Genomic DNA, 72089 nt, shown 5'->3' on the forward strand with positions numbered 1-72089 from the left:
GGGAGCTGGACAAAAAGGGAGGGGAAAAGGAGTGCTGCCGCGTCGCTGAACCCAGAAGCACTTTTTAAATGTCCCGCTGTACGCTCCTGTTAGTCCCCGCGGGGATGAGAGGACTCCCCTGAGTACTCTTCATCTCCACAAGGCTGGAGGGATTCCCCTGCAGTGAGGAGAGAGTGCAAGATGAAGGGAGTCTTCAGGGAACCCCATTCATCGCTGGGGACTCCCTTCTTCTTGGTGGCACTGGAGGGATATCCCTGGAGGGGAGATGGAGGGATTTCCCTGCAGCGGGTATATACCTCCAGCTCCCCTGTAGGGAAATCCCTCTCTCCCCACTAAGCCTCCAGCTCCTCTGAAGGGGAATTCCTCCATGAAGGGAGTCCCCAGCGATGAAGAAAAGCCCCGCAAGGCTTTCCTTCATCTCTCTTTCTCTCTCCTCCAAGAGCAGCAGTGATTTTTTTCAGTGACACGCAACTCCCAAATTTCACCACTAATTAAGCTTAGGACTTGATAGCGGGAAATCGTCTATTCACGCGTTTTTCTCGCCAGTTAGTTGCGATTTTTTTGCGCGGTTAACTCTTGCGTGATTTTCATGCCCATGTGAATGAGCCCTTAATCTGAGAGCCGCAGGTCCGGCTCCTGAGAATCCCAGAAGCAGCTGATTTTGCAGCAGGAAATTGCTGCCAATTGCTCATTTTCACTGCAACGGCTGCTACAGGGCGTAAAGTACGGTGAACTTGTGGAGAATATACGCACTTCTGTTCCTGAACACTTAGGTGTAACATGAGCATCAGATTGCAGGACCTGCAGTCAATCTGAATGGACTTCCAGATTATTTTGGTGATGTAAGTGATGAACAGGGGGAACGATTTCACTAGGAAATAAGGAGCATGGAAGAACAGTACTGCGGATGATAGGATACACATATGATGGCGGATTACTGGTGACCATGGAAGAACAGGACTGCAGATGATGGGATACACATAAGATGGCGGACTACTGGTGACCGTGGAAGAACACTACTGCGGAGGATGGAAAACACATATGATGGCCGACTACTGGTGACCGTGGAAGAACAGGACTGCGGAGGATGGAAAACACATATGATGGCCGACTACTGGTGACCGTGTAAGAACCGGACTGCGGATGATGGGATACACATATGATGGCGGACTACTGGTGACCGTGGAAGAACAGGACTGCGGAGGATGGAAAACACATATGATGGCCGACTACTGGTGACCGTGGAAGAACAGGACTGCGGAGGATGGAAAACACATATGATGGCCGACTACTGGTGACCGTGGAAGAACAGGACTGCGGAGGATGGAAAACACATATGATGGCCGACTACTGGTGACCGTGGAAGAACCGGACTGCGGATGATGGGATACACATATGATGGCGGACTACTGGTGACCGTGGAAGAACAGGACTGCAGACGATGGGATACACATATGATGGCGGACTACTGGTGACCGTGGAAGAACAGGACTGCAGACGATGGGATGCACATATGATGGCGGACTACTGGTGACCGTGGAAGAACACTACTGCGGAGGATGGGATACATATATGATGGCGGACTACTGGTGACCGTGGAAGAACAGGACTGCGGAGGATGAAAAACACATATGATGGCCGACTACTGGTGACCGTGGAAGAACAGGACTGCGGAGGATGGAAAACACATATGATGGCCGACTACTGGTGACCGTGGAAGAACCGGACTGCGGATGATGGGATACACATATGATGGCGGACTACTGGTGACCGTGGAAGAACAGGACTGCAGACGATGGGATGCACATATGATGGCGGACTACTGGTGACCATGGAAGAACAGTACTGCGGACGATGGGATACACATATGATGGCGGACTACTGGTGACCGTGGAAGAACACTACTGCGGAGGATGGGATACATATATGATGGCGGACTACTGGTGACCGTGGAAGAACAGGACTGCAGACGATGGGATGCACATATGATGGCGGACTACTTGTGACCATGGAAGAACAGTACTGCGGACGATGGGATACACATATGATGGCGGACTACTGGTGACCGTGGAAGAACACTACTGCGGACGATGGGATACACATATGATGGTGGACTACTGGTGACCGTGGAAGAACAGGACTGCGGAGGATGGGATACACATATGATGGTGGACTACTGGTGAAACATCCAGCACGAATGTCCAGGAACATCTCAAAGCAGGAAATCACAAAAATGTAGTTTCATCGACATCTCAAGGAAGAAACTCTTGTTTTAGTCGTGTTAAAGGCTTCATGGGCGATAAAACCATGCGAGAATTGTGCATTGTGAGACGCACAAATCTTGCACAAAAGAATGGGGTCATACACAGGAGCAGTCTCCCTGCATGCCACCGCGATGCGGGAAACAGTTTGCGCCATGTTATATTTTGTGCATGATCTCGCATTGCACCGCCCATTGTTTTCAATGGGCCCTGGCTGATTGCCTATCATCCATGCCTGTGGCACATCTTCATTGACTGCCTATCAAAAGGCAGTATAATGTAATACTATGTCATTGCATTCAAACGACCAGAAGTTCAAGTCCCCTGTGGGTACTAAAAAAATTTTTAGAAATTAGTAAAAAAAACAAAAAACTGTTATTAAAAATTAGAAAAAATAAAAGGTAGTCGAAGTTAAAAAAAAAACAACCTTTTCCCATATTTATAATTAAAAAATCATATTTGGTATCGCTGCATCTGTAAAAGTCTAATCTATCAAAGTAGCAGTTAAAGTTGACAGAAAAAAATACAATACCAAATTGCATTTTTTGGTCACCCGAATTGTAATGCTGGGTTCACGAAAGGCGGATTTGCTGCGGAAATCTTGCGCTTTTGCCGCTGCGAAAAACCGCAAGATTTCCATGGGATAAGTGCAGCTTCAAAACCCACGGCACTTAGCCACGGGTTTTGGAGCGGCTTTGCTACATGCTTTTCCATTGCGGACAGCTTTCCCATAGAGAGGAACGAGGCAGCAACGGGGAAAAAAAACCAAATTGACCTGCTACGTTTCGTGAATCCGCAACGGTTTATGCCGCGATGGATTGTCCGCCCCGTGTGGACGAGATTTTTGACAAATCTCATCCACATGGCTAGCCAATCGCGGGATTAGCGGCCTTAGGCGGACTTGCAGCGGCAAATATGCCATGTGTGAACCCAGCCTTAGAAGAAATTTAATGAAAAGCGATCAAAAAGTCGCATGCACTCCAAAATGGTACAAAAAAACTACAGGATTTCCCGCAATAAACAAGCGCCCACACAACTATTTTGATGGGAAGATTAAAAAAAATTCAAAATAAAATCAGACACAATTAGGTCAGTGCAAATTAGATAACAAAATAAGGACTATACCTCTTAATGAGGGACTCTTGGTAGATCTGGGTAACTAAAGCAAGGATGAGTGTGCCAGCAAATGTAATTTTTAGCAGAAGGCTGGGAGTTGTAGTGCCACTTCTAGCAGGCTCATCGGCTGCTCTGTGTGTTGGGGACTCTGCAGCGCCACCTGCCGGCGCAGGACGGTGTGAGCGCTCAGTCTCCTCCCTGTACCGTGCGGAGGGGCGGGCAGGGCTGCATGTACCTTGAGCAGCTGAGCTGGAGCAGACAGAGCAAGTGCTGGAGAGACAGCTGGAAGGAGAGCCGTGTCTGGGAGAGAACACCCGGCCCTGCCCCCTGCTCTACTGCTGCTGCCTGGATGCCCTGCGCTCTGGTCCTGGAGGTGCCATCTACTTTATGCCCCTAGTTATAGGGGGAGCTGGCTAGTGACACAGGCGACCTTGGACGTGCCAGCCGCCTCCCTCCTCTCCTGTGATCATTGTGTTCTTGCTCTTACAAGATGCCAGGCTTTGATTACAAGTTCCTGGAGAAGCTCAGGCGCAAGTTTCAGTGCCCACTATGTGGCAAGGCAATGAGAGAACCTGTGCAAGTGTCCACCTGTGGGCATCGCTTCTGTGACACCTGCCTGCAAGAGTTCCTCAGGTAGGCAGGAGGGGGAGGGACTGCTATTGTGGTGACAAGTCGTTCTAACCTGTGCCAATCTGCCCTTTATTATGCCCTGCTGCTATATCTTTGCTTGGCCTGTGCCTTTCATACTGATCTAATCTCACAGGCTGTCCCTTTCATACTTAGCCTGGTATTTATTGGGCATGCTGGCGGTAGGTGGAACAATGATCTATCCAGTGCGAGCAACAATGAACGCCGGAGTGTGAATTGTTGCAACTTGTAGTTTGCATGCAATTTATAGAAATCGTTCTGATCAAAAATATTATACAGCGTGACGCCCAAAGGACCGATCCGGCGTTATATCTGAATACTAGTGTCCTATATTGAAGTAACAATAGTGTACTTGACTAGGAAGGCATGGAAGCACTAGACAATGGGATGGGTCACAGGCTCCCGGAACATGGATTTCAGTTTTGTGTTGTGACCTCTTTAGGAGATAGAGTAAAACCCAATTGCAAAGTTGAGGCGTAGCATGTGAGGAGCAGAAATCCGCTTTCCGCATCTCTCTAAATCCCGTGCGACCGCTGCTATGACTGAAGGGAAGCGTACTTGAAGTGGCCTCCTTCTGCCACGATACATGCATGGAGCCATCGATGGATCTGTGCTCATTCCAGGGGCTCTCAACCTGGATCGGTACCTGAATCTCTTGCAGACTTCCTGGAAGGTCTGCCCCTATTGTAGCAGAAGGAGGCCACTTCAAGAACGCTTTCCCTACTTCAGTCATTGCAGCGATTCTCGGGACACCAAGCGAATTTCTGCTTCTCACATGCTACTCTTCAACTTTACAGTTGGGTTTTACTCTCTGTCTCTTACAGGGGCCATAACACAAAGTTGAAATCCATGTTCCGGGGCCCCCAGGGGCCTGTGTGCCATCCCATCATGTAGAGCATCCATGCCTTCCTATTCAAGTGCACTATTGTTATTTCAATATAGGACACCAGTACTAAGATATAGCGCTGGATAAGTCCTTTTCACTGCACCTTGTATGTATGTCAATTGTTATGTGGCGATCATCTGCAGAGAGTACGGATACTGGATATGATAGGAGTGACTTTCCAAGGGGGTCTTTCCCACCATTGCTAAAATTTCTTGCGCCTTACTTCTTAAACACTATAGTGGTAGCATTAATCGCTAAGCAGCAAGAAAACTTTTGTTCTGCAATTGAGGCAACGGTAGAACTGGTCACATGATTACCGTAGACTATCAATTATGGTAATCAATAATCGTTTTGCCTAGGGGCAGATTCCACCTGCTGGTCTTGTATTCTTTATTCAGTAAACCCATCCCAACCCTCAGGATCGGAGGCTGTTGTACTGGTTCTAGTTGCAATGAAGTGAATGGAGCAGCAGGAAGCTCATTGTGTTACATTGTTGCTGATTGTCAACAAAAACAAGTGCATGTGTTGTGCTGTGATGGGAAGCCTAGGAAATGCACATCAATGTGTTGGGAATAGGTGAATGATGTGCAGAACAAGGGGCTCTTTTGCCCTTCACCTTAATCCTTTGTTCAGATCCCTGCTGCCTCTTACAGTCAGGAGGATTTACAGTGTCCTCGGCTCTTCTGCTGCTTGTAAAACTGCCAAAATCCTTGGTCTGTGGTGCCAGAGCTATCCCCCGGGCGCTCACTACATACAGATGCACCAACACGTTGGCTTACATCGTAGTCAGTGGGATTCCTCTTATTCATTTTCGTAATCGGCTTTGATTGCAAGCTCTTGTCATTCCTTATGGTAATATATATGTTATGCTTTGTGATACAATGGGCAAGTATGGCATGTAGGGTATAAAGATGGGCACACATTGATTTGCAGCCTACTAGTATACGGCTTGTTAAAGAGTCAGTTCTCCAGTGTTCATTAATGGTTCGGGGGAGATGCGCAGTATTATAATCAGGTAAATCTATGTATTTAATAATCACTACTTAAAAGCATATTCATTGCATGAAGCCATTGAAAATGTGCCAAAACTTTATGCCAGTTTCAAACAAACATTGTATCATGTCCGTAATATGGATCTGTATTAGACATGTTATAGAATAGATGGCATTGCAATATTGCAGGATTTGATCTGCTTTTGTCTCCATATAGTTTATTTTCTACTGATACGTATTAGTCCCGTAGAAAAGAATAGCAACACGAAGCAAAAATGCAAGAAATAGGTCAAGCTGTGTTTTTTTTTAAAAAATGGCTATTAAAAAATAGGTCCATGTGAATAAATACATAGATTCACATTCTGTATTACTGTCTGCAAAAGACGGACCAAATACAGAGCTAAAATATGCTCATCTGAAAGTGGCCTTCCAGTGGAAATGTCAGGAGAGCTAATCTGGAAGACCAAGGTTATAAACAGCAGAGGGGTGTGAATGCTTCTACATACAGCCTGCTATAAGGATATACTTCACTGATCTCTATCCTGGTGATGCTTCCTTATAGCAGTCAGTACGAACACAATCACTCCCAGGCTGAATTTTAACTTATCTGACAGCCATGCCTGGAATCTAACCCTATATACTAAAAGTGGAATACCCCTTTAATTTGCATTAACGTTCTGTAACATTCTTTGTATCTGTTCTCCCCTGTTTTGTAAACGCTGCGTAATATGTTGCCATATGAGTAAATATTATTATTATGTAATGTCTCTCATTGACAAAGGCAGCAGCATATAATGAGTTAATGTGTACACTAGTGTTTTGTAATTGCTGATGAGTACATTGGTTTCCATCATAATATTCATAGCTGACCTAGATTCTTGCATCGGGCTATGCTGTAGTTAGTAAGCACTGGTCCAAAGACATATTACATAACAGGAAGGAAAAGTATGGGTCCACTGCAAGTATGCTGAGAATTCGCAGTGGACCCACTTTGTCTGGACATACCCTCATGTAGCTCTGAAAGTAAACATGTGGCTACATGCAATGAGTCATTAGTATTAAGAGTCATCTGCTGCTGGTCTGTAAGGTTGGGCTTAGAATATAGCAATGGTCAGACTGGAGGATGGGTGGGAGATACCCCTCCTATACACAGCCATTCATTAGTGGTGGGATTTACAGGGTCCATATATGTAATGATGGATTTGGAGCCTCCAGCGTATTGATCTTGTAAAGTTGCAGGCATGCTATGAGTGAGTAACACTATAATCTTCTCTAATGCCACCCCCGGATCCACCCATATGCCCCCCAGATATACACCTCATGCGGAGGCGGAGAACACTTTCATGCTTTGGTTCAGCTCCTGATCTCAGCTCTTTAAGACTCTGAGAAGTAGTTTTCTAGTGTGTAATCCTTTAAAATCAGGAAATGAGCGTTTTCAGAAACCTTCTAAATGACATTAGAAAGTTTGACTTCTATTCTGCGTCCTTTCCTTTGATATCCTGAAAAGAACAATTACATCTGTATATAGTAAATTCATGATTGGGGACAAAGCATGTTGTGTCCAAAGGGGAAATGGGTTAAAACTGCTTGTATTAGCATGCCTTTTGCTGCTGACTTTTTCACCATTAAGGTGTGTTTACAATTTCTGGATTTGACATGCATTTTAGCACCGATTGCTCTATGAAATCAATGTAAAGTCCGATGCCAATCATTTTCAGTGCAAGTGAATGTTTTTCTGAAACCCTGTTCACATGCATTGGCCTTTTTCTGGGTAGATTTAAATCTACGATGGGGGGGTTAAAGGCTATGGAAACCTTTAGGCCGGCTGTCCACAGGCGTTGCGATATACTGCCGTGGGGGCGGCCGCAGGGGAGCACTAGTCACCGTGATTTTTAGTGTTGAACCTATCTTAATGATAGGTTCATCGTGGCGATTTTCCGCTTATGTACATCAGGCTGTGCTTTCCATAGTTATCCTATGGAAAGCGTTCATTGTGTTACCTGCGTGCAGTGAAATATCGCCCGTGGACAGGAGACCTTATGCATGAAAAATCAATATACACATCTTAAATCCCTGCAGTAAAAAAAATGCACTAATCATTTTTTTTTAATGTTTTCCCTATCTTACATTTATAAAGCCTCATACTTGGTTTGCAAGCTCTGCTACATTCAGAGGCTGTGTAGCATAACCACGCCCACTCAGTACTACACAGCTCATCCTCTCTATGAGTAGCTGCTTGTCCTGTTTCCCTTCACTACTGTTAGAAGCAGAAAATTCGCCTCCAGTGAATTACAGCACTCTGTAATAGTAGCATTCTCTGCTCTATATCTTCCTGATCTCCTCCACCATCCCCTGAAACCCTCATACAACCCTCTGTAATAGAATAGTTCAGTGGAAAAGCAGTGAATGCACCTTCACAACAGGGGAGCAGGCTAGGGAAGGAGCTGTCAGCTACCTCTAACAGAATATGCTAAGAATTCAATCCTCCAGCCTGCAGAACCGTGGAAAACAATGCAAGCAGGGTTGTCGAGTTGGTAAGCCAAACCTCTGACTGCTCAGTTTTCCCAGACTCCAACTCCTTCATATGTAACTTATGTTCTTAAATTGATAAATTTACTGTATTGAAAATGGTAACAAAAATTCCTATGAAAGGAAATATGCAGCAAATTCTTCATTTAATTAATTTTACCACATTAATATATAATGTTTATAAACTGGAGTCAGTACATTTCATTGGACTCCACCAAAATGGAACTCTAAGGCTGCCTGTACACGGGCGTTTTTGCACTGCGTTCCCCGCAGCGATAATCCGGCCGCGGGAAACGCAATGTGCGCTTTCCATAGCTTTGCTGTGGACAGGGGGGCTGCGCTTTCCACGAGCGCAGAATCATAGCGATTCTCCACTCACGTCCAGCAATTCACAGCATGCTGAGAATTGCCACGATTCTCCGTGGTCAGCCTGTCTGCAGGCTCCCGCGGCGGAGATCCGGCACGGGATACCGCAACTCCTGTGTTCAGGCAGTCTAACTCCAACTCCACAAATCCAACTCCACTGAATGCAGGCTTAGAAACCAAACAATCACACATTTTTTATGAAAATCAATTACAAAAAATCTTCATTTCCAAAATCACATTGATTTAAAAAAGAGGGCAAAGATGTACTTATTTGCCATGGATTCCGTTTAAAAAAGCCAAGGACTAACCTCAGTGATGGAAATGGGGCTAATCCCTTTGTGGATCTGTGGTGCATCTATGGCTGATCTGTGTCAGTCTTGGATATCTGCTGCAGACCCTTTGAACTAATTAGGCTTGCCTACGGCAAATATGTTACATGTGAATATATATCTTTACTCTACAAGAGGTGAACACCATGCTCTTTCTGTAAGGCCTCCACATGGGCGACAAAGTCGCATGATTTTATCGCATTGTTACAATGCTACAAATCGTATGTATGTGAAGCCCACATGTTCTGTAGCCTGCGACATCCCAACACAAAAACCTTGCAGATCCCACGATATGCACGCAACTCGTGAGGTTTTGTAGCCCATGTCTCCCTATGGAGCCTTCCTCTCTGTTGCATCGCATAGCACAAAAATGCGGTTTTTGTGCGGTGCGAGACAACTTGGACTGTAGGAAATCCTACTGTCAAAGCCCTAATCTTCTCCCTAGGTCCCTGGCACTATTCTCCTTCATCTCTTCTGGCCGGGGATTGAAAAATCCCTGCCTCCTGGAAGTGCTGCCTCTGTGTGGCTGACACTTAGCCAGTCACAGCTAGCGCTTGATGAAGCAATTACAGCCATTCATCGAGCACTGGCTCTGTGATTGGCTAAGCATCAGCCAATCACAGCCAGCACTTCCAGGAGGCAGGGAGTCTTCAATCCCCAGCCATAAGAGATGAAGACCAGTGCCAAGGACTGGGAGAAAGCTGCAGCCCTTCTAGCTGAAATATACTCCTTTTTTTTTTTTTTCTCTGCAGTTAGGGCTTATTTTCAGGGCAGGGCTTATATTTCAACCCCCGCCTCTTCGAAAATCCTCGCATGTGGTGCTACAAAATCGCTGTATTGCTGTGAGAAGACGCAGCGATATCTCACGGACAAGCGATGCGATATCGCTGCAATTTTCTCACGGCGATGCAGTGTTGCCCATGTGAAGGAGCTGACTTGCACCTGGATAACCTTTTTCTTAAAGTCTATGGTCAGATCAATATGGACTGCATTAAAATGTTGCCCTCAAGTTTTGATGTCGGGGCAGTGGCTGGCTACAGAGGTGAGTTTGCTTGTGGACAAAAGTAGTGTATGTTCATTGCATAAATGCATTTATCCTATCCATATAGATGAATGTATGTAAAGAAGCAATTCCTGACCCTCCCTACATCCTCGGAGATCAGCGCTCAGGGACTGAATTCCTATACTAGAATGTACTTTTGTCTAGGGTAGCTTCTCAGCATATGGAATCCCTTTAATCACTTTACAATGAGGTATTGTGCTACTGGCAGGTAAATAGTTCTATAGTAAACTGTTTACTTGCTAAACATGCTGAGATTCAGTAATTACTGATGTCAAGTGGTTAGGATCAGTAGCTGGCGAGACCGCTCTGATCAATGGATATATTCATATTCCGTTACACAAACTTTCTGTACTGTATACAGATGTGGCAAACATTAACTTGACATATAACATATTCTGATCATTTTGACTACTGTGTACTGCAATGCTGTACAATGAGTTATCACAATGCATAAGTCATGTTAAGAATTGCTATATCTGTACCTTTGATGTATTTCAGTGCATCAATAAACACAAGTGCACATACAATTGTATATACAGTACATACATTCATACGGAATGTGATATGTTGACTGTAGATGATCATATAAATGCTTAGGGTATGGCAGATTTGTTGCAGAGGTTTCTGAATATACCCTTAGGCCGAGTCCACAGGGAAATTCGGGCTTGCACCGATTCCCCATGCAGAATCCCGCAGCTGGTCCCTCCTTTCCCGCAGACATGAGGCCATAAAATAGATTATACTAACCTGTCAGGATGCTGCGCGTTCCTCTTTGTCGCGGCCGGATCTTCTTTTTTTTCTGGCCGGCGGATGTGCTCGGCACGTGGACAGCATACCGCGTGCATGGGCCGTGCACACTTTTTTTTTTTAATTCCTGCTGTCCCGCGGCACGGACAGTCACAGCTGTGGGGGTGACGCGGGACCGGACGGCTTCAATGGAAGCTGCGGGAGCCATCCCTGCAGGAAATGGAGCATGCTGCGGGTGCTTTCCCACACGTTCGATCTGCGCGGCAGGGAAAAATGACATCCGCAGGTATTTAATTACCTGCAGTTGTCCAATGATTCCCAATGGGCATGGATCACGCAATTGGGACACCCACACGGATTCACTAATTCGATTTTTGCCTGCGGACATTGCTCCTAAGGGATTTGCAAATGTGTGGGATTCTATTCAGGGGGTTGAATAATTCCGAGTGGCATTTTGTGTTGAAGTTGGAGAAACCACTTTTTAGATTAGTTGTGTTGAACTATTTAAATTGTTCTCGTATGATTGTTTGGGGGTTTTTTGCAAATTTTGAAAGGTTGTAAATTTTGTAAATACGCATAATTTGCAATGGGGGGGGTTGAATAATTTTGCAACTTGAGGTGAAAGGCATCACTACAGTCCCAATAAAGATGCCTTATACAACCCGGCAGTGTTTCAGCTCTTTTACTTGAACTTTTATAAGGTTTTGCATCTTACAGGAAGGTTTTTGCACTAACAACCATTTAGTAGCCACTAGCAACCAAGAGTGGTCACAGCTATTTTCCTGAATCTGTCAATTAGTTGAACATAATGGGACACACTGACTATTAACAACATGGAATTCTTCATCAAAAAATGTAAGCGTCGGTCCTTTCAGAGATGCCTCGCATTCCTCACTCTGCATGGGATTATTAATAAAACAGAGAACAGAGATGATAAATATTTAGTGGCTTGTTTGCCACCCACACTATCCCTTTGCTGAGCCTACAGAAATACATTTGGAAATTGCAGAAATATCAATTTCTTGTTATACAACTAAAAAGGGCTGCATGTAGTGTCAGGATGCTTCTAAGTAAATAAGGGAGATGGAAGAAAACCTCCATAGTGCCGCCTATTGGAAGGCAGCATTCCTTCAAGCCAAAGTCAGAGTCTTTATACAAGCCTTGTAACAATGACTGGGAATTGAAAGCAAAGCCAGACTCCATGCACAGACAGCTGTTTCAGGGTATTTGCTAGGAGTCTGGCTTTGCTAGTGAGAGGCCTGGGACCGAGGTCAGAAATCGAGATGAGCAAACGTGCTCGTTTAGAGCAATTACTCGATCGAGCATCGCTTTTTTTCGAGTAACTGCCTAATCGAGCGAAAAGATTTGGGGGGCGCCGGGGGTGAGCGGGGGGGGGGGGGGGGGGGGGAGGGAGGGAGCTCCTGTTCCTCCCTGCTATCCCCCGCTTTAGTGTATGTTCACATGGCACACATTAGCCTATGCCCAATGCTTTGTGTTTTTGCAAGAGGGTCCAAGGCCACTTGGATTTCTGCCACATATGTGCAGTAGATGGGTCCACGGATCTGCATGAGCATTAGTTGCATTCAATGGGGCGCAATTCATGAGAAGAATGAACAAGTCCAGGCTGAACCCCATTCAGTTGCACTGGAGGCAGATTGTGAGAGGATTTTGTGACAAATTTGGCGCGGGTTCAAATCCTCATTAAATTCGAAACGTGTCAAGGGGGCCTTAGTATAGGAGAGCGTATGGTGCTAAAAGAAGCCAATGGGGAATTGTTCCTTAAACTTTTCCGTAATATATTTGTGTGGAGTCATTAAAGGCCGCGCCGCTCTCCAAAACGTATCCCTTACTGTACTTGGAGAAGGTTCTTGTTATTACTCCTTGTTCTGTTTAAGTTATGTGAAACCGTTCAACCTGGGCAAATATTTGCACATATTACTCGCCAGTTCTTCACAAGCATTCTCCTCTATGTTCTTAGTAGAACCTGCTGCTGCCCTCCCCTAACACAGTTCACCTCTCCAAAACTAAAAGTCCTTTTCGGGTTCTAATTATCTCAGCTAGATATTATGGATCTGTGGGATCACCCTGGAGGAGGTCATTACGACTAATCGGTTTTAAAGCCTACAGTGATAAATGTATTTATCTCTCCAGGTATCATTTGACTTTTTTTTTTAGCTTTTCAGAATAATTGTACATCCTTGGTTAACATATTCAAGTTCACATGTTCAAATGGTTTTAAGATGACCCATGCCTCCTCCCAGATGAATGCAGAATAGTTTGATAGATCATATATTCCTAGATATATAAAGCCCCATTTACAAGCAAAGATGATCACTCAAAATTCGCTCAGTTTGAATGACAGTTTGGAACGATTATTTTGCATAGCTACTAATGGGCACTGATGCCTATTAGTAGCTAATTAGCTTCATTTGCATTTAAATAAAGCTCCCTTTGCTGTATGCAGAGAACAGCGGGTGGTTTGTTATCTGCTTACAGCTCCTTTGTTCTCCCACGGGGCAGCGGCTGGAAACAATGCTATCAGCGTTCCCACTGAGAATAACAGCATGCTGTCCCTGCTATCAGCTGGCCGATCGAACAATTGTTTTTATGCTGAATTAAAAATCATCGTTTGGCTGAAAAACTAACAATGGCAGCATTTACACGCAACGAGTATCGCTCAAAATACATCGTTTGAACAAATTTTGAGCGCTGATTGTTGTGTGTAAATGGGCCTTAATACACGGTTGAAGGACATCTCCGAAGATTTGATAGATTATTAAGGCCCTTTTAGACACAATGATTTTCGCTCAAAAATCGTTCAAAGCCGTCTTTTGAGCAATAATCGTTGTGTCTAACTGCACTGACATTGTGCAGTTTTCGTTAAGCCGTCGCTGATTGCTGATCTTTCAGCATGCTGAAAGATCAGCGATCAGTTATCAGGAACTCACAGCGGGATACAGCTGATACTATTGTTTCAGCTGTATCCCGCTCCCTGAAGACAGGCGGGGTATGAAGAACACAGCTGTCCAGCTGTGTTCTTCATCCCCCGCTCGGAGCGCTCGGTTGTATAACAGCAGGGTGTTCCAAACAGAGGACAGCTGGATGCAGAAGACAAGCGGCCTCGCTCAAGAGTGCAAGGTGATCACTCAACGTTTGAGCGATCACCTTGTGCTGTAAAAAAGCACACAACGATAATCATTGTGTCTAAACCAGGCTTTTTAATGCCCCTCATTTGTTTGCTTCTGTTTCCAGGTTCTTCCTGCCAAGAGTAAATAAGATGGACAATTCCCAATCTACAATAACAAATAAGCATTTATTAGCTCTAAATAGCCTAGCAGAATGTAGCGCTTTGAGGCCTCTTTCACACGTCCGTAGGTGTTTTTACGTGCGCCCACCGATTACCGTAAAAACGCGTGAACGGGTGCGCAAATCTAATGTTTGTGTGCCTGTTCAGATGGCACGGACCCCGGTGCATATACACCGAGGCCGCAATGCCGTTGGGAGTGGTGTCTACCCCTTCCCTCCCCCTTACCGGCTCACCTCCTCTCTTCATCCCTCTGGCTGTTAGCAATAGGAGTGAGTGGGACGGGGGTGGAGCTAATCACCCACCTCCTCCCTGCCCCTTGTTGCAGCCAGCAATGGGAGGGGCGTAACAGGGCGAAGCTTAGCTCTGCCCCCTCCCATTGCAAACAGCCTGACGGGAGGGGAGAGAAGAGGGAGGGAGTTTAGCAGTCACGCTGCTAAACTCCCTCCCACTTCTCTTCTCCAGATGCTGTCATTGGCGCCCATAGGAGCCTATGCAGCGGCTGACAAATTCCAGCCGGAAAGATAGTCCTGGAACTATCTTTTCGGCCCCGTCTGGAACTATCTTTTCAGCCCCGCTTGAAAGCGCCCGCCGCTATATTGGCCTGGCTGGGCACTTTTACACATTGGAATCCAATGTATCAGATCGTAGCGTATATCGGTCGGCCGTGAAAACTGCGGCCGATATACGCTCATGTAAAAGAGCCTGACTGTGATAAGAAATGTATAAACCTAGCCTACAGTTGTACATCATGAAGATGTGCCGTATTTGGCATGCATGTTTAATACTATCTTACCAGAAGTAATTGGACACCTGAGCAAGGATCAAAGTAGTATTTATTTATGTTTTAATACTTTGTTGGTCCTAATGACTTTGGATACTCTCCATGGCATACTTTCTACTAATGTCTGAAACACTTCAGCTAGTATTTCTGTCTGGTGAGTTCTCTCAAAGAAGATGGACGGTGTTCAGAATTCCTGACCCGACATTCCAGTTCATCCCAGAGATGTTCAGTAGGGTTCAAGTCAGGACTCAACAGGGTCCAATCGTGGAATATCCATATCCTCAAACCAATATAAAACAGTATTGGATTTGTGACGAGGAGCGTTGTCTTGATGGAAGTATTGCTGACCATTCCCAGAGTATTGCCACATTGTCAGCAGCCCATTATTGTCTACAATGTCAGGGTACATCTCATTTCATGGTTGTTGCCTCTACAACCAAAGGACCAAGACCATGCCACGTAAACCATCCCCAGACCATATTGGAACTTAACTTTTGGCACAACACACTCAGGAAAAAGATGTTCCCCAGGCTCCTCCACACCCAACTAAGCCCATCTGATTTAAAGATCTAGTAATGCGATTCGTCACTCCATAGAACGTTCTTCCACAGCTCAACTGTCCAATGATGACGCTCCTTGCACCTTGTAGATGGACAGATGCATCTACTTTGAGAGAACGCAACAGATTTTTGCAGGACGGATGGAGGGAAATAGTTAAAGTGTATCAGACATTAGTAGAAAGTATGCCACGGAGAGTGTCTTTATGTCATTACGGCCAAAGGAGCCCCACTAAATATTAACATATGTAAATAAATACTACTTTTGGTTCTTGCTCAGATGTCCAATTAGGCTGCTTTCACATCTGCGCTGGAACTTCCGCTCCTAGGCTTCGTCGCAGATCCGATACAAAATACCGGAAGAAAAAGTGCGGAGTGCAGAACTTTTTCATCTGGTAAAATGCTGGACAGCTGAGCGGAAACCAAATAGACCCCATTATAGCCAATTGGATCAATTCGGTGCTCTTCGGTTCCGTCCTAAAACGGATTTGTTCGGCCCAGGCATTCCCCTTTCCTGCTCCCATAACGGCAAACTAAAAGAAGTTAGGAAAGTGTACAGACAGCCAATTCTCATACACAAAAAAAGCTGATCGTATAATGTTGACCGTCTATCCTGTGATGACACTAGGGAATGCCCATAGCTTGTAATGAACCCTAAATAATTCCTCATTCTATCATTTGATATGGAAGGCTCTGTTCACACTAACATCATGGTTTCTGTTCATGATCATTGTGTCGCAATGGATTTTAATCACTTCTATCTGGGTTCCAGTATTTTTGATGGTAAGAATAGGGAGTTTTATGGGGGCCTCTTGACTTTACTCTGACAGATGAAGTCGGTGAAAGAAGAATCGGGCACATTGAATTTCGACAGCTGATTCTTTTGTCCCCTCTGGAGATAAGCTGCCGCCAGAGCTGTCTGGCTGTGTTTTTCTCCACTTTTCCCCATGAAGAACACATGAACTCTCGGCCAAACCCAGCGTTTATGAGTATAAGAAAAATAGCTGTCGGACGAATGAGCGTTCAACCGATGTCTAATAAAGATGTTTGGGCACCTTAAGACTTTAATTGCGTGCATCAAATATGTTGGATCGCACCTTACATTTCCAAGTGCGCCTTCCTGAAGCCATTGCCTTAGGCCTCAGTAATTTTCTTTAACTATATGTGGGTAGAATTTTTTTTTTTTCTTTATACATTTTTGCGAGATTTCCGGCCGGAATCCGCCCAGTGTGAAAAAGCATTATTTTTTTTTTTTAATATTAAAACATTCTTAACCTACGGAAATAATCTATACCGGAATTTCCTTCAAGATGAAGATATGAGTTTGGTGTAAACATGCAGTTCTTCAATCGCTGCTTGCAAAGTTTTCACACGGCTGTAATTCTGGTCCCCATGCAATCATAAAGACGATGCAACAAAGACAATTATTTCTAGAAGCATTGTGTTTGCGCTGGATTTTTTTTTTTTTATCGCCCTCGGCTGTATATTACGGATTGCATTGGCTCTTGAAATATTTTGCTGCCTAAACGAGGGTTAATACTAATGATGTGTTCTTGGTATTGGATAAGCAGAGGGCTGGGGATAAGAGCTGCAGAACCATTTATTCAATCCCTCCCCCACCTTTGTGTAGGGCCTGATGAACATCCCCTCTCAATCCCTGACTTCATTAAGTGCCACTTGGCTGACACACAATGGCTGCTGCTGCGCCCTGAGTGACGCGGGGAGGAGTTGGATATATACAAGGGATGGAGGGAGGAAGCTTATTTAGCAGCTGCTCCTCATATTGCTGCCTGCACACGTGTGCACTAATACCCTCATGTCACTCGTGCACACTTGTCAGTCTGATTAATGCATTTCCGTGCAGTTGTCTGACATTGTGCATCAGGGTGGGAGTATTGTATTCTGCTGGCTCAGCGCAATACATGCCATATCGGTTCACACTTGTGTAGATACAAAAGTGAGTGTTTTCCATTGATGTACAACATTTCTACAAAAATGGTATTTGAAGGGTCCATAAAAAGATAGGCCCAAAATATGCCTACTGTGTAGCAACGCATCACCAATAACGGGTTTGCAGTTCAGGGGTCTAGGAAAGCTGGGTGATAATCCTTGCAAACCTTTGTCCTCTCCCAAATTCAGTTTTAGAGTGTACAAGCTCTATTGTGGCTTACGTCTCTACTTATTGCATGACCATGATTAATGTGGCTCATTGCAAAAAAAAAAATGCAAGAAGGCCCAAGTGATGTCGGTTTTGTCACAAGTCACAGAAATCTGGATGTGCAAAAAAAAAAACCCCAAAATCCGCAGTGAACGCAAATACTAATGCGTATTCACTGCATTATTTTACGCACCCACAGACTTTAATGCGAATTTTGGTCATTAAAGTCGTTCAAACTGGCCATACATATTCAGTGACACCGGGCGGTGGATGAACGAGCTTTAAGGGATAATTTTGGGGTTATTCACTTTAGAAAAAAGGCGGCTGAGGGGCGACCTAATTACTGTGTAAATATATGAGGGGTCAGTACAGAGATCTCCCATCATCTATTTATACCCAGGACTGTAACAAGAGAGCGCCCTCTACATCTAGAGGAAAGAAGGTTTCTTTACCGACGTAGATTTGGGGCCACGTGTGGTGCAGGGCATTAAGGCAGTAGTATGCAGTCCTAAGCTCTTGCTCACTACCTGAAGGTTGTGCATGGTTCAGGTAGCCGCCTGAGGTCGGTAAAATGACTACTCAGTTTTACCTGAAAGCGCTGCGGAATAAGTTAGCTCTATACAATTAACAAGTCCCCAAGTCCCCTCTTTTAGGGCTCGTTCACACGAGCGTGTTCCGCCCGCATTAGCGATGTGAAAAGATCGCAGCTACAGTGCTGTAAAAGGTCGCGTGAATGGGCTACTTAAAGCTACTAAAGTTCACACGATCCAAGGTGCGTGCTGTGGAGCCTATGGAAAGCATGCAACAAAAATAGGACACGTCTTTGCACACGCGTGTGCTATCTTTTGCAGGTGCGAGTGTTCTAAAATTCCTACGTATGACCATTGGTTCTATTTAGACGTGATAGTTTCACGTGTCGCTAATGTGCGCGGAACGTAGCGGCAAGTCCGTCTGCGGACGCTAATCCCGGGATTAGCCAGCCATGTGAATGAGATTTCTCAGAAATCTCGTCCACACGGGATGGCGAATCCGTCGCGGCAGAAGCCGGCGCTGCGGTGTGGATTCGCTGGCCACAGCATGTTCATTTTTTTTTTTTCCCTTCTGCTGCGGCCACGCTTTCCTCTATGGGAGCAATGGAAAAGCCTGCGGCCAACTAAGTGCCGCGGTTTTTAAAGCAGCGGTTTCCCAGCGTAAATCTCACGGTTTTTCGCTGTGGCCAAACCGCGAGATTTCCGCCCGGAATCCGCCCAGTGTGAACCCAGCCTAAGAGCAGTGAAACTATAGAACTCTCTCCCTGAGGGCGTAGTGATGGGAAACTCACTAAAATAGTAAGAGGGGCCTGGACGCCTTTCTTGAGCAACACAATATTACATGTTATAGTCACTAATTACCTCAGAAGGGCCGGTGACCCGGGGATTATTCTGGTGGTCAGACTTGGAAAAGTTTTTTTTTTCCCCCTTAATTGAGGAAAATTGGCTTCTACCTCATTGGTTTTTTTTTGCCTTGCTATGGATAAACGGAGGGGGGTAATAAGCTGAAAAAAAGATATACTGGTATATCTAGTCCATCTAGTACATATTATGTTTGTATTTATCTAATTTCAAACACCGCCAACTTTTAACATACGGTTATGGACTGTTATGGGTGCGCTGAAGCAATCATTTTCATTACGGTTGAACTCATCCGTTTTCATTAACTTTTGGTCTAATGTGTATAGGCACTTTTATTTTATTCAATTTGCCGCTGATGAATTTGCCATCCAGAAGGTAAATTATGGCGTAATTTTGCTCTGATTACACAGCAGGGCCATTTATATTCCCCAACATATAGGATCATCTCAGGGGAGCAGACAAAGGTAGCTATTTTACTGGAAAGAAACCGCTTGTTTGGAGAAGGTTGAGAAGCGAGGAACGCCATGTGAAGATAACCAGCCTCACCAGTCAAATGACACCATGGCCTATAGGGAAAACTGCCTAGCCTTGATTCCTATTAATCCCCCACGGCACGTCTCTGAAGCCCTCCTCCTCTATTCTCTGGCCGTGTGCATCAAGCGTGGGGAGCAGGCCCTGTCTTGTGGAAGCCTCAAGTGTTGGATGAAAACGTGAGGCGCATAGAAGAGACCTGCTTGTACCTGCCCTAATATCTGCAAGGAACTTGACGCTGATACACATAGGAATATCCAGAAGAAACCACTTCATGTTCTCACAGAAACCATGGCTGTACCTCACCGTCTTATTTTGTTGAGGACTTCATGGTTTCTTTATTCCCACCTCATCGTAACTTTAGAAGTCATCTTATCTTTTTTCACTGCAGTCTGATATTTTCCGTACTTCATCCCTGTTGTTTCTTGTAAGCGAGGGAGGATATATGTCTTTATGAAAGACACGGCAGTGTCTGCAGGATCTCATGTCTTTGCATAAGGCAAATACGGAAAATCTACTCATATATGGACTTTCATTGATCCTTGCACATGTGTATGCAGACACTGCATGTACATACGCACGAGAAATAGATGGCGGCATGCTGTATTTCTCTGCTTTCCATGCAGCGTGAGCCCTATATATTTGTATAGGAAGCACATGCCATGCTATCCATACGGAATGCATTGTATATGGGTGGCGCTTTCATACGCAACAGCTCTAGGAAACAGAATGGGGAATTTAAAAAATACGCAGGCATGCGCAGTACACCCGAAACCATACGTGGTCTCTGCTGAGTCTCTGCCGAAAGGCCCGATATTTACAAACAGCGGTAAAATGCTGCGGGGAGATTTGCAGTGTTTTACCAATGTGGACGTGAGGCCTTATGGACGGCTGCACGCGGCCGAATTTGAATTGCGGAGTCAAGAGCGGGCATCCTCCTTCGGGTTCTGCCGCATATTAATTTCCATAGCATGCTATGGAATAGTGCTTTTTCCTGCACATGAGTGGAAATCAATTGCGTGGGGGTTTTTTTGGTTTTTTTTTCCCACTCGCGGAGAAAAAATTGTAGCATGCTCTATTTTTGAGCGGATTCCGCGCAGATGGCTTCCATTGAAGTCAATGGAAGCCGTCCGACCTGTTGCCCATCCGCTATTGACATTGTGGAATGGTCGCGGATTCCATGTCATCGCTAGAAGAAGACGCTGGGAAAGCAGGGGTTTAGAAAAAAAAATCTGTACTGTGCATGTCCGATAGTAAGCTGTGCAGAACATCCGCAATACAGAAGAGGAGACCTAATGACAGGTATGCGCGGACGTCAGTCAGGCACAGGGTCGGATTCCAGCCTAAGGCTGCCTGTTCACGGCCGCTGCGGGAGCCGCCGCCCGGGAGCAGGTGTTGGTAGACAGATCTCCGCCGTGAGCCTATCTGACAGACTCACCGCGGAGAATCGCGGAAATTCGCAACATGCTGGAATTTGCTGGCCGCGAGCCAACGGAACCCGAATGGACCCCATTATAGTCAATGGAGCCCGTTCGGAACTGTTTCAGTTCCGTCATAAGATCTGTTGGCTAGGGGATTCCACTGTCCTGCTCTCCCAATGTAAACCGGAACCCCCGCCGCCGATGTGAGAGCAGCCTAACCAGCCACTCTTTTTGTTATGAAACTATTTCCTTTGTTGGGCCGCGCATTATGGCTGCTGTACGTTTTATTTCCACCACACGATACCATCTGTTATTATGAATGGAAAGTCCTGCTGAGTCTATATTGTATCTACCTGCATTTATGGGGGAAAAATGCTAATCTGCTTAACCTCATGTACTTTTGTGCTAACATTTTCTTCTTTGCTGAACCGCACTAAAATAAGAACCCCGTATAAAAACAGCATATAGTGAAGAACGATGGATTCAGGTTAATTGCAGAAAAACAAACTCACAAGGTATGCTAATAGCTTGTCAGTTTTGCATAGGTTGCAGTTCCTCGCCGTGAGCGCATTCTGCCTAGCAACAGATGGTGTAGCTATGCTGACATCTGTGTGCTAGGAGTAGGTGTGAGGAAGCAGACCTAGGCTTTGTTCTGAAAGCCTATGCTCAAACAAAGGACTTTTTTTTTTTTTTTTTTCATTAAACGCACAAATTGCTATTTTTTTACACAATTTGATTTTATTGCATTTGCATTAATTAACGTTGCAGTTTGGTAAATGATGTAGAACCAAATATTTTATCTGTATATAGCAATATTTGGTGTTGGTATCGTCTGCTGTTTAATGCAAGCACAATCTGTAGCTCAAGTTCAGCCTCCCCAGAGTGAAGCCATCAGGGGACTTGTAAAGTGATCCTCAGTATCATGTTAATTTCCCTGCCAGATCTTGAAGGTCTGTGCTCTTGCAATATGTTGCCTCCTTCTGTGTCTCTGCAGAGGTCAAAGGGCCGGTATCATTGAAACTCGCACTAATAGCAGATACACACCATTTGTTTCCGTGCACACAGCGCTTTTTGGGTGCGATATTATATATATAATTTTTTTTTTTCTTTTTCTTTTAATACAGTCAATACAATCCTCTGACATGTCATAGAAACATGTGAGATCATCGCACTGGTGGACTATGATGGCAGGGCACACAGACCTCTTGGGCGCTGCTTTTAGACCGATTATCATCCAAAAAATAGTTCACATGAGCCAAAGTGCGCGATACACAAGCTAATGACTGAACGATGAATGAGAATCATTCGCTTTTTTTTGTCGTTATGTAGGCATAAAAATCATCGCTTGCTCAGTTTAACCCCTTCCTGCCACAGGAAGCAAAGGTACGTCCTAGCAGAAGGGTACACAACGCAACAGGACGTACACCTCGGAATAGCGCAAGATCAGGAGAGATCCCGCGCTATCCGGCAGCGGGAGTCGGCTGTCACTGATAGCCAACCTCCTGCTGCAACACTGGGGGTGCATTGGGACAGCGACCCCCACTGTTAACCCCTTCCCTGCCGCAATCTATGTGGATCGCGGCATGTAAAGGGTTCACAGAGAGAGTGCGCTCCCTCCGTGACGTCATCGGAGACCAGATACAGGCGTCCTGCATTACCGTTGCCTATGATCGCTATAACAAGTGATAAGGCATTGCAGGACAGAAGTCTTGCAATGGCTTATCATAGCGATCATGGGTGTGATTGTACATGTCCCCTACAGTGACATAAAAAGTGTAATATATATAATTATAGTAAAAAAAATGTAAAAAAAACCCTTTTGTGCTTTTTCTCATATTAACGTATTTAAAAAATTAAAATCCCACATATTTGTTATCGTCGTATCTGTAACGATGCGTACAATAAATGCTTTTTATCCTGCACAGCAAAAAGCATTAAAAAAAACTAAAACACTAAGGCAATATGCTTCTTTTTTGATTTTTGCCTCCCAAAAAACGCAAAAAAAGGGATCAAAAAAGCCGTATTTACCCCGAAATGGTACTAATTAAAACTACAGAGTGTCTCTCTAAAAATAAGCCCTCATAGAGCTCCATCCATGGAAAAATGAAAACAGTTATAGGACTTTGAATGTAGCAATTTAGAAAAAAATCATTTTTATTACGGAAAAGTGGAAAAACCTAAAAAAATATAAGAATTTTGGTATCGTTTGTAATCATACGGACCCACAGAAAAAATGTTTTGTGTCATTTATGCTGCATGAGTAACGCTGTAAAAAAAAACAAGCCAAAAATCTATGGCAGAATTGATGTGTTTTCTTTCCCTATCGTAAAAAAATGAATAAAAGTTTTACAATATAGTCTATGTAGCCAAAAATGGCACCAATAAAAACTACAGTTCGCCACGCAAAAAACAAGCACTTAAATGGCTTCGTTGACGGAAAAATTAAAAAGTTATGGCTTTTGAAAAACAGAGATGAAAATCTGCCAAAAATCATTGCGTCCTTAAGCCCTAAATAGGCCATGTCATTAAGGGGTTAAACAGCATTCGTTCAGTCCTTCTCATTCACTTATACAGCAAATGTGAAAGACTGAATGATGATTGTTTGAACGAGCCAACAATGTATCTGCCTGTATAAACAGGCTGAACGAAAGCGGACAACCTAGTGATGACGTAGCTCGCTCATTCAAGCTATAATGAGCTCATCTAAAAGGACCCTAAAGAGCAATTCATGATGTGTTTGTTGTAGTGCCTTCGAAATCACTGATGCATAAAACAGCTTTTACCCCCCCCCCCCCCATAGGCTAATAATAATAGCCATAACATGCTATTTCACACTGAGATCAATGATCTGGTTGCTTACTATCAGTGTGGAGTTTTGGCCTTACAATGGAGTCAGTTCCAGCTTAAGGGGGTGTTCCAGGACCACTTTGACTATCCAGATGCATGCTGGTTATACATCAATGTAAAGATCTGCCATGGAGACATAGTAACTGTTTTGTACCGTTTCCCCAATTGTAGTAGACATCACATGACCTGGGTTTTGAACTGATTTTCAGTCTTCTGGTGACGTCTTGTCTGTAACGCTGATACTCATGGTTTCCAGTCGTGTCCGTGCCCTGTTCAGTTTCAGTTTGAATATGCTAGATGGGTGAGTAGATATCCCCAGAAGCGGGGAACGTTCTGGTGCATGTGCAGTTCTGCAAGTGTGAAGTGCGCATCCCCATCCATCTGCTTCTACTTCATTCACTGTTGAACGTAATGATCCAGCTGATCAGCTCCAGCAGCAGGAAATCCGGTGCACGAACCATGCCTCAGCCCGGCGGTGAACACCAGGGGATTATAGTACAAAATGTCCAGCATTCAAGGAATCCCCTAAAATTTCAGGCTTCATTTCCAAAGTGCATCATGTTCATGACCATAAAACTGGAGATGGCATGTAAAATAGCCCCTTACGCATTTCGGCTTAAACTTATGTCCTTACTCCTTGCATAACCCTCCATTGTAGTACAACATATTTTTAAGTGTCATTATCCAATGACTTTTAGGTAACTGTTGCCTCTACGCTGAGCACTCTGGAACTGATAAAGTTTCAAACTCTGCAGACAGGTAGACCTGTTATTGGGCTTCTTGAGGCCCAGTTAGACACAACGATTATCACTCAAAATTTGCACAAAAGTCATCTTTTGAGCGATAATCGTTGCGTCTAAATGCGCGGCCATCATGCACTTTTCGCGCACTATTCATTCATCGCTGACTTTACGTTTTCAGCGGGTAACCGCTGATAGTATTCTGTCAGCTGGTATCTCGCTCAGAGCTGTCAGCGCTCCTGCTGTTCTCAGAGCGATCAGCGGTATCCCACTACGCCTTCATTTACATGCCTATAAACTCTTAAGTAGCTCATTAGCTTCCTAAGGGGTTATGCAAAGTGATCACTCAAACTGCCGTTTGAGCGATCATCGTTCCGTGTAAATGGGCCGCAAGTCCTCATTAATATCTCGTTTTAACTCTTACCTTTCCAGAGTGCATAGCTTAGAGGGAACAACGGTTTCAGTATGTTACTGGTGGGTGTAGTGGGCAGAGCGTTCGGAGAGTCATGTGGGTGGGATGATAGAACACTGGCTCAGAGACCATGCAATCTGTAGTCTGGAGAGGGAGAGCAGGCATGATGTGACGCTCAAGGATACTCAAGGATGTAGGCAAAAAATGTGGCAAGATGCAGGCATTTCCAACAGTATCATGCCCTGTCCGTATCCCCAATGGACTTTGATGAATGATGACAAACTTGCCATTCCCACTGCCACAGGTCTAACAGTGCTTGGTCTATAAATACAAGGGTGGAATTACTCTTTGAAATTTTCACATGGGACCACAAAGATATTTACTCATTAACAAAAGACACTTTGTTTCATATTGATGCGATAACGATATGAGTTCATTTGTTCTATTAGCCAATGCATCTGTGACAACAAAGCCGTTGTTATGTTTAGTGAAACTCTGCTCCCTCACTATAAGAGAATATTGGGAAATCTTGACTCTGCAGATGGAAGAAACTTGTGCCAAAGCAAACAATAATTGAGCCAGTTGCTTCCTATACAGTTATGATCATTACATAACTCCATGGATATGATTGAGGATAACCATTGGGACTCTGCATACCATATACATGATATTCCTGCTAGCCTAAACTATTCTTTACTATGTTAGGTGGAATGCAAGTAGGATGCAGTGAGAGAAAAAGAATCCACATAACGTGTTGTTTCCTCGGATAGAAGACAACTAGAACACAAATGTTAAGGTGCACCGCCGCTGCTTATCTCACTCACCTGCTTATGGGGTTGCGGTCAGGCACTACCTACTGCCTGTCACACGCTCCACACAGTGACCTTCTATAGCCAGTAATTGGCTGCAGCAGTCACATGTCCTGGTTAGCAGCAACCGGGAAGGACAGATTGGTTGTGCAGCAATTATAAGTAATGGGAAAACCTCTTTAATGCAGTGATCATTCAGAGTATTTATATTTGAATTGACATACAGCAACCAGAATGACATGAAACGATAGAAGAACTCTGCAAGTTTTTATTGCACCTTTCAGATATTTTATGTGGACACCATCGGTTCGTAGTTCACTTCTGCCCAGACACTTTCCGGCGTATTTTGTGTTATCGATTCCACTGTAACGGATTTGTGTTGTTCTAGGTTGCCTAGTGCACATCCAAATAAGTTGAGTTAAACATCCGAATTCCATGATTGGCATGCACAGTCAGCAATTTTCTAATGGTTTTACTGAAGTTCGAAATGTCACCAATTTCTCTTTAGCTAGCTTAATTACTGCAATTCTTCCTTACAGACTAATTTTAGCAGTCATTAATAAAACGCCTGTCTGGATAAAGCTGGCACCAGTCATTTGTATGAACCCACTCCTCTCAAGACTTCTTGCAAATCCAATATTTCTCTTATCAGCTAGGTTTAATGGCTCTATTCACTACCCCAGTCAAGATATGGTCTGTGAACAATAGTATCCTGACTTCTGGATAAAACGCTTTTTATCCTAATGCAGTTTAACTCCTTTTCAAAGCAAACTACTGCTGTCGTCTGTGACTGCAAATATCCTGGCCAAATCTCCCAGATAGGAGCTGTCAGACGTTGGCAGGTACTGGCAGACTTGCAATCTCCTCTGCTGCAAGAACACAGAATCTCCTTATTGTTTTAGTGCCCCCAAATAACCCTGACCAAGGGAAATACTGTCTGCTGGAAACACTGGAGGTGAATGGGAAGGAAATGTGCAATGTTTCATGGGCCACACAACAATACAGCACTTTCTCCAGAGGGAGTATGCAGAATTATACTTCTTATCGTGTGTGCGAGGACGGAAATGTAGTTTTGACCTTACTGTGTGCAGGTTATTATATGTCATGATATTGTGTGCAAGGTCAGGAATAATGAACAGCTTGCTTGTAAGGAATCGCAAGTTTTAGCAGGTCCATGTAAACTTTATTATAATATAGCCAGGAGGTGGGTGGCACACAACTGGGTGTTATTTCCAAATGAGTATTTCAGAATAAAGGCTGGCAGCCGCCTGTCTCTTCGCTCGGTGAACATAATTTGTAGTCTGGTTATAATAACAAATTACGCTATTCTTTAAAATAACTACTGGTCTACAGCGTCATCCCCCATGAGAAAAAACTTGTTGCAGAGTTAACACGTGGCACTCTCCATTGCAAGACGTTTATGTTAAACACCGTCTTTCCTATTGAAAAATACATGTTTGTACCATATCACAACCATACTAAAGTACAATATCTTACCGAAAGTATTTGGACCTCCCCTAACAGTAGAATGGATTGTGTCTTATTAGTGTTTCATGTGTCCTAAATAGAGATGAGCGAGCGTACTCGCTAAGGCAAACTACTGGAGCGAGTAGTGCCTTATGCGAGTACCTGCTCGCTCGTTTCTAAAAATTCGGGTGCTGGCGGGGAAGAGCGGTGGGTTGCGGGAGTGAGCAGGGAGGAGCCGGGGGGAGAGAGTGAGAGAGAGCGAGAGAGAGCTCTCTTCCCCCCCACCCCACCCCCACCCCCCGTCGGCACCCGAATCTCTAGAGACGAGCGGGCAGGTACTCGCATAAGGCACTACTCGCTCGAGTAGTTTGCCTTAGCGAGTATGCTCGCTTATCTCTAGTCCTAAACCATGCTACATAAGATGCAGATTCCCGGAGGTGTCAGCCGTAGGCTGAATTCACACAAGCCGATATACGCTGCCCCTCTGATGCATTGGTTTACAATGCATCAGTGCACATGGGTGTATGTCCGAGGCGTGATAGTGCATTTTGGCGAGGCATTTTTACATCGGCGGCGGCTGCATAGACTCCTATGGGAGCCTATGACAGCTGCCGGAGAAGGGAGGTGGAAGGGAGTTTAGCACCGTGACTGCTAAATTCCCAACCCCTTTTTTCCTCCTCTCCGGCTAAGGCTCGCCCTCTTCTATTGCTGGTTGCTGACAAGGGGCGGAGAGGAGATGGGAGCTTAGCACACTAACTCCACCCCCATCCTGCCCCTCCCCTTGCAGAGAGCCAGCGACGGGGAGAGAAGGGGGAGAGCAGCTTAGCAGAGCTAAACTGTCTCTCCCCGCTGGACGACATTGCTGCCCCTGCCGTCTAAACATGGGGGAAAAACGTTAGATTTGTGTGCCCGTTCATGCGTTTTTAAGGCACCAGCGGGCGCATGTAAAAATGCCTACGGCCGTGTAGATGAGGCCGTGGTTTCTGATGGGAATTACACGCTACTGGATATACAGGTTATGCTGCTGGATACATGCCATCCATCATGAAGCATAATGCATCGGCCAGTCTACAATGGTACAAGGACCGTCGTCATTGGACAGTCGACCAATGGAAGACCATTTTATGGAGTGACAAATCGGACTACTCCATCTTCAAATCAGATATATATATCTAGGTGTGGAAGAACCTGGGGAACACCTTTTGTCTGACTGTGTGTTGTGCCGACAGTTAAATATGGCGGTGGTTACTATATGATCTAGGGATGTCATGTTCTTGGTCCGTTGTTTGTAGTGACAAGAACCATGAACACAGCGGTGTACCCTGACATTCTAGACTATAATGTGCTGCTGACAATGTGGCAATACCCTGGGAATAGTCAGCTATATTTCTAACTGGCCAATGCATCTTGTCACAAACCCAACACTGTTTTACATTGGGTTGAAGATACAGATCCTAACTATTGGACTGGCCTACACAGAGTTGCGACCTGAACCCTACTGAACTTCTTTGAGAAGAATTGAAATGTTGGGTTACAAAATATGAACAGCGTCTATCTTCTTTGAAAGAACTTGTCAGACGTTTGCAGGATGAATGGAGGGAAATACCAGCTAAAGTGTAGCGTAGAAAGTATAGCATGGAGAGTATCCAATGTCATTCGGGGCAAAGGAGGAGCTACTAAGTAATACCATATGGAAATATATACTACTTCTGATTCTTGCACAGGTGTCCAATTACTTTTAGTAGGATAGTTTCCAAGGGATTATTTGCTGCACATGCAATGTATATAACTTTCTTACAAAGAAAAACTTCATGCGAGGTAATGTGAATCTTCCCATTTTTACACATCGGTTTTCTATCCCATAAACATTAAAGGAACACTTAAGACGAAAACGATACACTATGCGTAGTGCATGGCCTCAGTATTGGTGCATAATACAGGATTTTTTTTTCCTTTGGTGTTTTTTAGATCTCCATGTCCTGCTCTGTTCCCTCAGGCATAGCGATGTCTATGGGTCTTAAAAGGGTTGCCTGGTTACTAATACAAGTTTTTGAGGACAGGGTAAAGGTGTTAAAATAACAAATCCAGCCATACTTACCAGTGCTTGGCTCTGGTGATCAGTGCTGCAGTCCACCCAGTCTTTGTTTGGGAATGGCTACCACCTGACCACTTTAGCCAGTCAGAGGCCGCAGTGGTCAAATAACTTTCTCCTGGCGTATCAGCTCACAGTATTTTAGTGGATATGCCAGGAGAATGACATCGGGGTGCTGCGGCGGTCAGCTGGTAGCTGCTCCAGAGCAAAAACTAGAAGGATCGCGGGGCTGCAGTGCTAATGGAGTTGATGACGGGCATGCTCAGCCGGGAAAGGCATGCATGTAGATAGTGTCATGAGGGATAGCTTTCGGCTCAACGCTCATTCAGCTGACAGCTATCTAAAGCATGTAGTCAAACTTGGGGTGGGACTAGACAACTCTCTAATGTGTATAGGGACAGCTCAACTTTCCCCAGACAGATCATGTTTGAGAAAAGAACAATTAGGAACTTTGAATTTCAACATTTGATCCTTTTATTCCTGGGGAGATAAACCAGAAGCACAGCTGTCTGACTGTAGCTTATCTCCCTAAACACATGTATAGGGCAGTTGAAGGAAACAGCTGTCAGTAGAAAATTGTTAATCCGACAATTATTGAATGTGTATGGGCAACTTTAGTGTATTCCTCTATAAGCCTGGTTAACATGAATAAATAACGACTGTTTTAAGGCCTCGTTGGGAGCCTCAAACAGAGATTCTATCCAAAAGACCAGAAAGAATCGCATGGCACACAACGCTATTTTTTCCAGAAATATGCCGTACACTATGGCTGTTCAAATTTGTGTTGGTGCACACAGTGGTGTACAGAGGTAGGGAAGATCATCTAATGTGAATGAAGACCTCTGAAGGCCCATTTACACGCACCGAATTTCGCTCAAAATTCGTTAAAACGACGCCTTTTGAACAATAATCGTTGTGTGTAAATGCTACAATCGTGCACTTTTCATCTAAACGATGATTTTTTGGTAAGCTTAAAATCCATTGTTCAGACTGCACGCTGTGTTCTTCACGGGAGCAGAAGATTACATTGTATTCTCTCTGCAGCCCGTGAGAGAAAACAGATGACAGGCTGTTATCTCCATGGGAGCTAGAGATTACCTTGATTATTGCCCATTAGCATTTTATGCAAAATGATCGCTTTAATCTTTCAATCGTTTGAAAGATTATCTTTGCGTGTAAATGGGCCTTAAGGGTACTTTTACAAGGACGAGCAGCTGGCTGAAAATTCCCTTCAACTAGTGATTTCCTGCAGTAGTTGCCCCATGTAGAGGTGCGACCTGACAGGGTACTGAATGAGAAATCGTTAATTAGTCACTAGTTGCCTCGTTTGAGTTCGCTGAAACAAAGCGACTAATGAGTAAGCGACGTCTATCTATGACTAACTGGCTGTTTACTGTGAATGGAGGCGGGCGCCCGGAAGAGATCTCCGATGCACCAAAACTCCATTTCATCGAACCATTATGGCTCCCATGGGAAAGCACAGGAGCGGTGGCCGTGCCGTGTAAAAGTACCCTTATAAAGCAACTGTATACAAGGTGGTAGTGCTCAGGTGTGAAGGCAGATAATGGTAATTGCACAATCAGGTATTGACTGCAAACAGATTTATCTTACTACACAAATAGATACCTCACTTCTAGAATGTATATAGTTCCTATACGGAATGAAGTCATCGGTATAAGATGAAAGTCTCTTTGTGAATTCCTCCCGGGGTTCAAGCTACATGTCTAGATGTATATCTGTTTTAATGATGAAATCTCAATAGATTATACTTGTAGAATAGGTCTAAATGTAACGTTTCCACCCTTCTAATTATTGTATAAACATGATATGCTTGCATAACGGCTTAATGATTGGCAAATATGCCACCCGAGCAACTACTGCATTAAAGAAATGGAACTGCTGCGGGGAGTTTCAAAAATAGAACAATAGAGGTCTATTAAAAGCTGATCCCTTTGTTTAATAGGACTATTAATACCAATCACATTCATATATGCAACGGAATCAGAGCTTACCCATTTAAAGCTACATGCACACCCGCGATTTAAAAGTTGCACCCACAATTGTTGGGTGCAACTCGTAATGGACATCACACGGATGCCCTTTCCGATGACTTGCGGGGGGCAATAAGTACAATAAAATATGCAGATGCGCGCGCCAAAAAAGCACAGTTCACTCTGCAAATATGCAGCACTCAGGCGCGCGCAAATACGCATACACTTGTGTGAGGCCGGCCTAAATCAACCCTCCCGCTTCAGGCCAAAATCCTGCCCTGCAACAAGAGGGGAGGGGCTATATTACCTGCAGTTGTTCTTCTTTGGAGCCCGTCAGATCTGCTGTTTTTGGTCATCCAAACTGGCTGCAGCAATTTTCTAACTACCTATGCACTTCTGTCTGATTGGCCTGTGCTGATCATGTGAGCCGCTCTGGCCAGTCAAAGAGCAGGTATTAGTAGTCTATCACTACCAGCGCACTGTGGGGATTAGGTAGTCAGAAGATTTCATTGGCCATCTTGGATGGCTAAATACAGAGAAGTACAGCTGCGACAATGTATCCCGTTCCTCCTGCTGCCGTGGAGGAGGAACGGGATACATTGGGTCCCTTTTAAGGCTTCATATATTGTAGAATGAAAAGTTAGGCATCTTTTTTAATATATTTGTGTATTAAATATTCAGCATTGCAAGATCTCTGCTTGATGTCAGTGAATACTTATGCTCTGAGGCATGTATAATATATAGCATATGTACAGGAGGGGCCATGGAAAAGTACCCCGACACTACACTTTTATGAAAGCTGTCTAAAAAAAAAAAAAAATTGTTGCTCATAGCAACCAATCACAGCGCAGCTTTCATTTTACCTCAGCGGTATAAGCAATGACAGCTGTACTGTGATTGGTTGCTATGGGCAACACAGACAGATTTTCTTATAGACTGCTTTCCTAAGGGTGTGTTGCCGGGCTAATCTTCCATGGCCCGCCCTATATTTTCATACTGACGAGAGGGAAGATACACCCCTGCCAATACATTAGTTTTCACATCTCGGGGGAAATCTTTTCCCTTCTACATTATGTCTTTCATTAACTTAGCATTGAGCTCGGCCATTGCTGCTGTGACAAGACTTATTTCGGAGCCAGCTGTGTACATCCTGCATTGAACTTGCGCCTTTATTGTAGTGTGTTTTGCCAGTACATTATGGGGTGAGGTAATCGTTTGGAAGACCTGACGTTGGAGAGGTCACTATTATTTCTGGACTCATTAAATGGATCCTCTGTTTGTCTCTGCACTCTGGATATTCTCTGCCTCTGACATATGTAATTGGCGCTCGGCGTTGCTGAGGCTGTTTCTGGCCGCGGCTGTCCTTCTGACACCGGTATCTGGCTGCGTGAGATGCTGAGGCAGCACAGGCTCCATTATTGGGCCAAGATCCCTACTTTCTGTAAAAAAGCAAGAAAACTAGAGGTTCTATATGAAGATGATGTGTATGGAGATATATGGGAACATCCCCACAGTACTATAATTTGGTACTGTTAGAGGACCTAATAGGCAGCCGGGTCAAGTATTTTTTACTTGCCCGCAATGCAGCCCTGTCATCCGGCGAAGATCTCGGGGCGCACGAAAATCTGAAATGCGTCAGAATTTTGTGCGCCTCGCTATCTTCACTGGGTGACAACTGTGGATCGCTGAAGTAGGTATTAAAAAAAATACATCAGCCAGCTCCCTGTTACATCCCCTAACAGCACCATCAATCTTGCGGAATGTCAGCAGCGGGACCGCACGGACATTGCACGAGATTTCTGCAGCGGAAAGGCAGCTTCGAAACACCATAGAGAGAAGAGAGCCCGCAGCGGAAATGGCGATACAATTGTCATGCCGCGGCTTTGAATTCCGAACGGCTTGGCTGCAGCGTGTGGATGAGATTTTTGCAAATTTCGTCCACTTTCTGGAACTCATTAGACTGAAAAGCCTTTTAAATTAGGGTGGGGTGTTGTGTGCACACATATGAACAGGCCCTGCGTGCTCAAAAAAGTACAGTACAGTGTGTCGATGCACACGCAAATCAACTGCGCAAATACATTGCGCTGAGGTGAGCGTATTTGCGCATACACTTGTCTGTCGGCCGTGGCACACATTTGGTCCCCCACTCTGGCATCTACATTGTCTCTGGCTGCAGTCCAAAGGGTATACATGAGCTCTCAGATACATTCTTAAAGGGCCAGCTTGCTACCAGCAAAGGTCTCCTTCCCAATCCCCAGTGTTCCCAGTATACATCAGGCATCTATAGAGTGCTGGAGTATTTCATACTTTTTGGTCTCCTCAGGATGCTAGTGAGTTGATTCTGAACTTCTGGTTTCCTGACTTTGGCATAGCCATTCCGACTATGTTCCCATCTCTTCTTCTGACCTCTGCTGGTTATTTTGACTAATGCTTTCGCCATTGTAGACAGCCTAATGCACCTTCTTTGAAAGAACTTACTAGACATTTGCAGGATGGATGGAGGGAAATATCAGCTGAAGTGTATAAGTCGTTAGTAGAAAGTATGACATGGAGAGAATCCAATGGCCAAAGGAAGCCTCACTACGGGCTCATTTTCACCACGTATTACACGTGCGTTGCATGGCCGCATGACACGCGGTGAAGGGAGTCCATGAAAGTCAATGGACTTTCATTGATCCATGCACATGTATGTGTACATACTGCGTCTCCAGATATGGGTCACAGCATGCCCTATTTCTCTGCGTGCCACGCAGCATAAGCCCTATACATTGGTGCAAGCAGCGTATGAAACGCTGTCCATACGCAATACATTGTGTATTGGCAGCATTTTCATACGCATCACCTCCATGAAATGGGGAATAAAAAAAAAAAATCACACTGTGCATGTCCGTGTGATACGGGGCCTTGTGTAGCGCACTCGCAGCCATAAGAGTCGATGTTTACAAAATCTGTTAAATGCTGCGGGGAGACCCACGGCGTTTTACACATATATCCGTGGACAGGAGCCCCACTAATTATTACCATATGGAAATAAGTACAACTTTTGATTCTTGCTCCAGGGTCCAATTACTTTTGGTAGGATAGTGTAGATTCCTGGGGTGGTTAGTTATGAAATATGAGAACTGTCTTCTGAGCAGGAGAGGGTTAATGATAAATCTCCAAAAATGAGAAAATCTCTTTTGCAATAAAATCCCCATGTAATAAAATACATCTTATGTAATATGTGCCATACTTTATTAGCTTAGCCATTTCGGCAGCATTTGACTTGCAAAGTGGAATTACCATGAACTCATTAACATTATCCTCCCATGTGACTCAGGACTCCACAGACATACGTGGACGTATATTTTTCAGTTATACGATAACTGAGAGGTAACTGACAATTGTATAATCTGTTTGTGGTTTAGCCCTTAGCAAAACAGTTTAAGATGGGTGATGCCTGAATTAAAAAGGGAGGGGCATCGAGGAACAAAGAGATAAAAGCTCACCTTAATTAAGTACAAGTTTTGCTGGAATACCATATCTGAATATTACGCTTGCATATATACTGGCCCGTGCAGCCAGCTGTTTTTAGAGTGTAATATTGCATATATAGCACAGCATATTTTTTGACTGACGGCTCGCTGTAAATCCAATTCGGTGAATAGTATGACAAGACTTGATAGGACAGGTGCCTAAGTATTGACTTATGTAAGGGTTCCACTGGGGATCCCTCCGGCATGTCACACAGCAGGTGATTGGCAGGAAAAGGATTTGGCCCTTCTTAGCGAAAGCGGAGAATCCAAAGAAGAATTCCCACAGCATTCTTGGGTGTGGAGACGAGCAGCTGCCTGGCACATCCGATGAGGATATGTGTTGTAGGACTCGGAGTGTATTACATCTGCTGTTTTCATCTTGCAGCCGTACGGGTCAACTGTTCAGCCATCTATAAAAAAAACACATCATGACTGTATATGTTGCCTAATGTGCTGGTGTAATATATAGAGAATTTACAGATGACTTCATCATTCTTTTATTTGTCAGTAATAGTTTAGGATTCTTAAAATGTTCCATAACATTTCATAATCTGAACATAATATTTATGCCACGGACTAAAACCCTATTCTTAATGAAACACATATTTGCCCCTCCTCTTGACACCATTCAGCAGAGTTGAGGGAGTCAGACGTCTTTCCCTGCAGCCCGGATTCTGCGTAGACAGGAGGGGTATACAATATACAAGGCCTACCCTGAAAGAGGAGATGTCTGGATGAGAGCATGTGTTTTATGACTTCCCATGCTATAGGCACTAATGTAACCCCATACCATCAGAGATGCCGGCTTTTGAACTATGCGCTGATAAGTTGGAAGGTCCCTCTCCTCTTGAGTCCGTAGGACATGACATCCGTGGTTTCCAAAAAGAATTGAAAATTTTGATTCATCTGACCACAGATTCATTTTCCATTTTTGCCTTAGTCCATTTTAAATGAGCTTTGGCCCAGAGAAGACGCAGGCGCTTCTGGATTGTGTTGATGATATATGGCTTCTTCTTTAACTTGCATTTGTGGATTGCACGGCGTACTGTGTTCTATCGCAATTTTACGTTGAGGGATGATCTGAAATTGTTCCACAATTTTTAGGCAGTTTTTCACAGACTGGTGAACCTCAGACCATCTTTGCTTCTGAGAGACTCTGCCTCTCTAACATAGGGCTCCTGTCCACGGGAGAATTTTCATTGCGTTCCCCGCGGCTACAATCCGCCTCTCTAACATAGCCCCCCCTGTCCACAAGCCGAGAATCGTAGCGATTCTCCACTCGTAGCCGGCAAATTGCAGCATTCTGCGAATAGCCGTGATTCTCCGCAGTGAGCCTATCTGTCAGATAGGCTCACTGCGGAGATCAATCTGTCGGCCCCTGGTCCTGGGCGGCGGTTCCAGACACGGGATTTCGCAACGCCCATGGACAGGCATTCTTACTCTTTTTGTACATTTCAAACCGCATCCCATCTTTTTTGAAATTAGGGTTGTGCTTCTGTCAATTGTCACCTCTTTGACCACCTAGTCCTAAGTTGCCCCCAGCTTCCGGACTACTCTTGTCAGGGGATTGCCCCACTTTTAGGCAGGGTTTTGTTTATTAGTATGATAGAGTGAGAGTTCCCTTTCCCTATTATTCAGCTACGTTATTAACCCTTTCCAATCCACTGTCTGACCTCTGAAGACATGATTTAAGGCTGTACAGCTCCGATGTTGGAAGACGTTCGTTGGGGTTCTCTTGCTGTATATTGCCAGCCTCTTGGCTGTCGGAGCCTATCCAACATGTCATCTCATGCAGTACTGGCTTTAGCCAGCATATAGTACCGTTGTATAACGGCAGAAAAAGAGTAAGACCCCCTAGGAAAACCAGAATACAAATTGGATTGGAAAGGGTTAATAGTTTTGTTCTGAGTTTACAAATAGTGTTTAGATCTATCCTTTTTGAAAACTATTATGTCTGATTTACATGAGTTGATTTGGCATCCAGTAGTCAATGTAGTATGGTCAGCAGCACTCACCACACCCGATGTAATCCATAGGAATATTGGGACTATATAAAGTCGGTGCAGGCCTCCGGGAACCGGATCCCAAATTCCAAACGTAATCCCAATAGTAACCTATGAAGGCAGCACTCCAAACAGCGGAATAATGTAGTCAGCAGACCTTTATTTCAGCCCATGGCACGAGCCTAGCAGCGACGTTTCGACCCTGAGGGTCTTTGGCATCCAGCTTGGACGTAACAGCCCACTCATATTGGTCTTCTAATCTAAATCCGGTTCCCCTTCATAAAGGTAAAGGGTTAATGATAGCCAGCATTGCTGCATCTTGATGTCAACTTACACAGATTTGCAGAAAAAGGAGGAAGAACTTAAAATGGCTCGTTAAATATATTCAAGAAAGTTGAATTAAAAATAAGTTGCATAATCTACGTTACGTGTCCTTTTGTACTGGGTGTGCTATGTTAGTTGCCATGTTATGTGTCATATCTAGAAAGTGACATACAAGGGACGGCCCTATTCCCCTGACAGTAGATCTGAAGCTGTGCACGGCACAGTAACGCTGTGGATTCTGACTATTGCACTGCGTTGGCCGCTGCCCATTTCTCCAGCCGGTATTTCTGGTCCTGGTGCTGTCACCGCTATGGTTTTCTGGTCTCTGCTTCTGATCTCTGAGGTGGGTAGAAGATTTCTCGCTGAGGGCTGAACTCTGCTCCAGTTCAAGAGGGAAAAGGAATGTAAATATTTGCTTTAAAGTTACAGTAACCTGCTTGTCCTTGTATCTGGCTGTCCACATGGTGAAGTTTTTGTGTGATTTTGTTTATTTTTTCTGCAATTGATGAAGTTAAATATTAGCTTGGTGGGGGTGTTCTAGCCAGCAGGGGAGAGACGTGGAGGCTGGCCTCAAGCTCCCCATGTGCTGCTCTATTATTATATAAAAGGCCAAAGACAGATAACACATTTTTGGCTTCAGATTTTATTTTTGTTGTATGATGTATTCATGTTTTTGTTTGTATAATAAGGTATTGTTTCATCATTTTACGCCTCTGCCTATAATTCTATGGCCCGTTATGTGGCCTACTCCATGCTTGAGGGCCTAGATGCCCCCTTTATTTGGATGCCACTGACTTGGGTCTTAGATCAGGGTAAAGTGTATTCCATTTTTGTATTCTGGAGTTGTGCCAAGTTGTGAAGTTATGATTGATGGGGTCTCAACCGCTGGGACCCCCACAGATTTCAAGAAAGGTTTTTTTCGAAGGTCTCTGCATGAATGGAGATCTGCAAATACGCCCCTGGCTTCATTCATTTCAATGGGAGCACTGGAAACTCCTGATTACAAGTGCTCTGCAATCTCTGAGGCTATAATTGAAATGAATGGTGCCACAGCGCACATGCATGACCGCCACATCATTCATGCAGGGACTTTCAGGACCCCTGTACTCAAGATCAGAGGAAGTCCCAGTGGTCAAATAGGGGATAACTTTAAAAGGCTATTGTTCACACTATTCTTTTTTTTTTTTTGGCAGATCCTGTTTTACACAAAACAGAAATGTCCAAAACGGAAGTGTAACGGAAATTAACAAAATACTCTTTCCGTTTTTGGCAGATCTATCAAACAGATCCTTCAAAAATACGGAATGCATGCTTTCTGTTCATTTCTGTATCATTTTCATGTTTCAGCATATTAAACGGATCTGTTTTGGCCTTGGTTTGTGTGTGCGCAGAAATGAACCTGATACAAAAACGGAAAGGAAAAATGAAAACTGATTGCTTGTCGTTATTTTTCCATCCCCTATTGGTTACAGTTAGAGATGAGCGAATATACTCGATCGAGCACCGCGATTTTTGAGTACTTCCGTACTCGGGTGAAAAGATTCGGGGGGGGGGAGGCGTGGCGGCTCGTGGGGTAGCAGCGGGGAACAGGGGGGAGCCCCCTCTCTCTCTCCCTCTCCCTCTCCCCCCACTTCCCGCTGCAACCCTCCCACTCACCCACGGCGCCCCCCGAATCTTTTCACCCAAATACGGAAGTACTCGAAAATCGTGGCGCTCGGGCGAAAAAAGGGCGTGGCTGAGTAGGTTCGCTCATCTCTAGTTACAATGTAAAAAAAATCAGTTTTTTTTTCTCCGTTTTCTGAGCCGGAAACAACGGTGTAGTAGTCTTTTGTTCCAGTGTTGAAAACCGATTGGAAAGGAAAAACTGAAAAGCGCATTAAAACGGAAGGTCTTCAATTTTAATGCATTTCTATGGCCAGGAAACGCTTTCTGTCCGTTTTTACTGCTCCTATGACGGAACAACTAGACGGAAAGCAAAAATTCTAGTGTGAAATAGCCCTAACGTGGTATAGCCCCTTTTAGCAGATTAATCGGGTTTGTAAAAGCACATTTTAGATTGTGGGTTCATCATACACAAGTTAATTTTTTTAAGATGGGTCCAAAAGGCAGCGTTATAGGTCACCTATTGAAATCAATAGGCTGCCATAGTTCAAAAAAACAACATATGATTCAGGATTGGTTAATTGAGGGGTTCACAAGTGGAGGAACACGAACCCTAATAGCTCAACACACCCTAATGGAAATAGTAAGTAATCTAAACACAAATGGAGTGCAAAACTGTAAAAGAAAAATACCCAAAGCACTAGGGGAATCTTTCTGGTTACATTAGCTAACGAGTGCAAAAACTAAGAAAGCTATTTGCAACACCCTATTTTTACAATAAGTGTTCTTCAGCGGGGGTATCCACATGGGGCCTATAAATTGCGTGATGCAGTTGGGAGGAGAAGCTCTGCACACGTAGCCCATTGTGTGGAGCAAACAAGCACAGTGGTGCAGTGTGGACAGTATTTGCTTACGGAGGGAGGAAGTTACAAGAAAGGGGAGAGAGTTCAGAACAAACGTCTTCAGCTGCCAGCTGGCAACATAGATCATAGCAGCATCTGCAACTTAGCCCAGATGTGTTCTATAATTGGGATCATATTGAGGCCTTTGTGGCTTGTATGAAAGTCCAGCTATTGTATTATCTTCTTAGAGTTATACACTCTGCTTCAAGATCGTCTACACAGCCCAGTGTGTAACAAAGGATGCTAAGATTTCTTCCGGATCTGTTGAGTGTCCTGAAAGTTTTGACTTTGGCATGTAATTTCCTGTGGAAAAGCATTAAAATTCAAGTTCCTTTGATGGAACTGACTGAGCAAATTCTGTATCAGGACAATATCATCACATGCACATAAGTGTTATTGCTCCAGTCATTCATTCTTTCTCAGTCCATTTGGTAGACTTCAAGCAGTGGTAGACAAATAGTAGATTACTGTTTAATTTGGGGACATATAGATATTCATTTGAGACCACTGAGCTGTTCTGAAGCTAATAAATACTGGGAGGGCAAAGGAGCAATAGTAAAGTCTTGTCTGAAGACAGGATTGTGTAACCTAATAAGTAACTATGACTATCAGGGGCGTAACAATAGGGGATGCGTTTGCCCCCGGGCCCAGGACCCTTAGGGGTCCACTGGCGTAACTATAGGGGATGCAGGGGGTGCGGTTGAACCCAGGCCCAGGAGCCTCAGGGGGCCATAATGCCTCTCTTCTTCATATAGTAAGCCTAGTACTATGAATAAAGCATTATAGTTGGGGGCCCCATTACAGGTTTTGCATTAGGGCCCAGAAGCTTCAAGTTACGCCTCTGATGACTATTATGGGGCATTTTAAAAAAGAGAATTGCAAAAATAAAAAGTTGCATTAAAGCTTTCTACAATCTACGTACAGTAGGTGGACAAAAATATGGAAACGCCTACAAAATGCATAGGGTTTTAATCATAAGCACTGAGCTGCCCTTTTGACTCCTGCTTGGCTAAGAGCTTTCCTGCCAAATTTGTGTTTACTTCACCTCTTGCCCTGCTCTGGGTGGTTTTGGGAGCAGCTAGTAACAACAGCTGAGTAGTTTAAACCCCTGACCAACATTGTTGCTTGGGCAAATGTTCACTTTTGCTCAGCAGCATCTGTGTCATATTACCTCCACTTAAAATCGGTCTCTGCATGTCTTATTAACATATGAGTTATAATCCCATGTCAATGAAGGCATGCAATTCATATGGTGCTTCCATTTTGCCCACCCCCTGTATGGCTCAGAGCCTCCATTGCAGCACAGTACAAAATCCTGCATGAAACGGCACAACATCCTGCACTGTTATGTTCAGTTAAATGGCAGACAGCATGATAGAAACCTGATGGATCCCATTATAATCAGTGGGGTTCATAAGGTCCATCATGTACCAGATCCAACACTTCCATTATTTTCATTGTTTGCCTTCTATGATGAAGCTAAACAACAAAAATGTATAGTGCTGAGGGTGGCTTTACAGAGGGCAGCTATCATCTGAATAGTCGCTTAAAATAGTCGCTAAAGCATATAACAACTGTTTGTGTACTTTTACGGAGTGATTTTTGTTCACTTTTTCAATTTCACGGTCGCTGAACGAATTGTTAGGAGCATTCATAGGATGAAATATCGTTCGTAGACTTGTTAGGGGGTGTGAAGTTCTTTGGTGGGAGGGTATTTGAAATTGGTTTCTGAGTCTACTGAATGCCCTTTAATACGTGTGAGCGGTCTTCAAGTAAACGCTCACTACTATGAGAGGCTGCAGCACAGAGTGTTCCGTCAAAGGCCAAATAACCAAGAGACCATAGCAGCGAGCTTTCTTTCGAAGACCAGCAGGGACTGTTCAGTTGAGGCTAATGCGCACATATTTATGAATTTTCGGGGACCAATGAGCGCTACGGTGGATAGCAAAATGTTCGAAAACAGGTGGAAGTCAATCATTATTCAGTGGAAGATACATGTCAAATAAGCGCACACCTTTGTGCAAAGTTGTTAGCTAGTTATTGCTAAACAACAATTACCTGTTTACACCAGAAGCCAATCAACCAGCGACTGTCTTTTGAGCTGAAAGAAAGTGATTAGTGAGCGAATTATCACATGACAGGTGCCTGTGTTTAGAAGAAATGGCTGACACTTACACTCGAGCAACTTTTTGGATGATAGTTGTTTCATGTAAAGCCTGTTCCTGGTCTCCATACTCTACAAAAAGTAGATCTTATACTGAAAATGTTTGGTCGCTCTTGACGTAAAGAGAACGTTATGTGGCGCAGAGTGTTAAGGCAGCAGAAATGCTGTCCTAAGCTCTCGCTCACGACCTGAAGGTTCAGGTAGCCGGCTCAAGGTTGACTTAGCCTTCCAACCTTCCGAGGTCGGTAAAATGAGTACCAAGCTTGCTGAGGGGTAAAAAGATTTCTGGGGATGGCTATGGCAAACCACCCCACAAAAAACACTCTGTCTAGAAAATGTCACGATGTGACATTACCCAAGGAGTCAGTCATGACATAGTATGTAAGGCCCAATGAAGACAATGTCCATCTAGTTCAGCCTGTGCTTGCCCCAGGACACTTTACCTTACCTAGTCCTTACACAGCCGTGAGGAAGCATATCAAGTTTGTCACTAGCAATGTATTTCTGCATAACATGGCAAAATTACCAGTTGGGGTTCTAGGAAAGCAGGTGGCAACCCTGTGGTAGCTGTACTGGCAGCCATATTGGTTATCATCCAGCTTTCCCAGACATAACTTGCTTAGTAGAATTTTGGGATTTTTGACAAATTCGGATAACACAAACTATTTCTAACTTTTGTACAAGTCAATTTTTGCGCTGTCCATTATTAAAGCTCCATGCCCAGGTGTCTAATGCATAGCATAACCCTTGAGGGCAAATTCAAAGTATCAACATCTAAGTTTTATGAGTTGCTCCCGTGTAATGTCAGGAGTTAATATGCCTATTCGCTCTTGTGTAATAACTCTAGTGGTGTCACATGATTTAAGCTCATGCTACCTCTGAAGTGCGTCGTAGCTCCCGTTCGGGGTTATGCCATGCCGAATTGCTTTTCATGCACTATTTATTCTACATAATTTCCAATAATATAATTCTCTTATAATTATCTTCCAGTAATGTCTCATCCAATACAGTTGTGCTCGATATACATAATTATATTTTATTACTTTATAGAAATGGCCTGAGGGCCAACTATCTCATGTAGTTACTGCTGTACGTTCTCCGCACGTTGCCCTCATTAAATAGAGCCAGTACACCCAAGCCATGGAGTCATTTCTGTAGATAAAAGAGATGAAAACCAAACTCATTTGCTGTAGGGAAGCAGGATTATGGCTGTGGGATATTTCAAAGCAGATTTTTGGCCACTGTACATTATCTATCCTATAAATATATTCTCCCCTGACTTGGAACGTTTTTGGAAAGCGTTCAAAGCCAAAGTTGTGGTACCAGATTCAGATCAGCACATGAAGGGGGAACGTCAACCAAGTATATGGTGGCCAATAATGAGTAATTCTATTTTTGGAGCATTAAACATATGGAAGACTAAATATAGTTCATTATATACGTATGTGTGTTTGCATGGGTTTCCTCCCACATTCCGTACTGATGTGTCCTTTTTTTTCCCTTACAGTGAAGGTGTTTTCAAATGCCCAGAAGATCAGCTACCACTGGACTACGCAAAGGTAAAGACTGCTTTAAGGCTTAGAAGCTAAAGTGCACTTGAAAAGGAAGTGCTCTTATTTCCTTTCTTAATGGATACGCTCCAGTTAATCTGGCTGTTTATGTCACAGCAAATCAGGCAGAACATAATGGTCGCCATCTTATCTACCAGTGAGCTGGAGCTTTCAGCTGTCAAATGCAGAAATGTTTGTGTCAAAAATGAAAAAAAATTTATAAGTTAATGGAAGTTCTTGAGTTGTTCTATGTAATGGTGATGAGAAAAGCCATTTCTTAATAAAATCCTTCGGGGAAAAGTGGAGTGACAACTTTTTTAATCTCCTACAAAGTTAATCACCCAGCTTTCCGAAAGAGTAACTTTACATAGTCATTCTGCAGTACAGAAGAGGGGGGTAATTACTGTTTAATTTGGGAGCCTTTCCTCACAGGAATCTTGGAAAGCTGGTTAGTAACTCTCGCAGTAGTTTGGCTGTCATCCAGGTGTTCTTTAAAGGGAGCCTGTCAGCAACCATAAACAAGTTATGGTGCTTATAGTTTTTGATGACGTGGAGTTGGGGAACTTTTTTAAGGCCTGTGTCACACGAACGTATGCGTATTTGTTATAGATGAGCGAGTATACTCGATAAAGGCAATTGGTCGAGCGAGCATTGCCTTTAGCGAGTATCTCCCCCGCTCGAGACTGCAGGTTCGGGTGCCGGCAGCGGGCACGGAGCTGCGCGGGAGGGCGGGGCGGAACGGAGGGGAGATCTCTCTCTCCCTCTCTCCCTCCTGCTGACTGCCGCTACTCACCTCTCCCCCGCTGCCGGCACCCGAACCTGCAGTCTCCAGCGGGGGAGATACTCGCTAAAGGCAATGCTCGCTCGAGCAATTGCCTTTAGCGAGTATACTCTCTCATCTCTAGTATTTGTGTGGGCATTTGTGTTGCCTTTTTGTGCATTGAGCACTGCATATTTGTATGCACAATAGCGTTTTTTGCACATGCAGAAAAGCACACATCGATGCTCGGTGGACAATTAGTTTAATCAGTTCAAGATGTGTTCTTTTCCTGTGCAAATGCTCAGGAAAATAAAGCACGCTGTATTTTTTTTTTTTTTTTGTACGACCGAAATGTGCACGTAAAATTCTCATGCCCAAATACGTCCGTGTGACAAGCCTCCCACTCACCCAGTCCTCAGTTCCTGCATTATTTTTGCTGCCCTCACATGGGTCCTCGTTTTGGCCAAACATGACCAAAATTGGAAGATCACCGATTATGAAGTAGTCAGGATGACGGAAATAGCCGAGCTTGGCTGAACTCTCATAAATATCAGTTGGTGTTATGTAAAAAGGTTAATACAGCGACCTATCTACTTCTGCAACTCCCTAGTTCTGCTCACCATGCTGCGCTGTTGGCTTAACTCCCATTGACCTCAATGAGAGACACAGAGGCAGCATAGCACAGGCTCCTTCCGACCTCCTGATCACTGCAGCAGTTTCCCATACTCCTGATCACTGCATTCAGGGTAGCCAGAATTCTTGGTGCCCAAACTCAAGATATCTAGGGGTTCCACCTCTGGGACCAACACCTATCAGACTTTTATGGCATAACTTGTGGATATGCCTTAAAAGTCTTGGGATGTAAAAAGAGATGACTAAAACTTTGACTGTTAATTGCTGGAAAGTCAGTATTTTCACAAAAAGTTACCATGCCAACTGCTTAAGAAACATATTACTACTGAAAAGAAAATATATTACTCTTTTTTTATAGTGTTTTTTGTATCTGGAAGAATTAGTTGACCTGGAAGGAGGACACGCACATCTTTCTGCATAATAGCAGTCATTTCTGTTCTGAAGATCTGTCTTACCAAAATAGCCCCTATCGGTGCCGGTCAATGGTTCTCTTGCCAAAGAAAACTTCTCCAGAACCACTATGCTTAGCCCGGGAGACTTTTCGTCCCACAACAATGCCTGTCTGTTCCAGGCGCCTTTTTAAATGCAGCCCCATCAGGAACATAAACCATGCTTTTGTATCTTGTGTCCAAGCCAAACCCAGCACAGACTGTAGATAAAGCAACGTCAGTACAGTGTTGAGATGCCCTGGAGAAAAGGGCCTTTGTGGTGACTGCATTAGGGGAGAACCTAAACTTGTATGTACCAGTTTTCAAGCTGAATGGCCGATTTGAATATATTCTGTCAATCCGGCCTACCATTGTCTGTGACGAGCCCGAGAACAAAGCTAACCCCTTTTTTCTGCTAAATGTATACCCTTCCCATCGCACGTGCTCGGTATAGAAGATGGAATGTCTTAACACAATACAACTTTCTTTCTTTTCTCTTTGCCACATTCCGTGACAAATGCCCCGTTGAATGATCGAGGCACAGCTGAGCTGGCAGCTGTCATATGTTTTATTACACATGGTCAAGGACAAATGCCAATGGCTTTACTCATGATGGTCGCACTCGGCACCGAGCAGGTGCAACTCCGATGAAACTGTAGCTATTGTGTTTATATTATGCATTTGCTTCGTCTTATGAGGCTTTTTTTCCCCCCCAAATATCTCTGGATTAGATTTACCCGGATCGAGAGCTGGAAACTCAAGTCCTCGGTCTGTCCATTCGATGTATACATAGCGAGGAGGGGTGCCGTTGGAGTGGGCAAATAAAACAACTCCAGGTGAGGTGATGGCGGACCAAATCTAAGCAATTGTATGAGTCTCCTGAAGCCGGTTTCAGACGGGCGATAAAATCGCATGATGCGAGACTGAGTTTGCAATGTTTTCACTCATGCGATGTTGCGAGATTTAAAAATAGCCGCATGTCCTATCGTTCTTCGTTCTTTTGCTCTTTTTTTTATTGACCATGTTTCCCTATGGAGCCTTCATTTTATCGCATCCCAACGCATGAACTTGCGATTTTCGTGCGACACGATACATTTTTAACAGAAAGTCCTCATTTTTTTTAATTTTTTTTTTTTGTCGCGTCGATGTTTTTGCAAAAAAAAGCATGGCTGATGCCCAGACATCTTGTGAACAAAATTGCGATTTTTGCAACGATTTTCTCGCGGCGATATCGCTATTGCCCGTATGAAACTACCCTTACTATGAAATGATTTTATTGGCCAAATATTCTTCCCATTGATGATCACTGTTGAGTAATACAGCAAGTTAATCAGCAGATCATTGCTACTGTGTGGATAAATCATCATTAATATAACTAGATTGACGCAATGTCCACTACGCGAACATAAAATGCGTTCTTTCACATTTGCGATGTTCTTCTGCATGACACCATGTACATGGGAGATGATCGGGAATGAAGGTTCATCTGAACATTTGTTTACCTGATCATCTAACCATGTGAAGGTGCGATAGATCAGTTGACAAACCGGCAAATGCTTTTTTGTCATTGATCGCATCTTCTGTGCGGCACCAAAAATCATCTGTTTTCAGCAGCACATCGCCCGTGTAAATGGGGATGTACTGCTGACAACAGTAGAACTGTATGTCCCTCCATGATGGCATGAACAATCATTTGGGTAGATACAGCAGTGCTAGTCGTTCCATAAAAATGCATCTGAACAAGCGCCAATCAACGCGCAAAAGTATTGATCAGTACTTGTTCCTGGCATAAAATCTGCCAATGGAAAAGTAGTGTGAAGCCAGCTGATGCCAGTGCATCCAGCCTAGTCTGTGACCGCCTGAACGTAACATGAAAGAATCTAGGAGCTAAATGATCTGCATTTGTCAGCAATTATAAAATTATAAACCCAAACCGGTAACTTTATTAGGCTATGACTAAGGGCTACTATGCTCTGACATGCAGAAGTATTACTAAGTAAGCGCTTTTACCTTTATCCTCTGCCAGATAAGTGCCAGGAGTTTCACTCCCTGCTCTTAAAGCAACCCTCTGGTCTCAGGGCAAAATGATGTCCCAGAACCGGAGGGGTATTTTACACAGGGGTTGGAGCAATTTGTTTCCGTTCCATACTCCTGTGTGTTGCGACACTGACACTGATCAGCTAATCGGCCAGGGTCCTGAGCGGCAAACCCCAGCCGATTCACTATTGATGACCTATCCTGAAGATAGATCACCAATAGTATTTCCCTGGAAAACCCCTTTAGGAACTTGGTCAGACGAGTGTGGTTTATACGCTGCTAAGCAACGTGTGAACCACGCTGCTCACATGCAGGGAATTCTGCGCATGAATGGGCTGCCCCTAGCTCCATGGAGCAGCCCGTTCACATGTCCGTGGTGCGGGCAGTCTGCTTCCATGACTCCCATAGGAGCCTATGGCAAGCACCCTGGACAGCATGCACCAAGGAGCAAGGAAACAAGCCGCTTTATTTGGACCCCATTACTACTATATTCACGTTCATCCGGCTTCTATTCTGCCCTCCAGCATTTTTACGGAATCTTAATAGAAATCTGTGATGGAGGCTCCAACACAGATGTGAACATAGCCTTAGTTTACATCATCTTGCACATTATCCAAGGAATTAAAGTGTCAGTATGAAATCTGGATAAATTACTGTACATATTAATTTTATAATTGTTTCCACTCCTCAGACTCATCTCAACGTTTGTGCCTTCAATGTGATCCCGTGCCCAAACCGATGCAGCACGAAACTGATACGCAAAGATTTGCCAGAACACATGCAGCATGACTGCCCGAAACGCAAAGTTCGCTGTGAATTCTGTGGTAATGACTTCACAGGAGAAGCCTTTGAGGTAAGTGTTCACTAGATTGCAACTAACTGCTTAGCTCTGTAGACCTGATTTACATTCAGAGACACTGGTCTAGACCTTAAAGGGGTATTCCCATTTTGGTAATACTATTTCAATGTGTTTGAAATCATAAAACAATGCACTCGCTTATAAGATGTTTATTTTCAAAATGCTCGATTCTCCAGACATTACAGATATTGATTCCTCTGCTTCTTAACTACTAGCTGCCAGAGAAACAGACCAGCTTTTCTATAGAAAGAAATAGCAAGAGTTTAGTGCGCATGCTCTTCTGAAATTCCAGCCATCAGCTTGAGATGAACAGTGCGCAAGCATCGGCCTCCTCTGCTCCTCTTCTATTACTTTCCATAAAAGCAGTAAGCAACCGGAGGGAGAGGAATCAATATCAGGAGAACAGAGCATTGTGGAAACAAATATCTAATGGGTGAGCGCAAGCACAATAGGATTCCCTTTAAATAGGGTCTTTACACATGTAGTTAAAAGATGGCCAATAATACTCCTTTGCAGTGAGTAGTATGTGGTTGAGCGATCACCTTGTGCTCCGAGCAAGATTTCCGCTTGTCTTGTGCATCCAACTGTTTCCCTGTCGCTCCGAGCGGAGGATTCAGAAGACAAGCTGGGTGTCCCTTCTTGTCTTCTGCATCCAGCTGTTCCCCGCTCGCAGTACCTGGCTGTTATACAGCTGGGCGCTCTGAGTGGAGGATGCAGATGATAAGCAGGGTGTCCCTGCTTGTCTTCTGCATCCAGCTATTTCCCTGGCGCTCCAAGCGGAGGATGCAGAAGACAAGCAGGGTGTCCCCACTTGTATTCTACATCCAGCTGTTCCCCGCTCGCAGCGCCCAGCTGGCATATATCTATATTACTCCCCAAATCCGCACCATTCGCAACCTGATTGGTTGTTTGCATTTACTCCTTCCTGGTGATTGGTTATTTGGGTTGGCTGATTCCCGGTGATTGTATACTTAGGTTCGCTCGTGTAGAAGTGGGGAGTAAAAGGCTAATATGCGCCTGGCTGTTATACAGCCAAGGGCTCCAAGCGGGGTATGGGAACGCAGCTGGACCGCTCTGTTCTTCATACCCACCCTGTCATCAGGGAGCGGGATACAGCTGAAACAATAGTATCAGCTGTATCCCGCTGTGAATTCCTAATAAGACTCATCGTTATCTTTCAGCATGCTGAAAGATTAGCAATCAGCGACGGCTTAACGAAAACTGCTTGATGTCAGTGCAGTTAGACACAACGATTATCGCTCAAAAGACGGCTTTGACCGATTTTTGAGCGAAAAGCGTTGTCTAAAAGGGCCTTAAGCAACCAAGTGGTAAGGCTGTCTATTCATGGAGCCAACCAATGATACTCCTGCCTCTCGTCTCGCTGATTTAATAGTGGAACTATTTAACGTTTTTACACTGTTTACATAGTGGCATGTACAGTCTAATTATTAACTGTAATTTCAAGGTAATTGTCACTTTGTGATGTCTATTTCTTCAACATTTCCATTTATTTTGATTTCACTGTTACCACATTTACATTTTTCTTTATCGCAATCCACTTATAAGGCAATTTTCAAAATCCTCTTATAAAAGATCCTCCTTGTCATGCCGACCACATTGCCTGAGCTCAGCATTCAGCCTAATATTTCACATTTCCAGCTAATGACTTACACATTTACAATTTAGAGCGATAATCTTTGATGTATTAGCCGTGTCAAACATTTAAACGCCTCTCCTCTTTCTCATGCTGAGTACATCTTACTCATTTGTCTCCTCGCAGAACACCGAGAAGCTTTTACTTTGCATTAACCCATTGTGTTTTCTGTGCTGAACTAGGATCACCAGGGCTCCTGTCCCCAAGAAAGCGTGTATTGTGAGAACAAGTGTGGCGCAAGAATGATGAGACGTGTACTGTCACAGCATTCGCTGGCCGAGTGCCCCAAGCGTACTCAGCCATGCCCTTACTGCAGCAAGGAGTTCGTGTTCGACACTATCCAGGTAATGATTGGCACATTATAACATTGAGGGACCAACTTGTGCATAGAAGATATATTGTTATTCTGCCTAGTAGAACACTTTGCCCTTCAAGCAATATTTCCAAAAATTGCCCTGTCTGATAACGCAACAAAATACTATAATGAGACAAACTTACAGAGCTGGAACCGGTCTATTACAGTTAGTCATTTTGTGAAAAGTGGGTTACATGAGAGTAACTTAGGTCACAGTGCATCAAAATATCAGGGGGTTAGCATGGGCCATTCCTGGGACCAGTTTCTGTACCCGTAAGAGAAAATGGTACACAAAAAGGGCTTCACAATTCGTTCTATTAGGTAGTGCCGAGCCTTAGGTTAGATGGCATCCTGTGCAGAACTTTATTTTTTTTTTTTTGCACCCCCATCGGTCATAAGAAAAACCAGTATATTTTGCACCTATAGACTATTTGCCTGTTTTCTGCTTGTGCAAAAACCTGCAAGATAGCAGCATAACCACACCAGAACAGTTCAGTGAATATATACTATACCAGAACTAAGTCCATAAAAAAATACAGGCCCAGAATCAAGCTTATAGCATAAATACAGCACTGGGACCAAGCACATAACATAAGTCCAGTAGCAGTACTAAGCGATCATGTTGCGGGGCTGCTGATGGACTGACAGCGGCACCTTAGAATATCAGAGAGGAGAAGAGCCAGGAGGAGGATGATTCATGTCATCTCCAGAACCTAAACAGTTAGCCGCACGCACGAAGGAAGACAATCATCTAGCTAAGCAGAGCTACAGACCTAGGGGGACCTTCACCACCAGCTTAAAGGGGTTGTCTCGCAAAAGCAAGTGGGGTTCAGCACTTCTGTATGGCCATATTAATGCACTTTGTAATATACATCGTGCATTAAATATGAGCCATACAGAAGTTATTCACTTACCTTCCCTGCGCTGGCGTCCCCGTCTCCATGGCTCCATCTAACTTCAGCGTCTAATCGCCCGATTAGACGCGCTTGCGCAGAAGGGTCTTCTGCCTTCGGTTCGGTTCGGCAGCAGCGGTGTTCTGGCTCCGCCCCCTTCTACGCGGCATCGCGTAGCTCCGCCCCATGATGTGTGCCGATTCCAGCCTCCTGATTGGCTAGAATCGGCACACGTGATGGGGCGGAGCTACGCGATGACGCGTAGAAGGGGGCGGAGCCAGAACACCACTGCTGCCGAGCCGAAGGCAGAAGACCCTTCTGCGCAAGCGCGTCTAATCGGGCGATTAGACGCTGAAGTTAGACGGAGCCATGGAGACGGGGACGCCAGCGCAGGGAAGGTAAGTGAATAACTTCTGTATGGCTCATATTTAATGCACGATGTATATTACAAAGTGCATTAATATGGCCATACAGAAGTGCTGAACCCTACTTGCTTTCGCGAGACAACCCCTTTAAATGCTTCTGCTGCTCCTCCTACAAGCTGGTGGCTGGTACCTTGCCGCACATAGCTAAGGTCAGCCATGCTACTAGGGCCTTAGTAATCAGAACATGGAGACATGGAGATTCCTGGGCCTTGTATCTACTTGTTGCATCCTTGTATTTATTTTATTTATATTCACCATATGAGAAAAATAACATTATAATTTTATAGTACCGATCGTTACAAACACGGCAATACCACATTTGTCCGATTTTCTTTTCTTTTCTTTCTTTTTTTTTTTTTTTCATTTACATTTCTCTAATAATGAATAGCGTTTCGTTGAAAGAAATGGCTATTTTCAAATTTATTTTACGGAAGGAGGGGTTTACCAGTGAAAATATTTTTTATTTTTGTTTACCACATTTGCTCATCCCACAAGGGGACTTTAAGATATGATATTTGATCACTTAGAAAATACACTTTATTACTTATGTACCATTGTCATGTTCTCATTACTGACTGCATGGCCTATTACTGTCAGTGATGACACTGACCCTTACAGGCAACCGTTTCTAGCAGACCTGGAGGTCATGATTTGACTTTCGGTTGACATGATACCATTGGCACCCTGTGATTGAATTGTGTAAGTTCCAGTGGCATGAAGGATGGAGCCTTCTCCGTCTTCAAACCCTCTAGATGCCGCTGTCTGCATTGACAGCGGAATCTAAAGGGTTAAATCACCAGGAACGGAGCTAAGTTCCATCCCGGTGGTTGCAGTGGGACCACAGCTGTAAGTTACAGCCGCCATTCTACTCCAGTTATATATGTATATTGCAAATAAAAATCTATACTATATATATCTAATCTGTCTTGTGAACGCAGTATAGCAATACAATGAGTTCAGAAGTGCCTGGGTAGCAGCTGCTGTGGAGTCAAACAACTAAAGGAACCGGGCTCCACATGGAGAGATGTGTTGCCTGCAGCAATGATTTTGTTTTTTGGCTACACATCTGCTCGTTCATTGGCTGATCGGGTGTAGATTCACATGGCCCTATGATCAGGCGGACAAATGTTCGTACAAGCGGTCTCATCTGATCATTGGGCCATGTAAAAGGCCCTTAAGCTACACACACATCACCTAGACTCTGTTGACCATATAATCTAAGCTACATTATATCCTCGAAAAATAACTGATCTCTTAGTATTCACAAGACAGAGGCGTAACTTGAAGCTCCCGGGCCCCGATGCAAAACCTGGAACTGGCCCCCCAACTATAATACCTTATTCATAGTACTGGACTTCCTATATGGAGAAGAGAGGCCTTATGGGCCCCCCAAGGCTCCTGGGCCCGGGTGCAACCGCATCCCCTGCATCCTCTATAGTTACGCCCCTGCCTAGAGTGCAGAAATATAAGCATGCTTGCTCAGACACTTTGCCGTGATTCCAAGTAGTACTGCACCTATTTGACTGTTTGTTTTTTTCATTTTTGTAGAGTCACCAGTTTCAGTGTCCTCGATACCCCGTCACCTGCCCCAACCAGTGTGGCGTTGGCAACGTTGCCAGAGAAGACTTGAGTGGGCATTTAAAGGACAGCTGTAGTTCTGCTTTAGTTCTTTGTCCTTTTAAGGAATCTGGTTGCAAACACAGGGTAAGACTTCAACGTAACACTCAGTTTGGTGATGGTCTATGAAAGTGTGTTCACACACGGCAGATTTGTTGCAGAAGTTGCTCCATACTTATGAGTGGAATTATTTCTGGAACATGTGCATGGATTTCTGCAAGCCCCATTCAGATGGATGGGACATCTGTAAAAATGGGTGCAACCTACAGTATTTGCCAAATGTGAACAATATACTAAAGATAAATGAGTAAAGATGAATTAGTAAATGATGCTAATTTTTTACATTTTTCCTTCTTTTCTACTAGTGCCCTAAGATTGGTATGAGCAGACATCTAGAAGAAAACATGAGAGCTCACCTCAGTATGATGTCCTCCTTGGTTAGTCGGCAGAGACAGGAAATTCTAGAGCTGAGGAAGCAGGTGGAGGAGCTGTCGGTGAGCAGTGAAGGAATCCTTATATGGAAGATCAGCGACTATTCCCGAAAACTGCAGGAAGCCAAGGTGCGAGGCAACTATGAGTCATTTAGCCCACCCTTTTATACACACAGATATGGTTACAAGCTCCAAGTCTCTGCATTCTTGAATGGTAACGGCAGCGGTGAAGGCAGCTATCTTTCAGTTTATATAAGAGTGCTCCCTGGCGAGTATGACAACCTACTAGAATGGCCTTTCTCATATCGTGTCACATTTTCATTACTTGACCAAAGTGATCCTTCCTTGTCCAAACCCCAACACATTACAGAAACCTTTAATCCTGACCCAAACTGGAAAAACTTCCAGAAACCAAGCGGCTCTAGAAATTCCCTGGATGAAAGCACTCTTGGCTTTGGATATCCTAAGTTTATCTCTCATGAGGACATACGAAAACGCAACTATGTACGTGACAATGCTGTATTTCTTAGAGCATCAGTGGATATTCCCCAGAAGATCATCGCATAATTAAACCCATTGACATTGACAAGAAGAGATTAGTTCTCGCACTAAAATGAGTAGTGTTTTCCCCAGTTTCAGTTCTTGAATTGTATCACTACCTAAGATGGTCTAGATTGAAGAAGGAGGACAGTTACAAAAGAGGGTACAGATGTTTTGTCCACCAGTTTGTATATACTTTATTTTGCATTCATATGACCAAGTCAACTGTGAAGCCTTGGAGATAGGAAGATGGATTTCTAAACCATTCATACGTTTTTGGGGGTGATGTTCAAAAACAAACTTCAAAAGTCTACGTGACCAAAAGTTCACCTTTGTTCTTCTCTTCTGGCACCAATGTAACAGCTGCTGAAAAACAGAGACAAAAGTTGGCACCTGGCATCTCTCAATGGAGTGCCTGCTTAGAGGATGTTTCTTTGAATCTCACAGTACTGGATTTTTCTGTGCAATAGACTGCTGAAAATTGTAGAGAAAAAGGGAGAATCGGATCACATTTATCCGAGCTACAAAAAAAAGTTCTTGTAGGCTCTAGAGGTGTTTGTGAGGTCAGCACCTTAGAGCTTGTCACTCGGAAAGCAAACTCAAAGACCAGGTGCTAACATAAAGCCAAAGTGTCCAACCAAGGAGAGAGGACTGCGAGGTGTACCCCAGGCAATACAACAGAGATGGGTCTACCTCAGGGGTATTTGTGGTGCTGGCATCTTATGCAAGGAAGCACGTGTAATTCTTAGCCTACATTGGCTATAATGGGTCCAAGGGTTTACAAAAAGACATTGGCCAGTAAGTGCAGTGATAACATGCACGTCACATGACAAGACAGAGGAGTGTCTTGAGGCCCTTTGTCACCCCATGTGGCCGCCAGGTTCGGTCTACTTGTATTCTGCGCAGCAGCATTTTCTACTCGAATTTTATAGTCTTTTTACTCATTTTGTAATTGACCGTTTGATAATAATATGTACTGGACATCTTTGGGAATTGATTCTAATGATTTCTTAGCTGGGATATTACATTACTGATTATTGTATAATGAGACTGTTCTGTTTGATGTGACTGTCTAATGTGACCACTGCAGTTTTGTACATTTCAGTCGAGAAAATCCTATAGTGAATTGTCAGAGACACGTGCACAGCACCAAGTTATAGGCCTCTCCTGCCGTCATGAAGTTACCTTGTACATAGAACATCACAAGTGTAACTGACCTAGTAGTGACCTAGGTTTTGTATCTGAATTAATAAAAATATTATTATTTTGCAATACTTTTTTTGACCCATGACCCATCAAGGCTGAACTTTTTACTTGACTCCTCCTCATTCATCAGGCCTAGGACACTGTGTCGGCAAACTCAGCATAAATGGGATTACCCGATTCAGTCTTGTTTATGGCATTTTGGACATAAAAAATAGCATTTTGGACTGTCGATCCAAAATCCAGATCATATAGCAACAAAGTATCAATGTATGTGACAGCAGAAGGCCAAGATACTCATCCCAGCTGTGACTGATTAGCACACTATCATTTGTAAAAAGCTACATTTCATACAGTTTCAACTTGAAGGGCTCGAGAAAAGAACAATCAAAGTCTAGTTTTTTGGGTTTTTAAACAGAACCTGCCATTTTGTAGATTAATGTAGAATGTTTTAGTGAAGGCCGATAAATGAAAAAATGATCATAGTCCATTCCAGAGCCGTGCGAAGAAAGGATAGTTGCTGGAAGAACAATCCGAGTCCGCTTCACTTGCAACAAGAGCCATCAAGGTCCAGTTAAAGGGACCGATAAAAACCTTTTTGTTTTTCTTCTATAACCTTCAGCCATGTTTTCAGCTTTAGAAATGTCCCATATATGTAGTATTGTTCACAACAAGGGCGTAACTATAGAGGGTGCAGGGGATGCGGTTGCACCCGGGCCCAGGAGCCTTTAGGGGCCCATAAGGCCTCTCTTCTCCATATAGTGAACTCAGTACTATGAGTAAAGCATTATAGTTGGGGGCCCTGGTACAAGTTTTGCATCGGGGCCAAGAAGCTTCAAGTTACGCCTCTGGTTCGCAATGACATTTCACTCTATTCTTTAGGCTAGTCGGGTTGTGAAACCTTAAAATGATACATTTTCAGTAAAAGAAGACTTTACTTTTATCATTCTTTCCTCGAGCCCTTCAAACTTAATTACAGAAGCATTCTCAGGCCCAGCATAGATGGATACATCACTTACATGTCTTAGCACTAATGGGAAACCAGTGAGCAGATTGTACAGTCTAAATAGTTTTAAGGAGTTCTCCAACAAAGAAACGAAAGCCGCCATTTGTTGGATTAAATTCGGGAAAAATGCAGTTTATCAGTCAGGTCTTGTGTATATAAGTCAGTGCCTCGGGTGTATTATTCAGGATGCTCCAAGGTTTCCACTACATCTCCAGTGAACGGCTGGGTTCATCGCCCCACTGGAACGCTGCTTTTAATTGTAGATAAATAAGAAGAACCCATAAAGAGTTCTCCATATCAATGACATTCAGGCATTACAGATTAGAGAAAGTGTATTGTTTTTCACACCTTTTCAGACATTGTCACTTTGTCTATTTCATCATTTCCTATTGATGTTCACTATCATATGACTGTGAGTCCCCTACCTTTCCTTCATTTGTATGCAAATTGGTATAAGAGGAATGGAAAAGGGCAAAATATAACAATTCTCGTTCCCTTTCTCCATAATTGTAAGTCATGGGTGTTTAACCATGTCAAAATGTCAGGTGCCAGAAGACTTCATGGACTCAAAGAATAGTGCAACAGTGAAGACGATTAATTCATGCTTGAATTGTGACATATAACAGCCAAAATGACGTGAAAAATAGAATTCTTCAGGTTTTTACTCCCCTTACAGATGTTCAATGTGGGCGCCATTGGTGACTGGACAATTTATGATAATTAGAGATGAGCAAGCATACTTGCTAAGGGCAATTGCTCGAGCGAGCATTGCACTTAGTGAGTACCTGCCCGCTCGAGACAAAAGGTTTGGGTGCCGGAGCGGGGAGTAGCGGCAGTCAGCAGGGGGAGCGGGGGGGAGAGAGATCTCCCCTCTGTTTCTCCTCTCTCTCCCCCGCAGCTCCCTGCCCGCCGCCGGCACCCGAACCTTTTGTCTCTGCTCGATAACCGAGGATATGCCGTCAGAAATGGACACAGACTTGACCTGTCACCAATGGCGTCTACATTGACCATCTGTAAGGTATATTGAAAACTCTTCTATCGTTTCATGTCCTTCTGGCTGTTGTAGGTCAACAATGTATGCATGAAGAAATGGGCTTTACATTTGCACCATTCTTTTTGAATCCCCTTTGTATAATCTGCTGACTTGGAGGAGATGTTCTGCGCACCAGCATTTTGAATGGACGTTCCCAGATTCTTTTCTTGATTTGGTATGAAAGTTTTTCTATATTAATAACAGAAAAAAACTGTTGAAAAATATTGGCCCAAAAATCTGTGATCCCACCCTTAGAAATCCATTCCGTGTTGCTTAATGTACCTACCAAGTGCCAATAGTTAGTTCATAGAATCACTTTTGTGCTGTCAAAATGTGGTAGCGCTGCCAGACTAACCATAGTGATGGTGCTATGTGGCAATATCAATACAATCTGGATCCTGTTGGGAATTACAGATCATTGAACACTGTGTGATGGCTCTGATACCCGCATCATCTGTGTTATGTAGCGTGTCTGAATTATTATTTTTGTTGTTAATTATTTATTGTCTATACAATCTCTGTCGAATGAAGAATTAATGTATTGGATGGGAGGGGCAGATGATTGCCTTTATACTTTTGTATAATAAATCCTCTCCATGATGAAAATTCTGCTGTTTGTGATGATTTAATGTATCAGATCATTAGAGTCTTGTTATTTCTTCGTAGGCCAGTGTATTACTGTACCTGTCATTCTCTACTAGGGAGAGTTGATTTTCCTTATTAGATAGATTTAGAGAAACCCAATTAACCGAGGTGTATTATTTGTTTGAACTGTGGGAGTATACTGAATTTCCGAGAAGTACAATGTAAGAACCTGTTGCGTTCATGCATGGCTTATTGATATACGTCTACACGAGCGTATCTTAAGACGCCCTGAAAGGTCCAACTATTACAGCCATGCAGGGCTTATATTTACGCAGCCTGTATGGGCATCAATATTATATTCAAACAGGACGGTAAGTTACCAGGAATAGAAACGTGATATGCCAACACATATACAGTTTGTTAATACAAATGGGGATAACCGAATATGGCATAATGTGAACAACAACAAGGAATCTGACCCTGGTCTTTATAGGAATGGAGGGACCTGTCTACAAGCGGAATAATTACCCTGAAACGGGCAACCCCACGTCAGAAACCTGTTTCTCCCTAGGTATCAGCATAGAGCAGCTGTGAAGATGTTACAAATTCTAAAACCACAGAACAGGGAACAAGTTGTTACATTTCTCCAGCTAATAGTAGTTTCCACACTGACCTATAGAAGTAGGTAAGCAAGACAGCAACAGGCATAGCTGACAAGACCTCAAACACCATAAGACAAGAGTCTACAGATTGCAATACAGAAGTCAGATAGTAGTCAGACAAGATTTAGAAGTCTGGCAACCCATCGGACGGCGTTCAGGACATAATTCAGACATGACAAACCTAAAAAGATGACCGGTATGAATAGAACTGGATCCAGACAAGAGCCAGCATGCATGCCTAAATGATATCAGGACAATAACCGGCACCCTCTGAGAGGAGGAGACGGAATATATGTACACAGACCCATTGTCATTGGCTGGCTAGTGTACTCACCCCACAGCCAGGCAAACTAACCATCACCTGAACAATACTGCTTCCGTCAGTGCATAGTACCACAATAATGAGGAGCGCAAGCTGACATACTGTGACAGGGCCTACAAACTTTACAAAACAAACCAATGACCTTTAACCCTTTCCAATCCAACTTGTATCCTGGTTTTCCTAGGGGGCTTACTCTTTTTCTGCGGTTATACAATGGCGCTATCTGCTGGCTAAAGCCAGTACTGTATGAGGTGACATGTTGAATAGGCTCTGACAGCAGGGAGGCTGGCAATATACAGTAAGAGAACCCCGACGGACGTCTTCAAACATCGGAGCTGTACAGCCTTAAATCATAATGTCTTCAGAGGTCAGACAGTGGATTGGAAATGGTTAAAGAAATTCCTGTAAATAGGATTTTTACGGTGAATAGTGTTAGTCATCCGAAAATGTTCTAATAAAAATGCATTATTCTTTTGCATGACCTTGTGTCGCGGTTCTATTTCTGTGACTGTTGACCCCTATTTTACTACTAAGCATAGTTACTTAAACAAAGACCTGTTGGTGCTCCCAGACATGTTTGTTTTACTAAATACGTATGGTGAATACTTCCTTAAAACAAGAATTTTTGAATATATTTTCTTAGAACATTGTTGTGCCATTCCTGTGTTATTCTTCCTGGAAATGTATGAGAAGGGTCTAATTCACATGGGCGTATTTTTGCATCCATATTACGTCCATATATTTTTACAGACATGATATGCATCACATTGAACACTATTGATTTCCATTGGTATATTTTGACATGCATTTTTCATGTGTATGTAAAAAATTGCAGACTGTCTTATTTTGGTCCATAATAAATTCTGGGTTCCTGGAATGCACCGTCTGAAAAGAGTTGTCTCTAAAAATATATCGTATTACAAAAAATGTTTCTATCCCCAGATATTCCAAGACTAATATTAGAATAGCGCCACCTGCTGTTTCTATTTTGTGTCCACCTTAGTAAAGCTGTGTTCACATTTGTGCTATATCATTTCAACCATGAATGCCTTAAATAGTGTAGCATAGTGCACAGTTTCCAGTAAAATGATGGAAACCAGATAGAACCCATCATAGCGAATGGTTTTCTCCCGCTGCCATTGATTTCCATCTTTTCACGGATTTGGAATGTTATATATTTTTTTTATCTTCTGTTTCATAGTGGGACAAAAGAATGAAAAAATAGTGGAGATGTGAACAGAGCCTTAGGCCAGCTGCACACCGGTGGGTCAGATTCCACATGTGGAATCCAATTGTGCCTATTCGGCATCCATGCGTACCTGCCTTTCTTTTATCTTCTCTGTACTGCGGATGGTTCGCATGGCGAGCTGTCGGATTGCGCAGTACAGATTTTTTTTTTAAATCCTCTGCTTTTCCCACATCATCGCCTAGCAATGACTCGGAGTCCGCGACCTTTCTGCGATGTCATTGCGGAAGGGCCATGGATAGAACGGCTTCAATTGACTTCAATGGAAGCAATCCGTGCGAAATCCATGGAAAAATAGAACATGCTGTGATTTTTTTTTTTATTCCTCCGCAAGTGGAAAATCGCAATTGATTTCTGCTTGTGTGGAGGAAAAAATATTTTCAATAGCATGCTATGGGAGGTATTTACAGTGAGCGGCTGATTCTGAAGCTGCTGTGTCTTCTCTGCTCGTCGGAGGAAATGCTGAGTAAGGACAATTGCAGTAATGCTATCTCACTCTTACCATTTTTTTTTCCAGCATTCTTTCCAACAGTCAGAGAAAACACAGCAACATCAGAAGCAGCTGCTCACGGAATCTGAAAAGAAAAGGAATTGACTTGTTCTATCTGCTGATGTGTTACTGATATATCCTACCCTAGTAGCATTGCCAGTTCATGGATGGGCAGCAGGTCCAGGGAAAGGTGCAGAGTGGGCAAGCAGGATTGTGTAATTCTACAGGGCCGCTACAGTAAAGCAGTGGGTGAGCCATGCCAAAGGCTCAGTCCCATGCGTTCCCCACGTAGGAGATGTGGAGAGTACTTGTAATGGGCAGCAACCACATATATCACTGAAGTTCGCTTACTTGCTCACATGTACTTTAACCCCTTTAGGCCTCCTTCACATGGGCGACACAGCATCGCCGCGAGAAAATTGCAGTGATATCGCATCGCTGCACCGTGCGATATCGCTGCGTCGTCTTGTGGCATCACCGCGATTTTGTAGCATCACATGCAAGGATTTTCAGGGGGGGGAGGCTTGAAATAAGAGCCCTACCCCGAAAATAAGCTGTAACTAAAGGGGGAAAAAAAAGTATACATCATCTTTCCCGCACCGTCAGCCCGGCCGCAGCTTCTGCCCATGTCCCGGCACTGATCTTCTTCATCTTCTGGCTGGGGATTGAAAAATTCCCGGCTGCTGGAAGCACTGGCTGTGATTGGCTCCCGCTGAGCCAATTACAGCCAGTGCTTGAAGAATGGCTGTGATTGGTTCAATCACTGCCATTCATTGAGCACTTGCTATGATTGGCTACCAGTAGGCAGGGATTTTTGAATTTCCGGACAGAAGAGAAGAAGATGATCAATGCCGGAACCTGGGGAGAAGCTGCGGCCGGGCTGACAGTGTGGGACAGGTGATGTATGTGTGTTTTTTTTCCCCCCTTGCAGTTAGGGCTTAGATTATAGCTTTGACAGTAGCATTTGCTGTCAAAGTTGTATCGCATGCAAACCGCCTTTCCATGCGATGCGTTGCAACAGAGAGGAAGGCTCCTTAGGGAAACGGGCTACAAAACCTCACGAGTCGCGGGCATATCACCGGACCCGCAAGGTTTTTGTGTGGTTTTGTAGCATGCTACAAATCATCGCATGTGTAAAGGAACCCATGGGAAAGCATGGGCTTCCCATAAATGCGATTTGTAGCAACGCTACAAAATCGCACGACTTTGTCGCCCGTGTGAAGGAGGCCTTAGTGGCACGCCTGGAAAATCTCCAGGGCTTGCTGCACTGACCATGCAGTTAAACCACAGATTTCCATGGACAGTACTAGTGCTGAAATATGCAGAGCACTGAGCTGTCATCTGCAATCTTCTGTGCTTTTTATTGCATTGTTGACTCATTTAAAAAACCTGCCCTGTGAGGCATGACATGGTAATAATAAACCTGCCACTGATGGGGTTAATAAAGCTAAACAGAAACAGACAAAGTTCACTCTCGCCAGCATCAGCCCAATGAGTGTGGGCAGTGTGAGGCACAGCTAATCTGCGTTTTTTCCCAGCCAGCGTACCTTGTACTCTAATCAGCGTCCTCCTTGCAGAGTATCTGCCTTTTCGGCGCCCTGTTGTTCTGCGGAACTCATTCTGGCAGTCCCATTAGCCAGCGAGCAATGCAGAGGATTTACAGCTGTTCACAAACTTTCTTATCATTCACTAACTACAACATGTCTGTAGGCCCACTTCCCATTTCTCTTACAGGAAAACTTAACCGTAACATACTTACTTTTTTTTATGACAGCAGCAGCAAAGTAGTAATGAAACTCAAGTTTTCAATAAGTTTATAGTCTCATTGGGAGGGTATAGCAGCACCCCATTACACTTACACCACTGCCTCTGTCGACATGGAGAAATAATCTACAGAGCTGGAGATTGCAATTTGCTTGCAAGAGACATTTATCAGCCAATTGGTGCTACAGTGTAGAAACCATACTGTAGTGGTGATTATAGAAAACACATCGCCTTGCCATATGTGGGTACTAAACACATACGAATACTATGTGATCATCCTTTTTTATGGCTATTCTTGAACTTTTTCCTGCCTGTCGTATTCTGCTACTTCACTATTGTAGCTTCCACAAAGAAATATCCTGTGCATTGATTACATTTATTGTTCCTTGTCCCTAATCCCTGATTGCAGTAGTTTCTCCATAAAGAACCATCAGGACAGCATTGTGTGCTCGTCCTATATAGGATCTGGGAAGATCTCCTTGTTCTCTGGAAACAGTTAATCTAAACATTACATGTATCATGCAGCCCTTCTAAATACATCCGTTCACTCTTAATATTGAAGTGAGTGATAATGACTCATTGGAGAAATAACACCTTTCATCAGTAACTCATTACACTGCTTTGTGTCCATTCTGTCCAGTCCTATCTATGGAAGGTGTGAAAAGATAGGGGAAGGAAAATGGGAACTATGATTGAGATCAAATATTTAAGAAATGGCAAACAAAAGATACAAAGCTACATGAAAAATTCACTTTATTATAATGTGTATAATGGGGTAAACTGATTCCTCATTAACACATATTAATTTGTGTTTTTTCGCTGTGGGATTAAAATGACCATATGTTGCTGATTGCTTTTGGTGCCAATGTCCTTGAGTGACCCGTTGATGACTACCAGTGTGTTTTTGGCTATGAAGACTGAAGTCCTGGGGCTGAGGGTCCTCTTTCCTCTATTTTCTTGAAATCACCCATGTTCTTTAATGATTTGGATTATATGATTGTATAAGTGTAGAAATGGAAAGCAATGAAAAGCACTTGGAGGAATGTAGATGTACACATAATAAAGTAGGCAATGTGTTGAACTGGTGGTCCTTTATCAAGTCAAGCAAGAGAAGAACTGGAACCAGTGGTCACTCAAGGAGTAGATTTCTCCAAGTGTGTGTTATCCATTTCTACACGTCTACAGTTTTTAAGGTCCAAGACAGTGTGTTATGTCCGATCAGATCTGTTGGTGCAAGTAAACCCCAGTCAAAGGATAAAGACAGGCTGAATGATGTGTAACGATGTATGAAGATAATTAGCGACAGAGATAAGTACAGTAAAGATGATAAGACCCTAACTCTCCTAATTAAACTAGGAAGGGCAGTGGATCACACACCATGAAAAGGGCAACCCCACCGCTGGGACCTAACTGGATTCCTTAGGGGTCCCTGGTTGTAGCATGGGTCAGAAAGACAAAACCCTACCAAAGGGAAAGACAATGGAGTCACCGTAAAACAAGTCAATGGTCTGAGCCCAAGAAAAAGAAAAAAACAAAAATGGCAACAGCATGCAAAATAAATTTACTATGAGAGGTATACATACCTATAATCAATACTCTAACCACATTAAATAATGCAAGGTTCTTGGTATATAATTAGATCGAATTACATTGGCCCATCTACCAACGTCCGGGTGAGCAAGCTCAGATGGGTCCTAACTAGAGATGAGCGAGCATTGCCCTTAGCGAGTACCTGCCCGCTCGAGAGAAAAGGTTCGGCTGCCGGCGCGGGTGACAGGTGAGTTGCGGCAGTGAGAGGGGGGAGAGAGAGGGAGAGAAAGATTTCCCCTCCGTTCCTCCCCGCTCTCCCCTGCCGCTCCCTGCCCGCCGCCGGCAGCCGAACCTTTTCTGTCGAGCGGGCAGGTACTCGCTAAGGGCAATGCTCACTCGAGCAATTGCCCTTAGCGAGTATGCTCGCTCATCACTAGTCCTAACGCTAATAGCAGGTGGTAATTCTCAACCTGGGAAAGTTGGGTTACTACCTCTCTGAATGCACCTCTCTTGGGACTAAGCCTACAAATAAAACCAGGGAAGGTAGTATACCATTCATATGCTCCAGTAGGAGGGACAGAAGGTAAATGGGTGGCAGGTGTGCACGACCAAGTGAAGGCAGCCAAAACGTCACCCGCCACCCATCCTACCTTCCCTGGTTTTATTTGTAGGCTTCGTCCCAAGTGAAAGAGTTAGCAGTACCAAAGGGAAAACCAGAAAAACGTATTTAGAAGTCCTCAATCTAAAATGTTATATGCACAAAGTTTAATACCAATAAGCAAGTTCAAAACCCTCCGAACACCTATAAAGAACCAGGATACAGAAGTGTTACTGGCATCCTCTGAACAGAGGTGCTAGATTAATACCCTAAAAAGTATACTGATAGGCTGACTGAAGCAATTGACAGCTCAGCCAGCCTATCAGTGATACAACAGAAAGGAGATGAAACTCCCACGGCATCCAGCGCCAAATTACAATGCTCATGTGCAGCCAGGCGTATCGTGATCCGCTACTGACATCATGACATCACGCCGGACCCACATGAGTGCCCAGAGGATGACTGCTGACAGTGCCATGACACAGTGGGGCACCTGGATATTCTACTACATCTTTTTAGTCTATGGCGTGTGCTACCATTTTTGATTATGAGACCTGCCCCATAAAACAATCGGACTAGGAACCACTCAGAGTCGCCAATAAGCCTGTTTTGGATTACCGTAGTACCCAGCCGCAGCAGTTTTTTTATTAAGCCAAACTCGGATCACTATAGAACAATCTGAAACTTGCTATAAGGTACAGGGAATCTACAAAATACATCCTTGCAAATTTCGTTAACTTACAAATCTGTCCATTCTGTAATCACCTTATGCTAGGCTAATCTCATATTCCCACATTACATGTGGTTTTGGTGGAGGCCCGGTGGTCTATAAAGTAGGACTAACAATTGCCACAACTGTGTCAAATTTCATCTGGGGTGACAGCACGGCATTAGCCCCGGCCCATGTGATCCACACACTGGCACATGCCCTGTGTTATTTCAGCATTGGACACAGATCTGAGCACTTCTCTGCTGGTGTGTGCATGGATTGGTTAGCTGGGAAGCATGTGCACCAGCTAACCAATCAGCACCTATTTGAACTCATTTATTCAGTCACCCCCTCATTGAGGATATCAGTTATATTGCTCGTCTAAAGGCGTTTCTAGTAGAGATGAGCGAATATACTCGTTTCGAGTAATTACTCGATCGAGCGCCGCGATTTTCGAGTACTTCAGTACTCGGGTGAAAAGATTCGGGGGGAGGCATGGCGGAGCGGGGGGTAGCAGCTGGAAACAGGGGGGAGCCCTCTCTCCCTCTCCCCCCCCCCCACTCCCCGCTGCAACCTCCCACTCACCCACGGCGCCCCCCCGAATCTTTCCACTCGAGTACGAAAGTACTCGAAAATCGCGGCACTCGGGCGAAAAAGGGGCGTGGCCGAGTAGGTTCGCTCATCTCTAGTTTCTAGTCAAGTTGGGGGGGTTTCTGTCCTGACAGATAAGTCTGTTTGATGGTGAGGATATTTGGAGTGTTATTATATCTGTTACCTGTCTATTGCTCTTTCTGTTTCGGTACTACATCTTGTTCCTTGCATGCTTGTTTAGCATCTGCAACCTACATTTTGTTATACATAGTTAATAGAAACCCTTTATCCAATTTAGGAAAGTCAGGATTGCCCCAGATTTTTTGAGGTGGGGTTGCCCTAATCAGGGTAGTGCTCTGCTTTTTGGTAGGGTCTCATTGCATTAGTAGGTTAGGGACAGTTTTCCTGTTCCCCCCACCTCTTAGTTATAAATATTTTGTGTTCTCTGCGTTAGAATATTATTTGTATATTGGTCCTTTTCAGACATTAAATTGCATTTGATCCGCACGAGGTGTTTTGCATCCAGCTCAGACATAACAATCCTATGGACATGTGTAAAAGAGGAACTATATTCTGAATAGTCACCTTTTTAGAGCCACCTGCTTTGTTCATGTACGGGCATATGGATATTCCATGATAGGCAGACTTGTATCTTCATTCTTACGCATTCATATGTTTGTTATGTAGAAAGATATTTTCCATGCAAATGACTTCCCTCTGAGGAGCAAAAGGTTGTACCATAAATAACTTCTCACCACCAGATGCTCATATGCAAATCTAAAGACAACTGATTACGTAAATACGTGGAAGCAGGATGTGTATGCGTAGTGATTTCACTGGTATCGTTGGGCAGGAAAGCTGCAAAACTCAATAACAATATCTCAATAACCCCTCAACAGTGGCTGAAATAATTGATCTAAATACATCATTATCAACCTGCTGCTGGTTGACGTTATGTCATTGACAAATCAGCTTATACGTTCTTGCAAGGTCTTCTAACTATGAGAACTTTATTACAAAAACATATGGAAATTACTGGTCTATTGTACACAGTAACAGGCCATTGGTCATCATAATGGTATTTAGGTCACTTTGCTGCTGAAGTAAAATACAGATATTACATTGATTATTTTTTCCCAGCTGGGAATCGTTTGGGTGTGGTTATGTATATATGAGACTATAATGTCATTTAGGTAATAAGCATGTCTTGAAAATTCATATATGCAGGGATGTTTTTGTCATAACGTTTTGCAGCCATAACCTATAATCCATATGACTATTGTCAACTCGCTCCCAGGTCAACCCATCCATCCTAACACCCCTCAAGACCCGTATGGATAATAAAACGCACTACACCAGGAAATGGATTTTATTGGCCACAGGGGCCATTTTATTGAACAAAACAACATCGAATTATAGTAAAAATATAACTAGGCCTCGACCCCCAAAATGAGACTTCTCAACACACTTAACATTAAAAATCCTACTGGAAAACTCCCCCGAAGAGACTGAAAGGATGTAGGACATCTGCAAAAATATAAAATTTTATTTTTTCTCCTCTAAATTGTATTAACTCCTGAAAAAAAAACTATGCGGTCAAAATACTCATGATACCCCTCAGTGACTATACTAAGGAGTGCATTTTTTAAAATGGGGTCATTTGTGGGGGTATCTATCATTCTGACACCTATGGACCTTTGCAATCTTGGCTTGGTGCAGGAAAACAAAATGTTTTCTACTGTGCTTCCAGAATAAACAGATGGAAATATATATCTCATCAAAAATTTGTAAATCCAAAAGTAGTTGTATCCGCGCTAATGCCGGTAGGTACCAAAAAGTAGTTCTCCAGAGGATTGAATAAAGTAGTGCTCCAGCACTTTTTATTAAAATTGCCCCAAAATGGCTTTTTCACAAAGGTAAAATAACCTGCACATACATATGCGCAGATAACGAATAGACAAGTCACAGATATCAATCTGTACAGAGGGATGCTACACGTTTCGGCGTCTTAATACGCCTTTTTCAAGCTTGTATGTGCCGGTTATTTTACCTTTGTGAAAAAGCCATTTTTGGGCAATTTTAATAAAAAGTGCTGGGGCACTACTTTATTCAATCCTCTGGAGAACTACTTTTTGGTACCTACCAGCATTAGCGCGGATACAACTACTTTTAGATTTGCTCATCCCCATTTGGGAATATTTTTTCCTTCTGGGGATACATTTTTCCTGCAGCTTACCGGACTCCAGATCACCTCAAGAACCTTATACAGGCAAACCAGGCCTTTTGGTGCAGGCGGGTTTTCTCCCTATCCATAGGCTTCCCGCCTAGCACCAGGTGAGTTTTATCCAAATTTGTACAGTATGTTTGCACAAATTTAGCATATTGCAGTCGAATATGTGAAAAAAATGTAATTTTTTCCAAATTTTCCCAATTTTGGCCTTTATTGTTATATATATATATATATATATATATATATATATATACACATACACAAATTCTTTTGGTCTACTTTTACCACCTAAATTAAGTACAATATGGGGCAAAAAAATGATGTCAGAATCACTTGGATATGCAAAACCTTTACGGAGTTATTCTATGTTAAAGGGACACACGTCAGATTTCCAAAATTTGGCCTCATCATTAAGGCGCAAAAAGGCTTGATCAATACAGGTTAAAGGGGTTTTCCAATAAATGCATACATTGGTGGCAGTGTGGGCATGAAATATATACATAAGAAAATACTCATCTCTGCACTACCTTCACTCCTGTCCTCTGGGCAGACTGTTTACTTCAACTACAGCAGTTGTGTGTTTGTTTACACATATGACCACTGCAGCCAATAAACAGCCCTGATACATTGACATCCCGTAAACAGGCCAGTGCTTCTATGTTAGAAACCCAAAATATCAGTTTATGGGACATCCCCAGACCAGAAGACCCTGTGATGTCACAGGGCATTTGTTGTACTGCCAGAGTGCCAAAAGAGTACTCCAGTGCCACACGGTAAGCATATTACTAATTTGGAGTTTGCGGCAGGAAGGTATTAAAGGAAAGCAAAAGAAAACAAGTTGGAAAATCCCTTTAAGTACTGTTGGTGTTATTTTACACATTTATATAGCACACACATGTTGAGCAGTGCTGTATAGATTGTCATCATTTACATATCTGTGCTGTACCCATTGATGATCACAAACTAAATTCTGCCAGCATTATGTTTTTCCTGAAAAATCACCTGACTGGGCCTTATCATACTCCTTGTCAATAGAGAGCGTATCCCTACACAGTCTCACTGTTCATTTAGGGCGATACACACGGGCAGATTTAAATTGCGAAATCCAGAGCAGGCGTCTGCCTCCGGATACCGCAGCAAATACAGCCCATAGCATGCTATGCAAAAGTGATTCTTCATGCACACGAGTGGAAACCAAATATGGTTTCCACTCGCAGATAAAAAAAATCAGCGTAATCTGACCCGCCCGTATGCATGAGGCCTTAGTACCGCCAATGTCAGTGTAGGAACATACCCTATTTATAAGGAGTACATACATTTAATTGCTAAGCTCCCGCCCCCTCCCATTGCTGCCAGCCGACAAGAGGTGGAGAGGGGGCGGGAGCTTAGCACACTAGCTACCACCCCGTCCTGCCCCCTTCCCTTGCTGAAAGCCAGAAAGGGGGAGGCAGTTTAGCAGAGTTTAACTGTCTCACCCTGCCCGACGGCAATCCGCACTCGGGAACCCGGCTGTCTGAACGGGTGCACAAACGCGATTTTCGGTTGCGCTATGGTCATGACACAGCCTACTGAAAATCGCAACACTTGTGTGAATGAGCCCGAAAGCTGTAGTGGCCGGTGATCGTAAATGCAGAACCAGCTCTCATTAAAATCAATGACAGCTAGACCTGCAGTTACAAGCACCGGCCACTACACAGGGGTCAGAGCATCTGCTTTCGCTCCGTACCCCTGTGTAATTGCAACACAGTCTTCAGGCGAACAATCAGCTGATTGGTTGGGGTCCAGAGTGGCGAACCCAGCCGATCAATTATTGATGTTCTATTCTGATCATAAGTCATCAATAGTATTTTCCCTGGAGAACCCCTTTAAATAGACTCCATTGAATTATAATGGGTTCTGTTGTAGTTACTGAACTTTTGCTGGTAAACATAGCATTTCATGTTGCGCTATTCTTGCCATCCATAGTGATGGAACTGCAGAGGTTAGAAAGTGTGCAACAGTCATTAGGTGAAAACTGTCTTTAGTCACAAAGGGAAGTGGAGAGACATCCTAATGTGGGCGTATCAGGAATGTCTGAGTACATAACCACATGCGGGAGGATTCTACACAACGTCACGAGTCCGGAGAGCCAGAGACACATAGGAAGATGAATATGCCGCTTTGATGCTTGTTACTCCAGTAATCCGCCTCTTGTAATGACAATCTCTGAGCGTGGCATCCATAGTACAATGACACCATTGTTGGCCAACGTATGTTCCCCTCCCCCCTTTCCTGCCTGCCTCTGGCTCCCAATGTAGTTTGCATATATGATAACAGTAATAAAAGGCTGCTCTGTTTCTTATTGAGGATATAACAATTGGAGGCTTATAAGTCTTTCCATAAGAGTGAGACGTGTTTATTAGAGGATCAGCATTTGGACTTAGTTTTAATGTCACCTGTAACGTTTACGTACCTGGAACTCACAAGAAGGGATACAAGCAAATCATTGTATCCACAGAGAATGAAATGACATTTCATGAGACATCTAACTGATAAACAGCTTCCTCAGGGGTTGTCATTCAGCTTTCTCAAGACCCCTGCATGGCAACTCAACAGTGATGGGGATGTCCATAGTGGACCATACATATTAGATGAACTTCAGCAGCGTGTGGGCAAATGAGTATTTGTAGTGTCTTGTCTCGTCTCCAAACTAAATCTACGGCTTCACACGGGCGTGAAAATCACGCGAGACTTGTGCGTTTGAGATGCACAAATGTGAACCCCATTCTTTTGAGTGGGGTCATACACATGAGCAATGATTTCCTGCGATGCGCTGCTATGCAAGAAACAAATTGCGGCATGTTCTATTTGACTGCATGATCTCACATCACACCGCCCATTTTTTTCGCCAGCCCCATTGAAAGCAATGGGAGAGACTCCACGATCCTCTGCCGCGGCTGTGACACATATAACCCAAGGGCCCCTTCATACGTGCGTATGCGTAAATGCACACGTTTTAGCGCAATGTATTTGCGCAATTAACTAGGCACTTCTGCACATTGTTCTATACTCTTTTGCGCACTAATGGTCTGTTCATATACACATGCAACATCTCCCGATCCTGATTTAAAGGCTATTTAGTAGAGATGAGCGAGTATACTCGCTAAAGGCAATTGCTCGAGCGAGCATTGCCTTTAGCGAATATCTCCCCGCTCGAGACGGAGGGCTCGGGTGCCGGCAGCGGGCAGGGAGCTGCGGGGGAGAGCGGGGCGGAACGGAGGGGAGATCTCTCTCTCCCTCTCTCCCCCCCGCTCCCTCCTGCTGACTGCCGCTTCTCACCGCTCTCCCACGCCGACACCCGAACCTTCCGTCTCGAGCGGGGAGATACTCGCTAAAGGCAATGCTTGAGCAATTGCCTTTAACGAGTATACTCGCTCATCTCTACTATTTAGCCCAATGAGATCTAGATGTGTTCTTTTCCTCGCAGTTTTGCACTGTATTTTGCACATTCCCTTGTGTATTGCACACAAAATACAACATGTTCTATTTTTTTTTCACGCGCAACTAAAGGATATGTGAATGATACCTTGGAAATCAATGGGTACTAATCTCTGCATATTGCAAGCGCAAATATATGCGTAAATACTCCCGTGTGAAGGAGCTCTTAGTAATAGACTTTCAGCCCAGTAATGTTCACGCTTAGGCCGGATTCACATGACTGTATTTGCATGTGTATCTGTGCGCAATACGCAGTGAAGAGAACCCATCATGCAAAAATAATGCAGCATGTTCTATTTCTCTGCACTTTTAGGAAAAAGAACATATGGAACTAATTACACTAATTGGCTTGGACCATAGTTTTTTTTGCGCGCGAATTGAAAACATAGGGAGTACATGGGGTTTACATAGGGAGTAGAGGGAGTTTCATAATCATACGTTTTCACTCACTCTCTCATCGCAGGAAAGTCTATCTCCAGTGGATACGAGCCCGTAGGTTCAGCCTCTCAG

At 43.8% G+C, this 72089-nt stretch overlaps 1 protein-coding gene across 1 annotated transcript; it reads left to right on the forward strand.

The window, feature by feature from the left end:
* Positions 1-3639: 3639 nt before the first annotated feature.
* On the forward strand, positions 3640-57981 carry TRAF4 (TNF receptor associated factor 4). The gene is made up of 7 exons (XM_066599559.1): positions 3640-4010; positions 43459-43510; positions 46054-46158; positions 48051-48212; positions 50055-50216; positions 53094-53249; positions 53528-57981. The coding sequence occupies exons 1-7, from the start codon at positions 3868-3870 to the stop codon at positions 54158-54160; spliced, it is 1413 nt and encodes a 470-aa protein (XP_066455656.1). The 5' UTR covers positions 3640-3867; the 3' UTR covers positions 54161-57981.
* The last annotated feature ends 14108 nt before the right edge of the window (positions 57982-72089 follow it).

Source organism: Eleutherodactylus coqui, chromosome 4 (assembly GCF_035609145.1).
Source record: "Eleutherodactylus coqui strain aEleCoq1 chromosome 4, aEleCoq1.hap1, whole genome shotgun sequence".
Lineage (NCBI taxonomy): Eukaryota > Metazoa > Chordata > Amphibia > Anura > Eleutherodactylidae > Eleutherodactylus > Eleutherodactylus coqui.

Coding starts and splice junctions, on each gene's coding strand:
- TRAF4 (XM_066599559.1), top strand. CDS start 3,868: ATGCCAGGCTTTGATTACAAGTTCCTGGAGAAGCTCAGGCGCAAGTTT. Junction 4,011..43,458: donor TGCCTGCAAGAGTTCCTCAG/GTAGGCAGGAGG, acceptor TTTCCCTTACAG/TGAAGGTGTTTTCAAATGCC. Junction 48,213..50,054: donor TCACAGGAGAAGCCTTTGAG/GTAAGTGTTCAC, acceptor GTGCTGAACTAG/GATCACCAGGGCTCCTGTCC.